Source organism: Rattus norvegicus, chromosome 14 (assembly GCF_021556685.1).
Source record: "Rattus norvegicus strain SHRSP/BbbUtx chromosome 14, alternate assembly SHRSP_T2T, whole genome shotgun sequence".
Classification (NCBI taxonomy): Eukaryota; Metazoa; Chordata; class Mammalia; order Rodentia; family Muridae; genus Rattus; species Rattus norvegicus.
Window position 1 is genome coordinate 59,315,701 of NC_141547.1, and position 72,089 is coordinate 59,387,789.

At 37.3% G+C, this 72,089-nt stretch overlaps 1 pseudogene; it reads right to left on the minus strand.

The window, feature by feature from the left end:
• Positions 1–22,610: 22,610 nt before the first annotated feature.
• Prr32-ps1 (proline rich 32, pseudogene 1) lies at positions 22,611–31,229 on the minus strand (annotated as a pseudogene).
• Between the last annotated feature and the right edge of the window lie 40,860 nt (positions 31,230–72,089).

The following is a 72,089-nucleotide window of genomic DNA, read 5'->3' on the forward strand; positions in this document are numbered from 1 at the left end:
TCCTGAGAGACACAGCCAGAATACTGCAAATACATAGTCAAATGCCATCATTAAAACACTTAACTGAGAACGGGACCCGCATTGAAGGAATCAGACAAAGGACTGAAAGAGCTTGAAGGGGCTTGAGACCCCATATGAACAACAATGCCAAGCAACCAGAGCTTCCAGGGACTAAGCCACTACCCAAAGACTATACCTGGACTGACCCTGGTCTCCAACTGCATAGGTAGCAGTGAACAGCTGTGCGGGCACCAGTGGAAGGGGAAGGCCTTGGTCCTGCCAAGACTGAACCGCCAGTGAACGGGATTGTTGTGGGGAGGGCTGTAAGGGGGGAGGATGAGAAGGGGAACACCCATATGGAATGGGAGGGGAAGGTGTTAGGGTGATGTTGGCCTGGAAACAGGGAAAGGGATTAACAATTGAAATGTAAATAAGAAATACCCCATTAAATAAAGATGGAGAAAAAAAAAAGAAAAGAAAAAGACCTTTACCAGTGTTATGTTGGATAGAGGGCTGATATCCAAAATATACAAGGAACTCAAAAAGTTACACTCCAAAGATAAAAAAAAGAAAAAGAAAAAAAAAACAACCCTATTCCATCATGGGTCATAGAATTAAACAAAGAAATCTCAGCTGAGGAATATCAAATGGCTGAGATGTACCTAAAGAAATGCTTAACATTTTTAGTCATCATGGATATGCAAATCAAAACAACTCTGAGATTCCACCTCACACCAGTCAGAATGGCTAAGATAAAAAACTCAGGTGACAGCAGATGCTGGTGGGGATATGGAGAAAGAGGAGCACTCCTCCATTGTTGGGATTTCAAGCTGGTACAGCCACTCTGGAAATGAGTAGTCTGGAGGTTCCTCAGAAAATTGAACATTGCACTACCTGAGGACACAGCTATATCTCTCCTGGCATATACCCCAAAATGTTCCAATGTACATCACAGACCCATGTTCCACTATGTTCACAGCAGTTTTATTTGTAATATCCAGAGGCTAAAAAGAACCCAGATGCCCTTCAACAGAAGAATGGATACAGAAAATGTGGTATATCTACACAGTGAAGTACTACTCAGCTATCAAAAACAATGACTTCACAAAATTCATAGGCAAATGGATTTAACTGGAAAAAAAACATTCTGAGTGAGGTAACCCAATCACAGAAAAACGCACGTGGTATGCACTCACTTATAAATGGATATTAGCCCAAAAGTTCAAATTACCCAAGGTACAATGCACAGACCACAGAAAGTTTAAGAAGAAGGATGACCAAAGTGCAGATGCTTCACTCTTTCTTAAAATGGGGGAACACAAATATTCATAGAAGGGGATATGGAAAGAGAAGCCCTTGTTCCTGCCAATTTTTGACCCATGAGTGTAGGGGAATGTCAGGATGGGGAGGTGGGAAAGGGTGGATCTTTGGGGAGGGGAAACACCCTTATAGAAGAAGGGGACGGGGATTTTATAGGGGGCTTATATCTCGGAAACCAGGAAAGGGAATTGCATTTGAAACGTAAATAAAAAAAAATCTAATAAAAAAGAAAACAAAGATAATTTCTACAACTTATTAATACTTCAATTCCTAAGGTAGATGTGTTGCGTGCCTATATTTTCACTACAAGAACTGCTATCTTGAGGAAACTGTGTTCTTAAAGCCCCTTAAGTCAGAGCATGTCGCACAAAATTCTCAAAGCAAATTATATTAAGAGCCTGATATAGCTCCTAAGTCCTCTGAGAGGCTCAGCCAGAGAGTGACAAATACAGAGGCTAATGCTAGCCGCAAACCATGGAACTGAGAAGATGTCTCTGTTGGTGGAATTAGAGAAGGGACTGAAGGAGTTTAAGGGTCTTGCAACCCCATAAGGACAATACCAACCAACCAGAGCTCCCAGGGTACACGTGGACAGACCCATGGCTCCAGCTGCATATGTACGTGAGGATGGAGCTGTTTTGCAACAATGGGAGGAGAAACCCTTGGTCCTTTCAAGGCTGGACCCATCATTGTAGGGTAATGACAGGGTAGGGAGGCAGCAAGGGGGCATGTTTGGGGAGGGGAAACATTCTTATAGAAGAAGGGGAGGGGGATGGGACAGTGGGTTTCTGGAGGGGAAAACAGGAAAGGAGATAACATTTAAACTATCAATTAAAAAAAGAGACACAGCCAGAATACAGAAAATACATAGGCGAATGCCAGTATCAAACCACTGAACTGAGAACAGGACCCCCAGTGAAGGAATCAGAGAAAGGACTGAAAGAGCTTGAAAGGGGCTCGAGATCGCATATGAACAACAATGCCAACCAACCAGAACTTTCAGGGACTAAGCCACTACTCAAAAGACTATACATGGACTGACCCTGGGCTCCAACAGCATAGGTAGCAATGAATAGCCTAGTAAGAGCACCAGTGGAAGGGGAAGGCCTTGGTCCTGCCAAGACTGAACCCTCAGTGAAAGTGATTGTTGGGGGAAGGACGGTAATGGGGAGATGATGGGGAGGGGAACACCCATATAGAAGGGGAGGGGGAACGGTTAGGGGGATGTTGGCCCATAAAGCGTGAAAGGGAATAACAATCAAAATGAAAATAAGAAATACCCAAGTTAATAAAGATGGAGAGAAAAAATATTTTAAAAATCCAATAAAAGGAAAAAAAGGACAAAAAATGTCAAAACAAAAAAAAATAAAAATAAAAAAATTCCTCTACACCAAAGCATTTTGAATAAATCAATAAATGTTTCCTTTTTTATATTTTTAGTTTTCTAATGTCTTTGGTTTTCAAAAGAAGTACTAGTGGTTCAGCTATCAACTCTAGATTACACATGAGGGATGGGGAGGGAGATAAGAGGTAAGGGATAGAGAGAGATAAAAGGCGGAGAAAGATTACCTACAGCTAAATAAATCTGTTGGAATTTTTCACAATCCTCAGAAAGTTATATAAATTACATTATAATTACAATTTTATAGTTGTCTATATAATGCTGATTTCAAGGTGAAAGCTTTCTTTTGTACTAGTATTGTTTAATTTGTTATGAATTAAATGACTTCTCATTGGTATAAATATGATTACTTGATAGAGATGTTCCATAATATTATAAATATCATTTTAAATACATGTTGAAGTATATAAAATATATAATTTAAATTATTTAATTTGAAAAAGAGACTTCATTTATCAATAAAAATGGACATTTAACAGAAAGTTACATTTCATCTCTAGAAAGCATAGTATCCTATTTTGGCTCCTTCATGATCGCAATTATTCCAGAATTACTGAAACACAATATATACCATGTTTTTTCTTTGGTTTTAGTAATATATGCCCCTCTGAGGGTGTGTGCATGCATGTGCATGAGTGTGCCTGTGTGAGAGAGAGAGAAAGAGAAAGAGAGAGGGGAGGGAGAGAGAGAAGAGGAGATTATGAATGTAACATGCACTTTGTCATTGTGTACACATAGAGTTTAGACAAGAGACAATAACCTTTAAACCTTTTCTTAATCTTCCTTTTTGTTTGGTGCAGTTATTTACTTTATATACCAATCCATATGTTCTATGTGGACAAAAAAACTTCTAGCGATTCTTGCTTTCTATTCTTATCTAGTCTCAAGATGACTAGAATTAAGAATGTGTGCCACATGCCCTGGCTTTAAGTGATTTCTAGACTCTAAACTCAGGTTCTGATGATTGTGCTGGAAATGTTTTACCTGCTGAGCCATTTCTCTACCATACTTGTAGATATTTTTAGTGAACTTTCATACTGTTTATAAACTGATATATCCATAAACTATTCTCAAAATCAATATAAGACAGAAGCTGAGTCCTCAAGAACTGATATACCACTGATCTCCGAGGTAGAAGTTGTCCTGCTGATTTGTTGAGCATATTATCCACATGGAGATGACAATGAGATAAATAAATTAATGACAAATTGATCAATGGTTATGGTGAAGCTTCCAATGAAAACTGGAAAATAGTGGAAAGAGGGATGCAAAGCTCACAAATTATTCATTAGAGATTCTTACTAAAATTTACTTCTGTAAATCAGCTATATGGTCTTGGGGATTTGTTGAAGGGTTTATAAGAGATGGATGGTTAACTGAAGGTCAGAACTCAGCAGTGTAGCTTGCAGTGTTTATCCTTTATTTGGGTGTGAGATTTTCTTACTATGAAGTTACTGCTGGAGAACTCATAGCCATGAAAGTAGCTTCAGTAAAACCATTAGGTCACCATACTAGCCTTAGAAGGAATTCTCCCTCTTACTCTTCATCATTGTCATCGTCATCGTTGTTGTCCTCCTCCTCCTCCTCCTCTTCTTTTCTTTTTTAATCTATTGATACTCTTATTTAAGGTGACTAAATATTTCATGTCTCTCCAGCAAAAGTGACCCAACAAAGGAAATAAAATTTTAAGTAATTTCTTCCAAGAACAATAAAAATATAGTATATTTGCCACAAGTCAAAAATAGTTGAAAAGCTCTGACTTCAACATTTCTTTGGGGTTTATAGCTATACACAATCTCAACTAGCTAATTCCTCCTACATAATTTAGCAATAGGAGATTAAATGAAGCTAAATATAGTAGTCAAGCCTAAACTTTAAATATTAATTAAATGTGTATAAAGTTTAATGAATAATGGTTACCTAATTCCCTATATATTTATAATATTAACAAAAAAATCTGAAAAATTTATTCCTAGTTATTTGTGTAGCTATGTAACTGTCTAAGAAGAATATATCTGTATGTCCACTGGGAAGTTTTATCTTTTGTAAGTTAACTGTATCCAGGAGTGAAAAGAGCTCCAACAAATAATGTTTGTGAGAAATAGCAGTTGTAGTTTTATGCACTGTTAATGATCAGATTTTTCATGCATTCCTGGCTTTGAAAATATCTGGTAACTTTATTTTACTCCCATTCATCATAAATATTGCATTCCCCTGAGTTTTTTCCTAGCCATTACATTGAACAGACTTATCATTGAAGTTTCATTACATTGAAATATCTCAGAAATATGTGCTAGGTACTTAGCAATAGCTCGGTGCATAAGGTTTGCTCTGTAAATATAAGGGCCTATTTTAAATGTCCAACATTTCATAAGGACAAAGAGAGTGGAACTCATTTATGAATCCATTGCTGAAATCAAGTGGAGTCAGAGAGAACTGAATCTCTTGTGCTAGAGGAACAGCCAGTCTAGCCAAAATAATGAGCACTAAGTTCAGAGAGTTACCATTTCACAATCTACAGTGGAAGGAGATAGAAGAACATATCTAGCATCATTTGTTATCCTACATGCACACAGGCAAATACACCAACATCCATACATATACTAAAGCATGTACTCACATATGTGTGTGCATGCACACGTAGACACATACAAACACCATGTATTTTTTTAGGGTTTCACTCTTATCTTAAGTCTGTGTTTACCCTCTGCTTTTGTTTCATAATTTTGCCTAATATTATTAACTATATTATGGTTCAGAAAACAGATTCAAAGCCACAAAATATTTGACTAAACTGCTTTTCTTATAAGATTTTTCTTCTTTTGATGTTGATGACAAGAATATTCCATTCCTCTTGTATTCAGGAGGAGGTTTATATAGGCTCTTTTCTGTTATCTTGCTGTTCATCTTAACAAGTCAAAGAAGTGACTACATCATAGCTTTCTAGATTCATTCACTTACAACAATTCCTTAGTATGGAATTTTGAGCTCATTAACTTTAATCCCCTCATTTGTATTTCTAATGTTCTGAATCAGAGTAAAAGGAAAAAGAATCATTTATCTTATAGGGCTGTTTTAAGCATCATGTGAAGCCAATATATAAAAGAATTGTCATAAATTTCTTCGGATACCTCCTAGAAAAACCAAAAGTAATACATAAATGCTTTATTTCTTGATATTTGCACAATTTCCAAGATAAGCGCTCTAATTTATATGATATTTGCATGTCTCCTGTCAAAATTATTGGTCTGATTCCTCCTTTTCCAAACAAGTCTTCAATTGCAGCATTTCAATAAGATGTGTTTTAAGTCAAAGACCATTCCTAGCAGTTTTCCCATACCAAGAATGGGCAGCCTGATGTAGTGATATATATTTGAACTCTGGATAGTACAGTAAATGAGTCTGTATGCTAGGTCAACTAGGATCATCAGTCTTCACCAACAGTCCATTTCTGCATCAAGGGTTTAGGTTTTCCAGTTTGATGAATGATCTGTCCTTCTTCAGCTGGTTTGTTAAACTGGCTTCATGCAGCAGTGTCAGCAATTTTGTTATCTGCATTGCTGTATTTCAGTGTCACCTCATTCCTTGATTCTGTTGGGGTCCGGGAATAACCACCTACTGACAACTCAGACTCTAGTGTCAGATGCGTTGAAAGTTTTTGAACTTGATTCAGGCTGACCAATCAGGGCCACCAAAAGGACTCGGGAGCCAAACTGTGAGGCCTGTGTGTTCTTATGGGAAGGCTTTTTATAGGAAAATCTAGGTTTATAAGTTTACAAGGTAAAGGTGGAAGAAGTACTACTTTTAGGATAACTAAAGAAAGTATTATCAGGGAACCTTCAAGCTGATTGGTCCTAAGTGTGGTTAGAAGCATGGTGGACTTGAGATTTTCAGAGTGTTGAAATAACAGAGCATAAGTAATATAACCATAGCCTTCTTTAGTATTAGTTATAGTAATAATAAAGTGGAACAACTTGATTTCACTTTATGAGTAACACGAAGACTATATGCAAAATTGCTACAGTTATGTCAGACTACAATATGTTGTGCCTTTCATGTGGGTATTTTTCTTATTAAAATTGGACCTTTCTCAATTTTGTTGGAACCTATAGTCTTTCAAGGGCAAAACCTCTTTCACAACTTAACATATTCCCTGTGCTCAATTCTGAGGTTAAAACATCTTTAAAGTTTGTAGGTTGATCTAATTCAGCAGTTTTCCTACAATCTAGTCTTTCAGCTAATCTTATTGGCTGGTTTCTCTCTTTTTCTCTGCATTATTTGCTCTTATGATGCTTCCCTTTCCTCTCTGTTATCATGAGATCTGGGTACATTTCATTCTGATAAATTATTCTCTCATTTGTCATGTTGTCCGTAAAACAATTAGACATCACCTTCAATCACAGCTGCTTTCTTCTACAAACTCACTTTACATTCATTTCATGGGATTAAAGATGTGTACCAAATGCACATCTCTATTCCAAACAGACAGATTAAAGGTGTGTGTTAATGACTGAGCTGTATCATAACTAGAAACAACTGATTTTTTTTCCAGTAAATATCTTCACATTCACAGTGTGATCAAATAACCTGCAACATAAACAGATTCATATTCCATGTTTTACACAAAACTCAAGTCCAAGTGTACCTAAGACATCAATATAAAACCAAATGCACTGAGTCTGATTATGAGAAATAGGAAAGTAGCCTTGAATACATTGACACCTGAGACAACAACTAAACAGAACCCTAAAAGAACAGGCCATGATAAATGGCCTGAACTTTATAACACTGAAGCTTCTGAAAGGCAAAAGACATTGTCAATAGGCTATAACATGGCAAATATACTTTTACCAACTCCATATCTAATTGAGAACTAATATCCAAAATATATAAGTGACTAAGTAAACCATATATCAACAAATCCAAAAATCCATTTTAGAAATGGTATACAGATAAAAACATACAAGTCTCAAATGGTTGAAAATCACTTTAAAATGTTCAATGTCCTTATCCATCAGAGAAATAAAAAATCAAAATGATTTTGAGATTCTATCTTATACCTGTCAAAAAAACCTAAGACCAATAGCACAAGTGACAGTTCATGTGGCAAATGATGTGGAGCAAGAGGAACACTCCTTCATTGCTTATGAGAGTGAAAACTTTTACAGCAACTATGGAAAACAACATGGCAGTTTCAAAGAAAACAGGACATTTTTCTACCATAAGCTCCAGCAATGTCATTCTTGACCATGTACTCAGAATAGACATCAGTCTACTACAAAGACATTTGTTTAAGCATTTTCAACATGGCTTTATAATAATAGCTACAATATATGACATATGATATATGGCACATGATATAAGATGTAGGACAGGATATAGGATGTATAACATATGATATAGGATATAGGATATAGGATATATTGTACATATGGTATATGCTACATGGTACATGGTAAATGGTATATGGTACATGTTACATGATACATGATATATGAAAAACAGCCAGAATCAGGAAACAGCCTGGATAACTCTCAACAGAAGAATGGATTAAAAAAATGTGGTACTTTTAAACAATGAAATATTACTTGCTGTAAAAAATGACATCCCAACTCTTATAGGTAAATTGATGAAAATAGAAACAAAACCTGCCAAGTGAGGTAACTCGAACCCATAAAGATGAACATAGTATGCATTCATACATTAGTGGAAAATATTCATTAATTAAGTTGCAATCTATGAATCCAAAGAGTTTATATAAAGAAGAATATTCAAAGGGGAAAGAATGGAGTTCCCAAGGAAGAGTAGCTCCATAATAGAGGACATCAACAAAACCCATTGAACATGGAAAACTCAGGTTGATGACTAAATGCAACCTTTACCCCTAAGTTCTAAACCCCTTGCTGTGGAATGGAACTCTGCAGGCTACAGAGAGAGAAACATGGACACCAACCAAACCACGAAAATATCACCATACATTTTCTCTTGCCTGCAAGAGGGGCTGGGGTAAATATGTCATAGAACTTATTGGAGTAACCAGCAAATTTTGATTTGGACTTGAGGTACATTTTTTTTATTTCAATTTTTTTTTAAATTTTCCCCATCTTTATTAAATTGGATATTTCTTATTTACATTTCAAATTTTATTCAATTTCCCGGATTCCAGGCAAACATCCCCTTAACCCCTCCCTACCCTTCCATATGGGTGTTCCACTCCCCATCCTCCATCCATTACTACCCTCCCCCCAAGAATCCCATTCACTGGCTTTCCAGCCTTGGGCTTCCCCTTCCACTGGTGCTCTTACTAGGATATTCATTGCTACCTATGAGGTCAGAGTCCAGGGTCAGTCCATGTATAGTCTTTAGGTAGTGGCTTAGTCCCTGGAAACTCTGGTTGCTTGACGTTGTTGTACATATGGGGTCTCGAGCCCCTTCAAGCTCTTCCAGTTCTTTCTCTGATTCCTTCAACGGGGGTCCTGTTCTCAGTTCAGTGGTTTCCTGCAGGCATTTGCCTATGTATTTGCCATATTCTGGCTGTGTCTCTCAGGAGAGATCTACATCTGGTTTCCGTCAGCCCGCATTTCTTCACTTCCATCTTGTCTAATTGGGTGGCTGTATATGTATGGGCCACATGTGGGGCAGGCTCTGAATGGGAGTTCCTTCAGTCTCTGTTCTAAACTTTACCTCCCTATACCCTCCCAAGGGTATTCTTGTTCCCCTTTTAAAGAAGGAGTGAAGCATTCACATTTTGATCATCCGTCTTGAGTTTCACGAGTTCTGTGCATCTAGGGTAATTCTAGCATTTGGGCTAATAGCCACTTATTAATGAGTGCATACCATGTGTGTTTTTCTGTGATTGGGTTACCTCACTCAGGATGATGTTTTCCAGTTCCCTCCATTTGCCTATGAATTTCATAAAGTCATTGTTTTTGATAGCTGGATAGTATTCAATTGTGTAGATGTACCACATTTTCTGTATCTATTCCTCTATTGAAGAGCATCTGGGTTTTTTCCGGCTTCTGGCTATTATAAACAAGGCTGCTATGAACATAGTGGAACATGTGTCATTGTTAAATGTTGAAGCATCTTTTGGGTATATGCCCAAGAGAGGTCTAGCTAAATCCTTAGGTAGTGCAATGTCCAATTCTCTCAGGAATCTCCAGACTGATTTCTAGAACAGATGTACGAGTCTGCAATCCCATCAACAATAGAAGAATGTTCCTCTTTCTCCACATCCTTGCCAGCATCTGCTGTAGCTGGACATTTTGACCTTAGCCATTCTGACTGGTGTGAGGTAGAATTTCAGGGTTATTTTGATTTGCATTTCCCTTAAGAACATTTCTTTAGGTGCTTCTGTCACATGACATTCCTCAGATGAGAATACTTTGTTTAGGACTGTACTGCATTTTTTAATAGGGTTATTTGTCTCCATGCAGTCTCACTTTGTGTGTTCCTTGTATATTTTGGGTATAAGCCCTCTATCAGTTGTAGGCTAGGTAAAAATCTTTTCCCAATCTGTTAGTTGCTGTTTTCTACTAACAACAGTGTGCTTTGCCTTACAGAAACTTCATAGTTTTTTTATGAGACACCACTTGTTGATTCTTGATTTTAGAGCATAAGCCATTCGTGTTTTGTTCAGGAAATTTTCCCCAGTGCCCATGTGTTCCAGATTCTTCCCCACTTTTTCTTCTATTAGTTTGAGAGTATCTGGTTTGATGTGAAGGTCCTTGATCCACTTGGACTTAAGTGTTGTACAGGGTGATAAGAATGGATTGATCTGCACTCTTCTACATGATGACCTTTAGTTGAATCAGCACCATTTGCTAAAAATGCTATCATTTTCCATTGGATGGTTTTTGTCTCCTTGGTCAAAAATCAATTGTGCGGGTTCATTTCTGGGTCTTAAATTCTATTCCACTGTTCTATCGGCCTCTCTCTGTACCAATACCATACAGTTTTAATCACTATTATTTTGTAATACTGCTTGAGTTCAGGGATAGTGATTCTCCTGGAAGTCCTTTTATTGTTGAGGACAGTTTGAGCTATCCTGGGTTTTTTGTTATTCCAGATGAATTTGCAAATTGTTCTGTCTAAATCTATGAAGAATTGGATTGGAATTTTGATGGGCTTTGCATTGAATCTGTAGATCTTTTGTGGTAAAATGGCCATTTTTACTATATTAATCCTGCCAATTCATGAGGATTGGAGATCTTCCCATGTTCTGAGATCTTCTACAATTTCTTTCTTCAGAGGCTTGACGTTCTTGTCATACAGATGTTTCACTTGCTTGGTTAAAGTCACACTGAGGTATTGTATATTATTTGGGACTCTTATGAAGGGTGTTTTCCCCCTACTTTCTTTCTCAGCTTCTTTCTCTTTTGTGTAGGGGAAGGCTACTGATTTATTTGAGTTAATTTTGTACCAGGCCATCATGCTTAAAGGATTTGTCAGGTTTAGTAGGTCTTTGGTGTATCTTTTGGGATCACTTAAATATACTATCATATCATCTGCAAATAGCGATATTTTGACTTCTTCCTTTCCAGTCTGTATCCCTTTGACCTTTTATTGTCTGAATGCTATGGCTAGGATTTTAAGAACTATATTGAATAAGTAGGGAGAGAGTGGGCAGCCTTGTCTAGTTCCTGATTTTAGTGGGATTGCTTCAAGTTTCTGTCCATTTAGTTTAATGTTAGTTACTGGTTTGCTGTCTATGGCTTTTACTATGTTTAGATATGGGTCTTGAATTCCTGTTCTTTCCACAACTTTTATCATGAAGGGGTACTGAATTTAGTCAAATGCTTTCTTAGCATCTGATGAACTGATCATGTGGTTTTTATCTTTCAGTTTGTTTATATACTAGATTACCTTTATGGTTTTCCACATATTAAACAGTCCCTGCATACATGGGATGAAGCTAACTTGATCATGATGGATGTTTGTTTTGATGTGTTCTTGAGTTCGGTTTGCCATAATTTTACTGAATACTTTGTATCAATATTCATAAGGGAAATTGGTCTGAAGTCCACTTTTTTTGTTGGGTCTTTGTGTGGTTTAGGTATATGAGTAATTGTGGCTTCATATCAGGAATTGAGTAGCACTCTGCCTGTTTCAATTTTGTGGAATAGTTTGGAAAGATTTGGTATGAGGTCTTCTATGAAGGTCTGATAGAATTCTGCACTGAACCCATCTGGACTTGGGCTCTCTTTGGTTGAGAGACTTTTAATGACTGTTTTTATTTCTTTAGGAGTTATGAGATTGTTTAAATGTTTTATCTGTTCCTGATTTAACTTCAGTACCTGGTATTTGTCTAGGAAATTGTCCATTTCCTCCAGACTTTCAAGTTTTGTTGAATATAGGGTCTTGTAGTAGGAGCTGATGATTTTTGAATTTCCTCTGATTCTATTGTTATCTCTCCCTTTTCATTTCTGATTTTGTTAATTTGGACACACTCTCTGTGTCCTCTGGTTAGTCTGGCTAAGGGTTTATTTATCGTGTTGATTTTCTCAAAGAATCAGTTTTTGGTTATGGTGATTCTTTGTATAATCCTTTTTCGTTTTACTTGGTTGATTCCAGCTCTGTGTTTGATTGTTTCCTGCCTTCTACTCCTCCTTGGAATATTTGCTTCCTTTTGTTCTAGAGCTTTTAGGTGTGCTGTCAAGCTACTGATATATGCTCTCTCCTGTTTATTTCTGCAGGCACTCAGAGCTCTGTTTTCCTCTTAGCACATCTTTCATTGTATTTGGGAATGTTGTACCTTTATTTTCATTAAATTCTAAGAAGTCTTTAATTTCTTTCTTTATTTCTTCCTTGACCAGGTTATCGTTGACTAGAGCATTGTTCAACTTCCACGTATATGTGGGCATTATTTCCTTATTGTTATTGAAGACCAGCTTTAGCCTGTGGTGGTATGACAGGATGCATGGGATTATTTCAATCTTGTATCTGTTGAGGCATATTTTGTGACTGATTATGCAGTCAATTTTGAAGAAAGTACCATGAGGTGCTAAGAAGAAGTTATATTCTTTTGTTTTAGGATGTATTGTTCTCTAGATATCTGTTAAAGCAATTTGGTTGATACCTTCTGTTAGTTTCACTGTGTTTCTGTTTAGAGTTTCTGTTTCCATGATCTGTCTATTCCTGAAGGTTGGTTGTTGAACTCTCCCACTAGTATTGTGTGATGTGCAATATGTGCTTTGAACTTTAATAAAGCTTCTTTTATGAATGTGGGTGCCCTTACATTTGGAGCATAAGATGTTCAGAATTAAGAGTTCATCTTGGTAGATTTTCCTTTGATGAGTATGAGGTACCCTTCCTTATCTTTTCTGATGACTTTTGGTTGAAAATCAATTTTATTCAATATTAGAATGGCTATTACAGCTTGCCTCTTCAGAGCATTTGTTTGGAAAGTTGTTTTGCAGCCTTTTATTCTGAGGTAGTGTCTGTCTTTGTCTCTGAGGTGTGCTTCCTGTAGGCAGCAAAATGCTGGGTCCTCATTACATATCCAGTTTGTTAATCTGTATCTTTTTATTGGGGAATTGAGTACATTGATGTTGAGAGATATTAAGGAATTGTGATTATTGCTTCCTGTTATCTTCATATTTAGAGGTGAGATTATGTTTGTTTGCTTGTCTTCTCCTTGTTTTGTTGCAAAACGATTAGTTTCCTGCTTTTTCTAGGGTGTAGCTTGCCTCCTTGTTTTGGGCTTTACCATTTATTATCCTTTGTAGGGCTGGATTTGTAGGAAGATACTGTGTAAATTTGGTTTTGTCACGGAATATCTTGGTTTCTCCATCTATGTTAATTGAGAGTTTTGCGGGATACAGTAACCTGGGCTGGCATTTGTGTTCTCTTAGGGTCTGTATGACATCTCTCCACGATCTTCTGAATTTCATAGTCTCTGGTGAGAAGTCAGTTGTAATTCTGATAGGTCTGCTTTATATGTTACTTGACCTTTTCCCTTACTGTTTTTAATATTCTTTCTTTATTTTGTGCATTTGGTGTTTTGACTATTATGTGATGGGAGGAGTTTCTTTTCTGGTCCAATGTATTTGGAGTTCTGTAGGCTTCTTGTATGTTTATGGGCATCTCTTTCTTTAGGTTAGGGAAGTGTTCTTCTATGATTTTGTTGAAGATATTTACTGGTCCTTTGAGCTAGGAGTCTTCACTCTCTTCTATACCTATTATCCTTATGTTTGATCTTTCATTGTGTCCTAGATTTCCTGTATGTTTTTGTCTAAGAGCTTTTTTGTTTTACATTGTCTTTGACAGTCTTGTTGATGTTTTCTATGGTGTCTTCTGCTCCTGAGATTCTCTCTTCTATCTCTTGTATTCTGTTGGTGATGCTTGTATCTAGGGCTCCTTGTTTCTTCCTTTGGTTTTCTATATCCAAGGTTGTCTTCCTTTGTATTTTCTTTATTGTTTCTATTTCCATTTTCAATTCCTTTACCTGTTTGATTGTGTTTTCTTGGAATTCTTTCATGGTTTTTTGTGTTTTCTGTCTAAGAGCTTCTACTTGTTTACTTGTGTTTTCCTGCATTTCTCTAAGGGAGTTCTTTATGTCTTTCTTAAAGCTCTCCATCATCAAATGTGATTTTAAACCTAGATGTTGCTTTTCTGGTGTGTTTGGATATTCAGTGTTTGCTTTGCTGGGAGAATTGGGCTGCGATGATGCCATGTAGTCTTGGTTTCTGTTGATTGGGTTCCTGTGCTTGCTTCTTGCCATCAGGTTGTCTCTGGTGTTACCTTGTTTTGCTATTTCTGACAGTGGCTTGACTCTCCTATAGTCCTGTGTGTCAAGAGTGCTGTAGACCTGTTTTCCTGTTTTCTTTCAGCCAGTTATGGGAACAGAGTGTTCTGCTTTCAGGTGTATAGTCATTCCTGTGCACTGGCTTTCATCTGTCCCTGTGGGCGGGAACCAGTAGGGCCTTCCCCTACTTCTCCTGGGTTCCTGGGGGCAGGGCCCCAGATGGTGCTAGGCCTTTTCCTCCAGAGTCAGAAATGTGGGCAGAGTAGTCTCCTCTGATTTCCCAAGTGTGTCTGTCCCTCTGAATATCTACTTCTCCCTCCCACAGGATTTGGTACAGGGAGCTGTTTGACCAGGTCTGTTCAGATCCAGGCACAGGGTGGACCACAGGGCTACTGCACTTGACTACCCCTATCTTCTTATGCCCAGAGGCCCTATACAGTTTCCTCTTGTGCCAGGGATGTGGGCAAAGGTGGACAGTACTGGCGGTCTCTCCTGCCCTGCAGTCTCAGGAGTACCCATGCGTCTGGGTAATCAGCTCTCTCTCCCATGGGGTTTGGGAACAGGGAGCTGTGGGCCGGGATCAGCAAGGTTCTGGTACCAGCTAGAAACCTTGAGGTACATTCTTTGAGAGACTACCCATGTCTGGCACTGCTTGGATGGCCAGGAACCTGAAACTGAATAGCACAGAGACATGGAGTAGCATCAAACAATATTAGTCAAAAACCAAACAACCAAACCATTGAAATGGTTCCTAATGATATCCTACAGTATTTGTAGATCAAGCTACCTTGTCTACTCATCAACATAGACTTTGTGGGCAGCATTTAGGAGCAAATGCAGAAACCTACAGCCAGACAGTTTGCAAAGAGAATCTAAATTGAAAGTGTCTGTTGGAAGCTCAGGGAACCCTGTGGAAGAGGAGATGGAAAGATGGTTTGAGTTAGAGAGGATGGAGGCCACCAGGAGAATATATCCCACTAATCAACTCAGCAGGGCTCCTATAGATTTGCAGAGTGACATTACATGTATGTGGGTGTGAATTTGCAAGAGGTCCTCTGTGAATATGTTATGTTAGATTGGGGTTTTCTATAGAATTTCTAATTGTTATTGTGGCTTTTTCTCTGACTCTTTGCTTGCTCTTTGGAATAATTTTTTTCCTGCTGGGTTGCCTTCTTGAGTTTTAGTGTGAGGGCTTTCACCTTCTCTTTCTGTATTTTGTACTGTTATAGTTGGTTGCTATCTTTTAGAGACCTGTTATTTTCCGATAGGAGCAAGACTAGTGAATCTTGGAGAGATGAGAGGTGTTTGGGTAAAGTTGGGAGTAGTGGAGGGATGGAAATCCGTAGTCTGGATTTCATGTATGAAGAAAAACTCCATTTTCAAAAATAAAATGGAAAATTGTATCTAAATGACCCCATTTCTCACTGTACTGTGTCTCAGAAATATATTTGCATGTTCTTAGACTTTGGTTCCTCTTTCTCTCTCTGGTCCCAATTTATATACCACATACCACCTACTAAATAAGCAAAATAGCAGGCTTGATTGGGGAGATAAAAAAAGTATGATTTGAAGGAAAAATCAGAGGTTGAAATAAAGCCATCCAAATTTAATATCATGAGTCAGTAGAAGAAAGTGTGAGGACAAGAGTGATTTAGATACACGAGAAGTGTTATTTCAGTTAGGTGTAAAGATTCAGATGGCTGATTAATTTGATGTCACATATCAATTAGAGGGTCACTCAAGTCTTCCAAACTGAATCCTATCACAGAGCCTTAGGAGATTCATACTTAATTAGGAAGAAAGTTGCAAGATATCATGACCCTGGTGCCTCTAAGAAATTGCAAATTGTCTAGAGTCAGGCTGTTCTCTTGTCACTCATTCTAACTTAGAGAGCTGTCATCACATTTTGACTCTTTCATAGAATAGAAGAGAAGGAGTAAGTAAAAATGTTATCACTTGTAGTGTTATTTTGAGGCTTATAGAGAGCAGAATTATTTATTGTAAATTATCCTTTCACACTCAAAATTTGTAGCTAGATTAGTATTGACAAACTATTACATTCATATCCTAAACTGATGATGAGTAAGTTTCATAGACCAATATGATTTTTCCAATGTATAAAATTTTTCTGAAGCCTAAGAATTTATGGTGTACACTTCATTTTAGGATGAAGATATGCATGTGCAAACCATAAAATATATGCAATTTTTCCAACTTAGCCAGAGGTTCATATATACTACACATAGTCCTATAGTAGCCAGGAGCTGTGAGTTGATATCTCTGTCTCCATTTGTCACAGAATTCCATAAAGCTATCATTGGTCTGAACTGATACCTGAATCTATGTTGATATCCTTAAGCTGTGCTTCCACAGTGTATCATATTGATTTTAGTAGCCTGTCCTGCTATCTGAGCCATGTTGATATCCTTGACCTATCTTGTCACTTAGGACTGTGATGGTGCCCATGACATATATGCAGAAGGATGTGTTGATGTCTGGGTCCATACTGAAACCTGACACCATGCTGAAGTCTATGGCAACAACCCTCAATCATATTTAAATCCATGATCCGTGCTCCTGCCGACTGAAAAAGTAGGGAGCTACTTTTTCCATGGTATTTGTTCACTGTAGACTTACAATTGAGAGTGACATAAAAGGATCCTTGACAGCCCCTTCCTTCCACCAAAATAACAGTCTAGACAGAAATCTATTAAGGAGAACTCTTAAAAACTATACTAAATATGTTGAAATGTAGCTATCTACAATTGATGGTCTCAGTGTTCTTAAAGGATCTGGCCACCAGGAGTTTGACCATGCACTAATGAGAAAATAGGCAATACAAATTGAACTTTTTGTTTGTTTTTCTTTTACTTCTTTTGTGGGGTTTTCTGAAGAGTAGGAGAGGTAAACTTGGGAAGATGGGAAAGTGAGGGTGCTCAAGATCCATGATGTGAAATTACCAAATAATCAATAATATATTATGAAAATAATAAATTAGAACTGTTGGAATCCCATGGTCATCAAGTTCACAAAACATTACAGTCTGTATTCTTCCTGTAAATCCTGGTCTATGACCAGAATGACAATTTCAAATGTTTCCATTCTCTAAATCCTGACTTCTATTGTTCCTCTGTCAACAGATGATTGTGTGTTTTAAATCACAGGGAAATGTTCTAACCATCAAATGTAGGAACTTAGGTAATTAAAGTCATATCTCATTTCCTTATAATTTAAATGTTGTTGGAGTCCTCCTCATAAAACTATATTAAACAGTAGCGATCTTAAACCCTCATGATTTCTCAATGGCTGATATTATATTTACCTTCAATTCATAGGTCTGTTTATTCACATACTAAATGATATGAACTTCCACTGAGTGTATAAAGTAGCCATATCTGACTGCAAGTTGCATCACTGAGATACCTAAAATTATTTGTTATTAGAAAATTGACTTGTAGTATAGCTTGTCTTCCTACAAACCTGATAAAAACTCAAACACAAAATTATGATAAAATCAAAAAAATTCCAGTCAAACCACAAAAACCCTTCAAAGAATCTCTAACTGTTCCCTCCTCTCAAAAAAATCACATAAATTCTAAAACTCAAGAACAAAAGTTTAGGGGTTTTAAATACATCAATCCATTTTAGTCCTTCAGGAGACTATAACTCTGGCAAGATTTTCCCCAGTAATCAGCTCTCTTTTCTTATAAACTATGCCCTAGTGCTATAGTTTTCCCAAAGGTTTCTTTTTGTCCTAAAATTAATGTGATGAAGGTTATATAACTTCCATATGAATGTGTGTGTATGTGTGTGTGTATATATATATATATATATATATATATATTACAGTATATGTTTAGTATATATATGCACTGATATAAGTATACACATACATATGCACACTCACACACATGTATGTGTGTGTGTATGTGTGTGTTTGTATGTGTGAAATTGTATAGTTTGCATTTATGGTACATGGTATATGAGTTTCTTGGTGTCTATTATTTATCTATTTCTATCTATGATTCATAAAATTTTCCATGAAATTACTTAGAAAAATTTGAGTAGTTAATTTTGCTACTTTATTCACCTCGTACTTGCTCAATTCAGTATAGCTAAAAAGGATTAATACTAGGAAGAATAAAGCATCAATGGGAGAACTTGAACTTATAAAAATTCAAAACCAAAATGAGAATAAGATACTGAAAGATACTCATAAAACCAAGGACAAGAGGAGATGGCGATGCTCGGTGTCACTGATAGGGCACAGACTGTTGAACTCCCAGTGCTATGGAGAGCTGGAAACATCCTTGGATAGCATTCACTAAAATCTGACCATGGTTCATTGAACTCTTAGGTCACTGTCCAATATGTGTTGCTCTGCTCATTAGTAAGGCCATCTTGCTTGCGGGGGTGCCCCATATTTACAGGATGTGCTCCTTAAGTCAAGCAGAATTGTTCATGTCCTGAATAAAATGTGGGGTCACAAATTCAGCATTAACAAGGTAGCAATAAACTCTGCAGCTGAACACTGTTAGCTTTTATTAATTAGGAAAAAGTCATTAATCTTTTACTTGGTGAAATTAATAACACAAAACACAAAAGTATTGCTTCTCCTGAAGCTGAGATAATAACCTCATTCTTGAACACACCACTTACTTCCCCGAGACTTGCCACATACAATATTCCAATATGTCATTTTTTTTCTGTCTGAAGTTGTTCTGTGTGACATCACTCCCCAAATGAATTCAATTTATTGACCATTTTCTTTCCATGAGAGATGTTTTCACCTCATCTTTTTGCAACTTGTGGTGAAAGTCCCACATACATATACTGTGAAAGTGTTCTTTCTAATCTTCCTAGGTAGAGAAGATTTTCATGTCTTTAAGTTTTATCTTTTCCTACCTTACAACTCACTTTTATCTTTTCCTCCCTCTTTTCTGCCCATCTCCCCTCCTCCCAGATCTATTCCTCTTTTGTTTCCAGAGAGAGAGAGAGAGAGAGAGAGAGAGAGAGAGAGAGAGAGAGAGAGCAATCAGGCCTCCCAGCGATATTAACCAAGTGTGGCATAACAAGTTGGAATAAGACTAGGCTCATACCCTCATATCAAGGCTATTCTAGGCAACCCAGTAAGAGGAAAAGCATCTCAAGAGCAATTTAAAGGGTCATTGTAACTATGGATTCTCCACCTGCATACAAGTTTCAGAAATAACAACTCTGAGAATTAATATTTCGTGAACAATTGACTAGGTCAAAAGCTTTTGCTTGTTTCCCAACTTGCTCATACCTAAAATATCCCATGTATTCTATTACGTCCCACCATAGGATTGGTTACTTTTTTGAGATTCATGCTACTATCTTCCTCAGAGTTTGGGGTGAATCTTCCTATGCCTTACTCCATCCCAGAGTACTTTCTCCCAGCCAGGACTCTCGTTCCCTATTTTCTGCCTTAGCCAATAGACCAACAGATTTTATTAATAAGTGATGCTATTACACAAAACACAAGAGAGTCTCTCTACAGGTTATGACTAACAGAGACTAAGAAAGCCCTTGGTGTATGCTCTCAGTCAACCATTGGACAGAGAATGGGGTCCCCCTGAAGAAGGAATTAGAGAAAACACTGAAAGAGCTGAAGTGGTTAGCAACCTCATAGGAAGTAAAACAGTGTCAACCAACCAGACCCCCCCAAAGCTCCCAGGGACTAAACTACCAACCAAAGAGTACACATAAAGCAAGCCATATACTCCACTGCATATGTAGCAGAACATGACCTTGTCCAGCATCAATGAGAGGAGAGGCCCTTGGTCTTGTGAAGGCTTGATGCCCCAGTGTAGAGGAATGTCAGCACAGGGAGGAGGGAAGGAATGGGTGGGTGGCTGGAGGAGCATGCTCAAAGAAGCAAGGGGAGGAGGGATGGGATAGGGTTTTCTGGATGGAAAACCTGGAAAGGGTATAACATTTGAAATGTAAATGAAGAAAATATCCAATTAAAAAAAAAGAAAAAGAAAAGCAGAAAGAAAGCCTCTGTTTACAGGCATTTAAGACACCTCTGGTCTCTGGATTCGCAGTGCTTATTCTCCTTAGTTCTGTTCTTTGTCTATTTCAAATAATTTTTTCAAACCAAGTTTTTAGTATTGGACCAAATTGGGACACATACTCCTTATTCCAATAGTGCAGTCTTCTAAGTATCAATGTACATATTCTTAGAAGAGCAAAGATTTTTTTCACCCCAAACTCATTATTTTTTCCTATTATTGAAAGTATATTTATTTCTCATATAAAATATCCTGATTATAAGTTCCCTGCACCCCACTCTTAACCAATGTCTTCCCTCTCCTCTCTGAATCTACTCTCTTTTTGTCTCTCACTAAAAAAGAAAAGGTTTTAAAGAGATAGCAATCACACATGAAAAAATAAAACATCATAGAATGAAACAAAAAGTATAATATAAAAGTTAGAGACAGCAAACTAGCAGGAGGCAAAGAGTCCCAAGAGTAGATTCAAGAGACAGAGACCCATTTGTTCCTATACTCAAGAGTACAATAAAAATACTAAGCTGATAGGTATCATGAATACACAGACGAACTGATGCTGACCCATGTTGATCATGTGCTTGTTGCTTCCATCCTGTGAGCCTATATATGTCATTCTTAGTTGGTTCACCTTATTCTCCTGGTGTCCTCCTTCTCCTCTAGTTCTTACAATATTTCTTCCTCCTCTTCCATGGGATCTCTTGAGCTCTGAGGGGAGGTAATTGATGGAGATGTCTAACTGAGACATTCTCTTTGCCTCTCCAGTGAGAGATGGACTTCAGATTCCATATCCCCAGTTAGTAGGAGTGCTTCTTAGAATCTCATTCATGGGTCCCAGGAAGTTTCTTCTGCACTATTTTTCCACACCATCCTCTAAAGTTTCCCTGATCTCAGCTCTTTCTACCCACACTCTCCATCGCCCTATTTTTCCCCTGACATGATTCTCCATTTTCTACTCTCACTTTATTCCATTTTCCCTTTCATGGAGATCCATTTGTTCCCCCTAGACACCTCCTTTTCCCCAAACTTTGTGACTATATGGATTGTATCTTGGTTATACTTTACTTAATGGCTAATCTCCACTTATTGAATATATACCATATTTATCATTATAGGTTTGGGCAACCTCATTCAAAGTGAATTGAGCTTTTCTTGTTGTTCTATCCATTTGCCCATAAGTTTTATGAAATTTTAAATACATGAGTAATATACTATTGTGTAGATGTACCACATTTTCCTTATTCATTTCTCTCCAGGGATATCTTTATTATTTTCAGTTTTTGGTTATAACGAATAAACCTCAGTGACATGTTGGAACAACTGTTGTTTTGATAGCATGGAGAATCAAGAGAGATAGAGCTGGATCTTGGCATAGATCAATTCTCAGCATTTAAAGAACAATTCTATTGATTTCTCTTGGAGACTGTACATGTTTTCATACAATGGAGGAGGGTTCCCTGGCTCCACAGTTTCTCCAGCATGAGTTGCCACTTGGGCTATTGATCTTAGTTATTCTGACATGTATAGGTTGGAATGTCAGAGTAGTTTTGATTTTCATTTCTCCTACAATTGAGAATGCCGAACACTTCTTAAAGTGTTTCACAGACATTTGCAATTCTTCTATTGAGAAATGTCTGTTTAGGGGTTGGGGATTTAGCTCAGTGGTAGAGCGCTTGCCTAGCAAGCGCAAGGCCCTGGGTTCGGTCCCCAGCTCTGAAAAAAAAGAAAAAAAGAGAGAGAGAGAAATGTCTGTTTAAACATGTAACCCACCTTTAAAAAACAAATTATTTGATTTATTGATATTTGGTTTTCTGAGTTCTTTGGATATTTGTCATTTTCTGCTGTGGAGTTGGTAAAATCTTGTGTCATTTTGTAGGCTGCTACTTGTTTCAATTGACATTTTCCTTTTTCTTATACAAGATTTAAATTTTTATGAAGTCTTATTTATTAGTTTTTTTAATTGTGGAATCTTTATTAGATTTCTAAACTAATAACGCACATTATTGCTAAACAAAATATAAATGGGTAGGAAATTGTATATATGAAGAAAAGGAGTAATTTTCAAATCTTTTCCCAACCCTTTTTTTTCTCTTTTTTCTTTGCAAGCTCTCTAGTTTAAGTATGGAAGAGGGTATATTGCTCTTGTATTTTGATGAAAAGAAAAAAAAAATAAGGCAACAGAGAATGACCAAATCCCAGTGGAGAAGCAAAAGCAGTGGGCATCACAGGAAATGGGATTGAATGCTGGCACTTACGGAGGCAGAAAACAATGAGCAGTAGAACAAGGTAGGCCTGTAATATTGGTTGACAAAGGGAGAAGAGGTTTCTGCTGCCAGTTATCAATAGGGTGCTTTGGGTCTCACAGTGGGAAAGAAACATGAGCCAAGATGCCATTGTATGCCATTCTACCATTTTCTGGGGTCACCTCCATCGTTATCCCCAATCTAAGTGTGGGGATATATGGAGAGTCTCGTGACTATGAACCCCTTGGTGGAAAGAACCCGTGGGCTCTAGGCCTCGAAATATATGACTTTTAGTTTTTTTTTTTTTGTTGTTTTTTTGTTTTTTTTTGTTTTTTTTTTGTTTTTTGTTTTTGTTTTTGTTTTTTTTTATTAACTTGAGTATTTCTTATTTACATTTCGAGTGTTATTCCCTTTCCTGGTATCCGGGCAAACATCCCCCTAATCCCTCCCCCTCCCCTTCTTTATGGGTGTTCCCCTCCCCATCCTCCCAACATTGCCGCCCTCCCCCGAACAATCTACTTCACTGCGGGTTCAGTCTTAGCAGGACCCAAGGCTTCCCCTTCCACTGGTGCTCTTACTAGGATATTCATTGCTTCCTATGAGGTCAGAGTCCAGGGTAAGTCCATGTATACTCTTTAGGTAGTGGCTTAGTCCCTGAAAGCTCTGGTTGCTTGGCATTGTTGTTCATAAGGGGTCTAGAGCCCCTTCGAGCTCTTCCAGTTCTTTCTCTGATTCCTTCAATGGGGTCCTATTCTCAGTTCAGTGGTTTGCTGCTGGCATTCACCTCTGTATCTGCTGTATTCTGGCTGTGTCTCTCAGGAGAGATCTACATCCGGTTCCTGTCAGCCTGCCCTTCTTTGCTTCATCCATCTTGTCTAATTTGATGGCTGTATATGTATGGGCCACATGTGGGGCAGGCTCTGAATGGGTGTTCCTTCTGTGTCTGTTTTAAACTTTTCCTCTCTATTCCGTTCCAAGGGTATTCCTGTTCCCCTTTTAAAGAAGGAGTGAAGCATTCATATTTTGATCATCCATCTTGAGTTTCATTTGTTCTAGACATCTAGGGTAATTCAAGCATTTGGGCTGATAGCCACTTATCAATGAGTGCATACCATGTATGTCTTTCTGTGATTGGGTTAGCTCACTCAGGATGATATTTTCCAGTTCCAACCATTTGCCTACGAATTTCATAAACTCGTTGTTTTTGATAGCTGAGTAATATTCCATTGTGTAGATGTACCACATTTTCTATATCCATTCCTCTGTTGAAGGGCATCTGGGTTCTTTCCAGCTTCTGGCTATTATAAATAAGGCTGCGATGAACATAGTGGAGCACATGTCTTTTTTATATGTTGAGGCATCTTTTGGGTATATGCCCAAGAGAGGTAGGTATAGCTGGATCCTCAGGCAGTTCAATGTCCAATTTTCTGAGGAACCTCCAGACTGATTTCCAGAATGGTTGTAGCAGTCTGCAATCCCACCAACAATGGAGGAGTGTTCCTCTTTCTCCGCATCCTCGCCAGCATCTGCTGTCACCTGAGTTTTTGATCTTAGCCATTCTCACTGGTGTGAGGTGAAATCTCAGGGTTGTTTTGATTTGGATTTTCCTTATGACTAAAGATGTTGAACATTTCTTTAGGTGTTTCCCAGCCATTCAGCATTCCTCAGCTGTGAATTCTTAATTTAGCTCTGAACCCCATTTCTTTTTTTTTTAATTTTTTTTATTAACTTGAGTATTTCTTATATACATTTCAAGTGTTATTCCAATTCCCGGTTTCCGGGCAAACATCCCCCTCCCCGATCCCCTTCCTTATGGGTGCTCCCCTTCCAACCCTCCCCCCATTGCTGCCCTCCCCCCATAGTCTAGTTCACTGGGGGTTCAGTCTTAGCAGGACCCAGGGCTTCCCCTTCCACTGGTGCTCTTACTAGGATATTCATTGCTACCTATCGGGTCAGAGTCTAGGGTCAGTCCATGTATAGTATTTAGGTAGTGGCTTAGTCCCTGGAAGCTCTGGTTGCTTGACATTGTTGTACTTTTGGGGTCTCGAGCCCCTTCAAGCTCTTCCAGTTCTTTCTCTGATTCCTTCAACGGGGGACCTATTCTCAGTTCAGTGGTTTGCTGCTGGCATTCGCCTCTGTATTTGCTGTATTCTGGCTGTGTCTACAGGAGCGATCTACATCCGGCTCCTGTCGGTCTGCACTTCTTTGCTTCATCCATCTTGTCTAATTGGGTGGCTCTATATGTATGGGCCACATGTGGGGCAGGCTCTGAATGGGTGTTCCTTCAGTCTCTGTTTTAATCTTTGCCTCTCCCTTCCCTGCCAAGGGTATTCTTTTTCCTCATTTAAAGAAGGAGTGAAGCACTCACATTTTGATCATCCGTCTTGAGTTTGGTTTGTTCTAGGGATCTAGGGTAATTCAAGCATTTGGGCTAAAAGCCACTTATCAATGAGTGCATACCATGTATGTCTTTCTGTGATTGGGTTAGCTCACTCAGGATGATATTTTCCAGTTCCAACCATTTGCCTACGAATTTCATAAACTCATTGTTTTTGATAGCTGAGTAATATTCCATTGTGTAGATGTACCACATTTTCTGTATCCATTCCTCTGTTGAAGGGCATCTGGGTTCTTTCCATTTTCTGGCTATTATAAATAAGGCTGCGATGAACATAGTGGAGCACATGTCTCTTTTATATGTTGAGGCATCTTTTGGGTATATGTCCAAGAGAGGTATAGCTGGATCCTCAGGCAGTTCAATGTCCAATTTTCTGAGGAACCTCCAGACTGATTTCCAGAATGGTTGTACCAGTCTGCAATCCCACCAACAATGGAGGAGTGTTCCTCTTTCTCCACATCCTCGCCAGCATCTGCTGTCACCTGAGTTTTTGATCTTAGCCATTCTCACTGGTGTGAGGTGAAATCTCAGGGTTGTTTTGATTTGCATTTCCCTTATGACTAAAGATGTTGAACATTTCTTTAGGTGTTTCTCAGCCATTCGGCATTCCTCAGCTGTGAATTCTTTGTTAAGCTCTGAACCCCATTTTTCAATAGGGTTATTTGTTTCCCTGCGGTCTAACTTCTTGAGTTCTTTGTATATTTTGGATATAAGGCCTCTATCTGTTGTAGGATTGGTAAAGATCTTTTCCCAATCTGTTGGTTGCCGTTTTGTCCTAACCACCGTGTCCTTTGCCTTACAGAAGCTTTGCAGTTTTATGAGATCTCATTTGTCGATTCTTGATCTTAGAGCATAAGCCATTGGTGTTTTGTTCAGGAAATTTTTTCCAGTGCCCATGTGTTCCAGATGCTTCCCTAGTTTTTCTTCTATTAGTTTGAGTGTGTCTGGTTTAATGTGGAGGTCCTTGATCCACTTGGACTTAAGCTTTGTACAGGGTGATAAGCATAGATCGATCTGCATTCTTCTACATGTTGCCCTCCAGTTGAACCAGCACCATTTGCTGAAAATGCTATCTTTTTTCCATTGGATGGTTTTGGCTCCTTTGTCAAAAATCAAGTGACCATAGGTATGTGGGTTCATTTCTGGGTCTTCAATTCTATTCCATTGGTCTATCTGTCTGTCTCTGTACCAATACCATGCAGTTTTTATCACTATTGCTCTGTAATACTGCTTGAGTTCAGGGATAGTGATTCCCCCTGAAGTCTTTTTATTGTTGAGGATAGCTTTAGCTATCCTGGGTTTTTTGTTATTCCAGATGCATTTGCAAATTGTTCTGTCTAACTCTTTGAAGAATTGGATTGGTATTTTGATGGGGATTGCATTGAATCTGTAGATTGCTTTTGGTAAAATGGCCATTTTTACTATATTAATCCTGCCAATCCATGAGCATGGGAGATCTTTCCATCTTCTGAGGTCTTCTTCAATTTCTTTCCTCAGTGTCTTGAAGTTCTTATTGTACAGATCTTTTACTTGCTTGGTTAAAGTCACACCAAGGTACTTTATATTATTTGGGTCTATTATGAAGGGTGTCGTTTCACTAATTTCTCTCTCGGCTTGTTTCTCTTTTGTATAGAGGAAGGCACCTGATTTATTTGAGTTAATTTTATACCCAGCCACTTTGCTGAAGTTGTTTATCAGCTTTAGTAGTTCACTGGTGGAACTTTTGGGATCACTTAAATATACTATCATGTCATCTGCATGTGATATTTTGACCTGTCAGTGATATTTTGACCTCTTTTTTTCCGATCTGTATCCTTTTGATCTACTTTTGTTGTCTGATTGCTCTGGCTAGAACTTCAAGAACTATATTGAATAAGTAGGGAGAGAGTGGGCAGCCTTGTCTAGTCCCTGTTTTTAGTGGGATTGCTTCAAGTTTCTCTCCATTTACTTTAATGTTAGCAACTGGTTTGCTGTATATGGCTTTTACTATGTTTAGGTATGGGCCTTGAATTCCTATTCTTTCCAGGACTTTTATCATGAAGGGGTGTTGAATATTGTCAAATGCTTTCTCAGCATCTAATGAAATGATCATGTGGTTCTGTTCTTTCAGTTTGTTTATATAATGGTCACGTTGATGGTTTTCCGTATATTAAACCATCCCTGCATGCCTGGGATGAAGCCTACTTGATCATGGTGGATGATTGTTTTGATGTGCTCTTGAATTCAGTTTGCCAGAATTTTATTGAGCATTTTTGCGTCGATATTCATAAGGGAAATTGGTCTGAAGTTCTCTTTCTTTGTTGTGTCTTTGTGTGGTTTAGGTATAAGAGTAATTGTGGCTTCGTAGAAGGAATTCGGTAGTGCTCCATCTGTTTCAATTTTGTGGAATAGTTTGGATAATATTGGTATGAGGTCTTCTATGAAGGTTTGATAGAATTCTGCACTAAACCCGTCTGGACCTGGGCTCTTTTTGGTTGGGAGACCTTTAATGACTGCTTCTATTTCCTTAGGAGTTATGGGGTTGTTTAACTGGTTTATCTGTTCCTGATTTAACTTCGATACCTGGTATCTGTCTAGGAAATTGTCCATTTCCTGAAGATTTTCAAGTTTTGTTGAATATAGGTTTTTATAGTAAGATCTGATGATTTTTTGAATTTCCTCTGAATCTGTAGTCATGTCTCCCTTTTCCTTTCTGATTTTGTTAATTTGGACGCACTCTCTGTGTCCTCTTGTTAGTCTGGCTAAGGGTTTATCTATCTTGTTGATTTTCTCAAAGAAGCAACTTTTGGTTCTGTTGATTCTTTCTATGGTCCTTTTTGTTTCTACTTGGTTGATTTCAGCTCTGAGTTTGATTATTTCCTGCCTTCTACTCCTCCTGGGTGTATTTGCTTCTTTTTGTTCTAGAGCTTTTAGGTGTGCTGTCAAGCTGCTGACATATGCTCTTTCCTGTTTCTTTCTGCAGGCACTCAGCGCTATGAGTTTTCCTCTTAGCACAGCTTTCATTGTGTCCCATAAGTTTGGGTATGTTGTACCTTCATTTTCATTAAATTCTAAAAAGTTTTTAATTTCTTTCTTTATTTCTTCCTTGACCAGGTTATCATTGAGTAGAGCATTGTTCAATTTCCACGTATATGTGGGCATTCTTCCCTTATTGTTATTGAAGACCAGTTTTAGGCCATGGTGGTCCGATAGCAAGCATGGGATTATTTCTATCTTTCTGTACCTGTTGAGGCCCGTTTTTTGACCAATTATATGGTCAATTTTGGAGAAAGTACCATGAGGAGCTGAGAAGAAGGTATATCCTCTTGCTTTAGGATAGAATGTTCTATAAATATCCGTTAAGTCCATTTGGCTCATGACTTCTCTTAGTCTGTCGACATCACTTTTTAATTTTTTTTCCATGATCTGTCCATTGATGAGAGTGGGGTGTTGAAATCTCCCACTATTATTTTGTGAGGTACAATGTGTGTTTTGAGCTTTAGTAAGGTTTCTTTTACGTATTAGGTGCCCTTGTATTTGGGGCATAGATATTTAGGATTGAGAGTTCATCTTGGTGGATTTTTCCTTTGATGAATATGAAGTGTCCTTCCTTATCTTTTTTGATGACTTTTAGTTAGAAATTGATTTTATTTGATATTAGAATGGCTACTCCAGCTTGCTTCTTCTTACCATTTGCTTGGAAAGTTGTTTTCCAGCCGTTCACTCTGAGGTAGTGTCTGTCTTTGTCTCTGAGGTGTGTTTCCTGTAGGCAGCAGAATGCAGGGTCCTCGTTGCGTATCCAGATTGTTAACCTATGTCTTTTTATTGGGGAGTTGAGGCCATTGATATTGAGAGATATTAAGGAATAGTGATTATTGCTTCCCATTATATTCATATTTGGATGTGAGGTTATGTTTGTGTGCTTTCATTCTCTTTGTTTTGTTGCCAAGACGATTAGTTTCTTGCTTCTTCTAGGGTACAGCTTGCCTCCTTATGTTGGGCTTTACCATTTATTATCCTTTGTAGTGCTGGATTTGTAGAAAGATATTGTGTAAATTTGGTTTTGTCATGGAATATCTTGGTTTCTCCATCAATGTTAATTGAGAGTTTTGCTGGATACAGTAACCTGGGCTGGCATTTGTGTTCTCTTAGGGCCTGTATGACATCAGTCCAGGATCTTCTGGCCTTCATAGTTTCTGGCGAGAAGTCTGGTGTGATTCTGATTGGTCTCCCTTTATATGTTACTTGACCTTTTTCCCTTACTGCTTTTAATATTCTTTCTTTATTTCGTGCGTTTGGTGTTTTGACAATTATGTGACGGGAGGTGTTTCTTTTTTGGTCCAATCTATTTGGAGTTCTGTAGGCTTCTTGTATGTCTATGGGTATCTCTTTTTTTAGGTTAGGGAAGTTTTCTTTATGATTTTGTTGAAGATATTTACTGGTCCTTTGAGCTGGGTGTCTTCACTCTCTTCTATACCTATTATCCTTAGGTTTGATCTTCTCATTGAGTCCTGGATTTCCTGTATGTTTTGGACCAGTAGCTTTTTCCGCTTTACATTATCTTTGACAGTTGAGTCAATGATTTCTATGGAATCTTCTGCTCCTGAGATTCTCTCTTCCATCTCTTGTATTCCGTTGGTGAAGCTTGTATCTACAGCTCCTTGTCTTTTCTTTTGGTTTTCTATATCCAGGGTTGTTTCCATGTGTTCTTTCTTGATTGCTTCTATTTCCATTTTTAATTCCTTCAACTGTTTGATTGTGTTTTCCTGGAAATCTTTCAGGGATTTTTGTGTCTCCTCTCTATGGGCTTCTACTTGTTTATTTATGTTTTCCTGGAATTCTTTCAGGGATTTTTGTGTCTCCTCTCTATGGGCTTCTACTTGTTTATTTATGTTTTCCTGGAATTCTTTCAGGGACTTTTGCGATTCTTTCAGGCATTTTTGCGATTCCTCTCTGTAGGCTTCTACTTGTTCTCTAAGGGAGTTCTTCACGTCTTTCTTGAAGTCCTCCAGCATCATGATCAAAAATGATTTTGAAACTAGATCTTGCTTTTCTGGTGTGTTTGGATATTCCATGTTTGTTTTGATGGGAGAATTGGGCTCTGATGGTGCCATGTAGTCTTGGTTTCTGTTGCTTGGGTTCCTGCGCTTGCCTCTCGCCATCAGATTATCTCTAGTGTTACTTTGTTCTGCTATTTCTGACAGTGGCTATACTGTCCTAAAAGCCTGTGTGTCAGGAGTGCTGTAGACCTGTTTTCCTCTCTTTCAGTCAGTTATGGGGACAGAGTGTTCTGCTTTCCGGCGTGTAGTTTTTCCTCTCTACAGGTCTTCAGCTGTTCCTGTGGGCCTGTGTCTTGAGTTCACCAGGCAGCTTTCTTGCAGCAGAAAAGTTGGTCTTACCTGTGGTCCCGAGGCTCAAGTTCGCTCGTGGGGTGCTGCCCACGGGCTCTCTGCAGTGGCAGCAACCAGGAAGACCTGTGCCGCCGTTTCCGGGAGCTTCAGTGCACCAGGGTTCCAGATGGTCTTTGGCTTTTTCCTCTGGCGTCCGAGATGTGCGTGCAGAGAGCAGTCTCTTCTGGTTTCCCAGGCTTGTCTGCCTCTCTGAAGGTTCAGCTCTCCCTCCCACGGGATTTGGGTGCAGAGAAATGTTTATCCAGTCTGTTTCCCTCAGGTTCTGGTGGTGTCTCAGGCAGGGGTCCTGCCGCTCCTGGGCCCTCCCCCACGGGAGCCCAGAGGCCTTATACAGTTTCCTCTTGGGCCAGGGATGTGGGCAGGGGTGAGCAGTGTTGGTTGTTTCTTCCGCTCTGCAGCCTCAGGAGTGCCCACCTGATCAGGCGGTTGGGTCTCTCTCTCACAGGGTCTGGGGGCAGAGAGCTGCTGCGGGCCGGGATCCGCGGGTGTCGACTTTTAGTTAATGCCACTTTTCTCAAGAATCCCGCTACCAACTCTTGAGCCAATCATCAATGCCATAGGCCTTCCAGATACTTCCTGGGACATACTAACAGAATCATGTCCCGTTTGGCTCTGGTTCTCCAGGTCCTTGAGCTGTTTATTTCTGCTGTTGCTAGACACCCTTTTACACTGACATCTGCTATTGAGGAAGAATCCATTTATTTTTTAAAATGGAAAAAGAAAGTTTATTTAATTATAATCCCAAGTTACAGTCTGTCATTGAAGGGAAATTCAGAGAGGAATGGTTGAGTTAAGCCTTATTATGTCCATGTTCAAGAGAACAAAAAACAACAAAGAACAAAAACAAACAAAGATTTGTTTGTCTGCTCACTTCCAGCTTTCTTTACTCTTACATATTCTAAGGCCCAGGATATGAAATGCCTTCTTTTCCATCCTAAGTAAGGCAATAAAGGAAATCACCACATGGATTCACGTGATCTCAGCAATCTTTAATTCAGGCTTTCTTCCCATATGATTATAGTTTGTGGCAAGTTAACATTTAGTTATTCTTCATAACTCACCCCTTGTTAACTTGCCTTAATTCATAACTCCTTTACTTTTTTCCCAGAGATTTATGTTAATATCATAATACAAAATAAAGTCTCACTCTAATGATCCCCTATGTCTTAGTAGCAATTCCACTACTTCAGGAGTCCAAAATATTAAAAGAAACCCAAAGTCTCCAAATTATGGGTTTGTATTTAAAACAATATCATGTATAAACATTCTTATTTCACAGTAAGTAAACATTAACACTTAGACCAAACCAAAATCCACCAGAGTAACTACCAAGACTAGTTTTCCGGTGTCTGACTATCTTTGGTTTGTGATTGTCTATGATCAGAAGGGCTTTTGCCAACTCATTTTGACTGTGGTAACTCAGACCTAAAGGGACTGTTTTCTTGTTACTTATAATTGGATATTAATAATAAAGTACAGGATACCCATGCTGTACCCTACAGACCCAAACAAGCTAAACAACAAGGTGGCCCTAAGGGAAGATGGTTGAATACCACTCAAAAGAAAAAAAAATTAAGAGTCATTGGAGGCTGCTGGAGTTGGGTGGAACTGGAAGGAAGAGGGAATCAGGGGGGATATTGTTGGGAGTGATGCCCTTAAAACCCTCCATTATTGATAACAATATAATAGTTAGAGTTAAGTATGACTGGGTTCATAGAAAATACCCAGCCAGCTGCAGAAGACTAATACAAATCTGGTGGTCAGGGTGCCTAGTGATATGACAAACTTGTGATGGTCAGGATGCCTAATGATATGACAAACTTGTGACTCTCTGAGAAATACTTCTGATGTCAGGTTGCCTAATGATACGACAAACTTGTGACATTTCTGAGAAACCAAAATTCTGTTGACATCAGCTGACCACAAGAGCATTGTGTCCTTGGCTTGTGTAGATGTTTCCCACTTCCCTCTCCCCTCTTACTCCTGCTATGGTATAAATTCATCCTTAGGAAAAAATAAAATTTGTCGCCTTAATCAGACTCTTGCCTTGGTGTTCTTCTTCAGGTCTCTTGTGCCCCATTATCTCCTAGGTGGTCCCCAACCTCCACTGACTGCCCTGCGGGCCAGGACAGAATATGAGGGGAGGGATCAGATATAGGGAGAGCTCAGGAGAGAGGGCTGAAAGCAGGAAATCAGTGGTAGGTATGGGGACAGAGCATCTCTAGGACTTGCCAGAGACCTGGCATACAGCAGGCTTTTGAGAGTCTATGAGGGTTTCTCTATCTGAAATTCCTAGTGGTCAAGGATATGGAGCCCAAAATGGCTACATGCTGCAGTCAAGCAGAACTCTCAGTGTAGGGATAAGGGTACCAACCTACCCACAAAACTTTGTTTTTTTGTTTGTTTGTTTCTTTTCTTTTCTTTTCTTTTCTTTCTTTTTTTTGGGGGGTGGGGTGTTTTTTACTTACATTACAAATATTATTCCCTGTCCTGGTTTCCTATTCATACGCCCCCATCCCATTCTCCCTCCCCATACCTCTATGAGGGTGTTCCACCACCCACCCACACGCCCCTTCTCACCTCCCTGTCCTGATATTCGTCTCACCTATAGGCAATGCAGGGACAAAGGTGAAATGAAGACTGAGGGAATGACCAACCCCGACTAATCCAACTGGAGAATCAATTAGTAGGAAAGCACCAAGCACTATTTATGATATTCTATCGTGTTGCAGACAAAAACTTAGGATAACTGCCCTCTATGACGCTCAACCCATCAGCTGACTGAAAAAGTTACAGAGACCTACAGCTAAACATTAGAGTGAGTTCAGGAAAACTTGTGAAAGAATTCAGAGGAAGATTGAGGGACCTGGAAAGGATAGGGTCTTCAGAAGAAGATATCAATAACTTGACCCTTGGGGGGTCCAGAGACTGAACCCCCAACGAAAGAGCATACATGGGTTGAACCTAGTCCTCCTTCACAAATGTAGCAAAAGTACATCTTGGTCTTCCTGCAGATCCCCCCAACAACTAGTGTCTGTCCCTGACACTGTAGAATCTGTTCCCCTAAATAATATGCCTTGTTTGGCGTCAGTAGGAGAGAATGTGCTTAACTTTTCAGAAATTTAATGTGCTAGGGTGGGTTGGTACCCAAGGGAACCTTCTTTTTCTCAGAGAAGAGCAGGAAGTACTATTTGAGGAGGATACTAGGAAGATAGGGAAAGGCTGTGATATGGATGTAAAAGGAATAAATAAACAACTAAATGAAAAAATTAAACACTAATAATAAATTAGTTGAAAACTGAAATTTCACCAGGGTAAAACATAAAATTTATTATTATTATTATTATTATTATTATTATTATTATTATTATTATTAATTGTGCAAAGTGTCTCACAGATGCTGATAGGCAAGCACTTATCCACTGACTTATATACAAGACCTTCTTTTTTTTTATCTTAGTTTGAGGTTACTCTCACTCATTTACCCAGATTTGTTTTGAACAACCATATACTAGACTAACCAATGCAGGCTTAATCCTAACATTTTAGACTTTTGACTATATAGGATTAGAGCTTGATCCCCCCATGAAAGATTTATAGCACAGTTAAACAATAAATTATAGAGGTAGGAAATATTAAATGGCAATTATCTCAATACATTTGATAAAGATAAAATTAAGCAGCAGTTAGGACATTTTAAAACACAGTCTTTTTATATCTATCATATAAAATGATTATAGTTTAGCTTGAAGTTTGAGCATAAACCACTGATATATTGTGACCAGTTCACTAAATGTAGCCAGTATGTCAATGACACATAGGTTACAAATGACTATTAATGTACACTGAAGATAATTTGCATTAAAATTGTGTAAATTCAAGAGAATTGGTAGAGAAAAATATCTTATAAAAGCAATTGCCTAAGGGACTCTAGGTGAAGTACGACTCTTTCAGAGGCCCCTTGGTACTAATTATTTAGAGTTTTAATTTGGAATACAATTTGTTAATTTACACTGTACAAACAAAAACATTTGTTCTATCTCTATGTGTGTGTTTAAGCGCCTGTGTTAATGTGCATGATTTCACATGTATATATTATGTGGCATGTGTGTCTATGCATGTATGCACAGACCAAACATTTTTCTAACTATATCTATATTTTCATTTGCCTGTTAGTATATATGTTTTTTCACATATGTGTGGAGGGTGGTGTGTGTGTGTGTGTGTACACGCGTGCACGTGCACACATGCACACACCCGTGCACACATACAGAAAACAGAGACCAAACCTAAGGGAAATTTCTGTATACCTTTATGTTTGTTTGTTTTTGAGACATGCTTTCTTAGCAAACTACAACTTGCTAGTGTGTTAAGAGAACTGGTCATTGAGCAGGAGTAATCCATCTATTTTCACCTCCATACCACTGGAAGAGGGTACCCCAGGTTACTTGAAAATATAGAATTTTTTAAAGAAAAAAATTAACTGGCTCCATTCTTGAAATACAACACAACTGCAGGCTTAGTTTCCTGCAGATTGGAGTTACTACTAATGCCCAAATGTTTCAGAATTTCCTAGATTTCACAAGCTTCAAAAGGACTTTTATTCCAAGACTGAGATCTCCAGAACATAATTATCTCTCCTCTCATTCATCTTTCTGAACTTGATGGGGTTTCAGATATGAAATAATCTGCTGTCATGTGCTGGAGTTTTCTGTTGGGAGAATAATGGTGATTGGCTACCACTTCCTGACCATCCATTTTGTGTGAAAATCCTTGCTCAAGCACTGTAGTATGTATTACCTGTGCTCCTGCCTCTTTTGACATGGTTTTTACATAAATTCAGTCCATATTGACAGATTCAGTGTAGGAACTTTTACTAGGCTCTTTGTTGTCTCAAAGTACCAACTGTGATACTGTCACTCATGCCATATTGCAACTTGTAACTGCATCTTTAAATTTACTTTTTATCACACAGAATGTGAATCCAATAATAAAATGAGCAATTTTATTATTTTCCATATTTTTGATAGAATGTAATTAGTGTATAATATGTTTTGTTCATGTAGAACATAATCTCACTAAACATTCTAAAATTTAAATGAATATCAATAAATTATTTTATTTTTAATGTTATCATAATATACATAACTTTCTGAGTGTTATATTAAATGTTCCAATAATTTAAATAATTAATGTAAAATTATTGCATCTAAATAAATGCAATATCTATTATGTTATAGATACATCTTATAGAATTTTATAATCTACAATATAATTTTATATTGTTAAGCAAGTATTATCAATTAAAATAGAAGACTTTATTAATAACCATGGCTTTTTCACAGTCATAAAGTATAATTGTTAATGTTTAAAAAATGAAATATAATATAGAAAATATTTTGTATCATTCAGGAAAGTATGTTTGGGCAAATATGCTTAAATGAGTGTTTCCAGATGATACAAGCTAACAGATAGAAAACTTCAGTCATGTACTTCAATAAGTGAATTGAATTTCTTTTAAATTAGGTGTGTGTGTGTGTGTGTGTGTGTGGGTGTGTGCGTGTGTGTGTTTGTGTATGTGTGTGTGTGTCTGTGTGTGTGTGCGTGTGTGTATAGTTACTGGATTCAGCTATATTTAATGTATTAACTGAATTTAGTGACCTTGTTACCTATGCTGGAAAGCATTGTTCTATCACCTGAGACAGAAAGGTATCCAGAGAAATGATCAAAAAGATTGGTAAGTCAAATCTACATTTTCTTAAAGCTCTTGCATTACTGAAGTTATAAAGCTTCAACATACACAAGAGTTCATCAGTGCTTTTGGTAGTAAGTGGTTTGACCTTGGGCCTTTGATTTAAATCTTATTCCTATGAACTCAAGCTGTCATATATGGTCTTAAAGGCAGAAAAAACACATCGTTTTTATGTCCTGGTCTGTTCTATTTATTTAATGACAATTTCTGGACTATGTGATCTTACTCATTCAATATTTAGGAAAGAGAGAAGAAATTTTCTTAAATGAGTGTCAGAACACTATGCTGTATGTTCAAATGTAGAATACTAGAGAAATTGCCCTCATTGAAACAAGCAATAAAAGCCTTAAGCTTTACAGTGACAGACTTGGTAGGCCACACAGCCAGTGTAAAATTGGATTCAGTGTGATTATTTCTGGGCAATAATTCAGAGCAAATAACATCAAGGAAAGCCTGCATAAATCCAGATGGAAAAAGTGGATTTAAATCAAACTAATAGGTTGCACAACATATGAAATATGCTTTGTACTGTGCCTTGGAGACACACGGCCAAATCCATATTCAAAAAGTAAAAACAAACCAGAGTGATTTGAGGAATAAATTACTTGTCATCGTGATCTTTAAAAATGCCAGAATTTAATGCAAAAATATAATCCTAACATTTATTGCAGCAAAAATAAATGTCAACATATTAGACTTAACTGGCAAAGCCTTGTGGTAGCATTTCTGCAGAGTGACGGGAGCATGACAAGCTGTAGTTCACATTTATTAGAATGAGATTTGGTCTTCTTTATCTTAAGCAGTACATTTAGACACTTTATTTTAATTTATTTCATGGTATTGAGGAAAACATTGACTCAGATGAGAAAAAAAGACCTTATAAGCTTGTTCACTGAAGCAATCCATCAATCTTAAAAGCTAACTATGTATTATGACAACACCAAGCCTGGATACTTAGAAGACTCTAGCACAAAATGGCTGTGACACGGTGTGCGTTCCAGGAAGCATGTGTTAGAGGAAAATTGTGCATGGATGCCTAGACATATGAAGTAGGCATAGTCATTCTTTTTTATATCTTTAAATCTCATCTTCAAACCTGCCTTGCTTAGAAGATATTCAAGCCTACAAATGCCAAATATGTTTAAAGCATACAAAATGCATGTATACATTAAAGTACAATCTATGCTTCTTAAAGTTCTTATACATGACACTTTGTTATCACTTGAAATCACTCCCTCTATTATCAATAGATATAATATAAAATTCATTTGTTTTAGACAAATAACAAATACTTCTTTAGATTAATGGTCAAGTTTAACGTAGCAATGTTTATTCTATGAAGAGCAAACTGCCTATAATACACATATAAAAATATCAGGTACATAAACACAATAAATATGTATGTATGTAAATCCAAATGTTTGCATACACTTTTAGTATGCACAGATAAATATATAAATACCTTTGCCAGCAGGGTAAAACTAAGATTTATTTGCATGAAAAATATGTAATTATGCATGCAAATTTTGAAATATCTTCTAAGAAAATTAGTAATTCCACACTACACTCTGCAGATATTTACATTTGAATATGAATCCACTTAGCAGCTAATTAGTCAATAAAATTTCGCATGTCTAGACCTAAATGTATTTTGCATTAATATCTTAAGTGCTAAAAAAGTATATAGACTTTTCATTTAATACCTTCCAAGATTAAAAAAAGTATTATATAATATATTTTGACAAATTTTCTTCCAGAAAACTCACAGAATTTTCAGACTTGAAGTGCCATTTTTCGAAATTAAAAACTTAAAAATAAACAAATTAGCCAGCCATGTGATACATACCTGTAATCAAGGTCTCAGAAACAGACTGGAGGACTACTGCAGTTTGGTGACTAACCGTGGCTGCACAGTGAATAACAGGCCAGTGAGGGCTGTATCAAAGACCCTGTGTCCAAGCCAAAAATAATTCAATACATCGTAAATATCATTTCAATTTTTTCACTGAGTGCACAGTTTTCTATTTTTTAATTAAATGGCTTTAATATTCTATCAATGTTTTAAGTTATCAAATTATATATAGTGTAGGGAAACATGAGAAGTTAAGAATACAAGGCTCATATAAAATGCTCAAACCATATTGACTGTTTAATTATTAAATTTCAAAAAGAAAATGGAGTGTATTTGATCAAAATAGCATATTTGCACTTGTGAAAATGTCATAATAGAACTCATTATTTTATATGATAAATATATGATAATTAACTTTAAATAGTATTTTGATTTAAAATTAATAACTTCTTTATTCTTGAAAATTTTACCCATGTAAATATAAGACTTGATCATATATCACCTTAATTCCTCCATTCCCATTTCCCCATATTGTTCTGTCATCTTGCCCTGCCAACTTAGTACATTTTTTTTGATAGCTCATTTTGTTCACTTAGGGTTGCTCATATGTTCATGGTTGTGAAACCATCAAATTCATTTTAAGACCATGGATAAACAACAACAATAAAAATCCTAAAGGAGTTCATGGAAACGATCAGATAAAAATCAGAATACAAATTAATGTAATGCAAACAAAAATAGAAAAAAGTGATAAAACAAATGCCTGATTTTTTTTGTAAAGATAAAATTGACACGAATTCATCAATTTTCTCTTTTCTGTTAAATGAAGACATCACACCAACATTAATTTGTTGTTTCTGGCAAGAATAATAACTTCCATCCAAACCAGAAACCAATGGGCCAAAGTTATTTCCTTTTCAGAGATACATAAACTACCTATCTTATGCAGACAAATTGAAACATATTCCATAACACAATCCTTCAAATCTAATATTGCCAATCATCTAAAACTTCTTATCTTTACCTTTTGTTTAGAAAATGCTACTATAACTCTTAACAGTTCCTAAATGAGTAATATATCTTCGAGATACTGAGCTTCTTAACTCCATTTTTTTATTGATGAAATTAATCAATAAGAGTATTTAGTATACATTTATATTTGGGCTTCACATAAGAACACAAACCCATTCATTCCATGCCAACTACTATACTATGTGTTACAGATTCAGAACATTTGCTCCGATATCCTGCCTCTTGACCATAGAGGAAGAGAATTAAATTCCACAATGTTGTAAGGGTCCTGTAAGCAAAAAAAAATGGCTAACCCTTGTTATGTTGGGGGAAGTATGGCGTGATAAGGAATCATGACTGTGAATATAGTGGGCTTTCTATGTAAAAGGTGTCAGATCCTTCAGTGTGAGAGGTCAAGGTATTCACACAGAGGTAAAGAAAGGTCGCATAACTCAAGTTACAACCTTCAAAGACTATTAAACATGAACAGTGGCTAATTTTTAAAGTCACAGGTGAGTTTGATTTGCCTTGCCATTCATGACCATTAACTCAGTGGTGTCTATTTAAATACCTTGGTCTAGTAAAAAACTTAAGATTTCACATAATACAACATATCTAATCCAAAGGAAGTATGTTAGTTAAATCTTTTACACATAAAAATACCAAATTATATACTTGGTATTTTAGAGTCATATATTGACTCTAAAAATAATTTCAAAATGTGGTAAATTTAAAGAACTTCTTAGGCTTACTTGCAATTAGCATAACATTAGAGAGCATTATTTTGATTGATTGAAATGAGTTTTAAAATGCCTCAACAATGATCATAGAGTCCATTTACTACTTTCTTGGAATTATTAAATCTCTGTATCACAGTTATATATTTCACTTAGTTCTTCTTTCTAACATGATCTATGTAATTTTACTGAAGTATCACACAATTAGTAATTATTCATTGAAATTTCATTTCTTTCTGGGTAGATAACATGATAGTCCACAAATAAAAGCTATTGGTTTTTTTTTTCTTTTTTGGTTCTTTTTTTCGGAGCTGGGGACCGAACTCAGGGCCTTGCGCTTCCTAGGTAAGGGCTCTACCACTGAGCTAAATCCCCAGCCCCAAGCTATTGGTTTTGATACAGGAAACTGCATATCACTTTACTGGACCATGTGAAACCCTGAATTCAACTGTCCACACTACAAAACAAGCAAACAAAAATAATAAAGAAAAAGCAAATGAACAAAATATAATTATTTAATCTTTTTTATTATTTTATTTATTTACTTTTAAAATGTACCTCTTTTAATTTCCCCTCCACAAACCCCCTATCCCCAACCTTGCCTCCTCTGCTTCTATGAGTGCGCTCCCCCACCCACCTACCCACTCTTGCCTCAGCACCCTACCATTTCCCTCTTCTGAGGCATGGAGCCTCCACAGGACCAAGGGGCTGCCCTCCCACTGATGCCAGTCAGACAAGACCATCCTCTGCTACATATGCAGCTGGAGCTATGGTCTCCTCCAACTCTTTGGTTGATGGTTTAGTCACTGCGAGGTTTGGGGGTTTGGTTGGTTAACATTGTGGTTCTTCCTATGGGGTTGCAAACCCTTCAGTTCCTTCAGTCCATCTCCTAACTCCTCCATTGTGGTCCCTGTGCTCAATCAGATCGTTGCCTCTGAGCATCCACATCTGTATTGGTTTAGCCTCTGGCAGAGCCTCTTAGGAGACACCTAAACCAGCTCCTGTCAGCAAGAGTTTCTTGGCATCAGCAATAGTGTCTGGGATTGGTGACTGCAGATGGGATGGATCCCTAGATAGGGTAGTCTCTGGATGACATTTCCTTCCATCTGCACTCCCACTTTCATCTCTGCATTTCCTTTGACAGGAGCAATTCTGAATTCAAAATTTTGAGATGGATGGGTGGCCTCATCCCTACCGGGGCCATGCCTGTCCACTGGATATGGTCTTTACAGGTTCTTTCTCTCCTTTGTTGGGTATTTCGGCTAATGTCAACCTGTTGGGACCTTGGAACCTCTTATGTCCCTGATATCTGGAACTTTCTAGTGGCTACCCTCAGTTCCCGTTCAACCACTGCTACATGCCTCAGTTCAAATTTCTGACCCCTATTTAAACTCTGCCACTATATGAACATACTATTGAATTTTAGAATTGCATAGATTTAATTTAGCCCATTGATTTTGGCCAATTTAAATGCACTGTAGGAGTTTTCCTAAAACTCTTATCTACCTAGTTTCTTCAGTGCATGAAAGATGATATAGATTTTTCCAAACTGTAGGTCTCTGTGAGATGGGTCTCTTTACTAGCCTTTTGCATTTACACTTCCCAGTAGTTGTTCCTTATCTATGGCCTTTGTAATAGCTGTGAAGGAAAAATGATTTCTGCTCTGTTACATTTTATATTAGAAGCATCCAACTCACATAGACATTGACTGTGTATTGTCCCAAAGTGGTTTATGTGCTGCGTTCCAGCACAAGCTATGTGTGTAGATGCTTGAGCTATGGATCCTTTATTATGGTGTAAGCTATGTATATAGGTGTTTGAGCTGTGGTTCCTTTATTAGAACGTAATGCATTTTTCGTCTGCTTGGAAACCACATTTGTATTATTTGTTTTTATAGTTGCTTTGATTGCATTCTACCAAGAAGCCACTTAAGAAAAAAAGGGTTTTGTCTCGTCTTGTTTGTTTTGTTTGTTTGATATTGCTTTGAAGGTAAAATCTATTACAGTAGAAGAGACTGTATTCAAAAATGCTTCAGCTTAGGTTTCAGGACTGGTACAGCCCATGTTTATCCATTATGATAATATTTCTTTCACTAAAGTCTCATGATATTGTTTTGTTCGAAACGTAACCTTTACAACTCTTTTTTTGCAGGATCATGGCCACCATCTTAGTCTAAGACCCATCTCATCTACTGAGGATTATTAAATATGGTTCTGTCTCACATTTCCATACTCTAACCTATAGTTTTTCTTTCTTAATCATGTGGTCAGATTTATCTGTCTAGAACTTAATTTGTATTAGGTTTTATTTTTCCTTTTTAAATAAGCTTTTATATGTCTCACTGGAAACCTATAGCCAAACAAAGCTGCATTAATGGGTACCTCTTTTAAAGGGAGTGTAACAAAACATTGAAAAATATGATTCATCATAATAATAGTAATTTAGAAGAATATCATAATGAAATATATGTTCATTATAGTTATTTCAAAACAACAAAATGGGATGTCATCCATTTCACCCAAGGATCTGAGCTTCAGTCTGGTTTGAGTGGGTTATGTGGCCCATGGATTTCTTTATTGCAAACAGAAAGCAGAGAGCAAAGGACATGTAAGAAGTCTTACTAGGATACATCCCAAGGGCATGACCCAGGTAATGCATTTTTACCTACTCAGCCACCCTTTCTATATTCACACACTACTACTAATGTTGACATATTGTATTCTTCAAGAGATTAATCCATTCATTAAAACAATATAAGCATGCTCACAAGTATGCTTCAATAATTCTAGGCCTTTCTTACTCTAACAACATTGAAAGTCAAACATAACTACTACATATGACAAAATTTCATTTATGTACCATAAACTAACCATATTATCATAGTCTAACTATGGAATGTTCATGTAAAGGTCATATTTTGTGTCATGATAATGGTTAGGCATTCATAAAATTATTAATTTTTATTTTCAGTTTTTCTTACTTTACTAATTACTAATGTCTCTCAAGTGAGTTTAAACCATTTAAATTTGATAAATTATTGGAATATTTATATTTTTATTTTTCTTTTGTGTTTCTGAAATTATAAATTATTTATTCTTTTATTAATTGTTTTATGGAATTTTGGAGTACATGTGTTACTTTAAACTTCTGAATGTTACTCCTGACATTGTAATTTAGGTATGTAACTTTAAAATCTACTTTGTATTATATATATCCAGGTTTATTAGTTATGAAATAAATATATAATTTAGTCTGACACAATATCCAAAATAAATTTCTAAATGTATACACACTGAAAACGTTTTTTATACATATTTGATTTTACTTTGACCTGGGCAAAAAGCAAAATGTGGGTACAACAAGATTATTGAACTTTAAAGATAACTTCTTTTCTTGATTTTAAGGTTAATATTTTAAAATCAAAATTAAGGTACAAAATTTATAACATTTCATTTGACTCAGAGAGTAACATCAGCAGACTTCCATGTACCTTACATTTATCTTTACTCTTGACAATAAAGATCTATTTTTGCTCAGATGAAGTTTGTATGATTCTTCTATATAAAATTATATAACTGTATATATGATAAAATAAATTTATATGTAAATACATAATGTGGGGTTGGGGATTTAGCTCAGTGGTAGAGCACTTGCCTAGGAAGCGCAAGGCCCTGGGTTCGGTCCCCAGCTCCGAAAAAAAGAACAAAAAAAAAATACATAATGTTAAATATATAGACAGTTTTTATCTTTATTGCATTATGGTTCTTTGTGTGTGTGTGTGTGTGTGTGTGTGTGTGTGTGTTTGTGTGAGTCTGTATGTGTACATGTATATGTGTGTGCATACTTGTATATTTATGTAAGAAAGAAGAAAGCAGATATGAGTTGACCCACATACCAGTTCAATATTTAATGCAGTCTTTTATACTATCACTGTTAATCAAGCCACCCCTATTATATATACACAGAAGTTATTTATCTCCAAACTAGCAATTACCGTGTTGAAGGCAGAGCAATTAATATGTCTCTCTCTTCCTCACTCAATAAATTTACTCCTCGGCTGAATCTGAGAACAATGTATTTGCATCAAATTCTAAGCGGACATGCCATATGACCATCTAGTGTACCTCTTTTCTCTACATACCTGACAGACATCAGTTCTGATTCACTAACTTTATATTTTATTTATGTCCACTTTTCTCATACTCCCATTGTTGGTGCTGCCAGTAAGAGGCAAATTTGTGAAGATTACTGGACACATTCATGCATTTTGTCTGCCTGACTGGGGATTGCCACCTCTCACCTCTATTTATTGTCTCTTTTGTTGCTGATATAAATGCTGTATTGACATATAAACCATAAAATCTTCATCAGGAGAGAATCTATTGTGCAACATGCTTGCCAACTACAGAGTAGTCCAGTTAGAACAAGGTGGTTGGGAATCACTATATTTTATCTTACATTTCTGAAACTCGATAGCATTTTCAGCTTTGTCACAATGCATAAACACTTCCTCCTGCTCTACCACTGTTTGAAGAAACCTGATTCTCTGTGTCATTAAGTCCTTGTTTTATGTCTATTCCTCCCTATGGTATCAAGAATCTTCTAAATTTCAGATCAGAAGTTGTGACTTTCCTATGAAGAGAGGAATGTGTTCACCTAGTAATATTTTGAATAGGACCAATTGTCTAATTACTTCCATTTATATTTAAAAACCTGCTGTGAGAGATCAGAAAATCTGCAATCCATTATTTTCTGAAAGTCTTATCAGTAAAAAAAAATCTTACCATCACTTTAATATTGATATTTTCCATGCTATAATGCAAAACAACAACAAAGCAAGCAGACAAAAAGAAAATAGACAAAAAAAGTAAGATTTTACTCAGAAACCAATTAGTATTTTGCTAATCATCTCTAGAGAACAGGCAGTCTTGAAAGAGATATTGGATATTTCATTGTATAGTTTAGGCCCATCAGATCTTTTGCTAATTTTTATAGATATGGTTGCTTTTAGAGGGGGTAAGGGTCAAGAGAGCTTAAATGAATCAGTATTTATTTAATTTAAATATACCGCTTTTCCATTAATATAATTATAATTATAATTAATATAACAGGCAAAGTGAGTAAGGTAATGCCTGTTGGAGATCATGTGATATATTTTAGTAATGAGTAGCCTAGTAATGGCACCAGTGAAAGGGGAAGCCCTTAGTCCTGCCAAGACTGAATCCCCAGTGAATGGGATTGTTGGGGGGAGGGTGGTAATGGGGAGAGCATGGGGAGGTGAACACCCATATAAAAGGGGAGGGGGAAGGGATAGGGGGATGTTGGCCTGGAAACCAGGAAAGGGAATAACATTTGAAATGTAAGTAAAAAATACCCAATTTAATAAAGATTTGGAAAAAAAGAACTCTACTGAAAAGGGAATCTTCATCAACACATAATGTATAAACATAGAATCACAGCTAAAAGAAACAGTGGAGGATAGTAATGGCTTATTTCACCAAGTGATTAGAATGCTCTGTCCCCTGTGTAGAAAAAGCTTTAGTCTAAAGAGCGACTATAGTTAAACTCTGCATTTTCTTTTCCCTGCATCTACCAAATGCCTTTAACTCTTCAATGAGATTTTGATTTTGTCAGGAACCCCAGATCTCTATGCTAGAATTTTCTAACTTGAACTAGAGAAGGTCTTGTGTATCCTATAGCAATCTTTGTTACTTTGTTTGAACCACTGCCCTACTGTGTTGGAAAGCATTATTTGTTTTATAACTCTGTATTATATATGTGTGTTTATGTTTGTGAGGTCACATCTGAAAGAAACTAAATGAGATTATCAGATCTGAAAGTCTCTTTGGATTTATATACAATTTTAATGTGTCCATTGAATGTGATAATACATTAATATGGGTTGTCTGAAGAATAACACTTGCTCTTACTCATTGAGTCATTTCCTATGCTTCTAAACTAGGTATTTTTTGAATAATTATTTGGTGATTATAAATTTGTGACTGAAACATGACAAAAACACCTGGAGCATGTGTTTAGCCTATTGGTGGATGATATATCATTTTCTAACTGACTAATCTTTGTAGAAGTGTTTCCTTTCATATTCAAAATGCCTTGGAAGGCAGGGGATTTAGCTCAGTGGTAGAGCGCTTGCCTAGGAAGCGCAAGGCCCTGGGTTCGGTCCCCAGCTCCGAAAAAAAAAAAAGAACCAAAATGCCTTGGAAGATAATTTTGCACCCCTGACTTCTATAAATTTTTTTCTTCATATAGTGAAACTGAATATATTATGCAATATTTTGATTTTCTGCTTATCTCACATCTTTGCAATTTTAAAGATTATCAGAAATATTAATACTCTAGTATAAATCAGAGTTGCATGATTTCCTAAAAGAATTATTATAATGTTGCATTCTCTAAGAACACATTTTATTGAATTCATATCCAGGTAACCTCAGCACATTCAAAATTCAAGCAACTACAAATGATGTTTCTATTGTAGATATAGTCAGATATTTGTGTTATGACAAATTGAGACACTTTGTCATACTCTCTGGATTCTGGATAATGGAATCTTGGTAACATAAAAGTTTGTCTTTTGCTATTTCTACGGGATTCCTTCCCTCTGCCTTTGCTATGCATATTAGAGGGTCTCTTGCACAATCCAGAATGCTAAATGGTGTCAGTGAAGCATGATAGAATGTAACATGTAATCACCTTCCAGAGACACTGATAGGAGAAGTTAAATGATATGAGTAGACAACACTGACTTATGTCATTTCTTATCAATTAATACTATCTTACTAATAAGGATGCCATGAAAAGAATTTCATAGGGAAAGATTCCATAAATGTCATAAAATACACTGGGGAAATAATCTCACACAAATTAAAAAATATAGAAAGAAAACTTTCAAAACATTTCCCCCAAAATATCTGTTGTTATAACTTTACTTGAACACTTAATTTTACATTCATACAAAATATAGCTACAATCTTATGATTACAATTATTATGGTTTCATATTTATTTATTATATATTTAAGGAGAAAAGTAGTTTGGTACATGCATACAATAATCAAATAATAATATAATATTCATTCCAGTTTGCTTAACAACAATTTATTTGTGCTATGCTCTCTCTTTTTATTCTGTACATAATGGATCATTATATTTTCTCATTTGTGGGGCAAAATATCAGACAAAAGAAAGTATAAAATGCCAAAACTTATTCAGTTAGACATAATGTGTAACAAGAAATAGTCTTTCTTGGCAAGGAAGTTGACAGCAGACACACAAAGTGTTTTGCTGCACTGTGTTTGAGGACAAGAAATAAGAGCAAATAGACAAGAAGCAGAATCGGTTTATAATTCTCTAGATTCATATTTATTGAACTACATCCTTCAGTAGAGTCCCACAATGAAAAGGGTGTACAATTTTCTAAACAAACATCACCAGCTAGACATCAATTATTCAAAGTTATGCCTTTGAAGGACATTTACAATCTACATAAGATGCATATCATTTTTGATGTAAAAAATGCTGTTCTACTCTAATGTAGAAAACTACAACTAAGTCTTCTCTTTACGTTCCTACCTAATGATTTCACTTTACTTCCTTTGTTTTGCTTCCTACTCCATATGACCCAATGCTAATCTACCATATGAGATCAACTTTTCTGTTTTCATAAACAATTGACAGACTGTGGCTCCTGTCTTTTTGTGTCTTTTTTAACTCCCTTAACATAATAAAATACAATTTTATCTATGTTGCTGTAAATTATGGAATTTCCTATATTTTATAACTGAATTATGTGCTGTTTTGCATACACCATATTTTCTGTATTCTTAAACCAGTGATGGGTATGTTAATGATACATCTTAACTACTGTGCTTGTATTTCTCTACTTTTTCTTTTGTATTTCTGACACTGTGGGCAATACAACAATTCCCCTCTTTTCTAAATTGTTCTTATCAGCATTTCCATTTTATGCATGATTCTGCCAAGAAGTAAACAAAACCATATACATATACACTTGCACTAATAGAATTTAAGGTGACAAGAAATGCAAAATGAAATATTTAAACACTTAAAATTCATCATACACTCATTGTATTTCATCTAACAATCATTGACCATAAATCTCTTTTTATCTTATTTTATAATTGCTTATGAATAAGTACAGTTTCTTACATTTGAGTATTTTTATTGCATGTTCAATTTATCTTTTGATGCTCCCAAGGTTTCAACGGATTTTTAAAAAATCATAGTCCAAGGAGAAGTTCATAGTTTATTAATTATTATACTTGAAAAGTTATAATTATGAGTGTTATTCAAATTATTGTGCTGATATTTCATACAAAGTACCTTTTAAAATAAAGATAATTATTTAAACAGTAATTAAGAGGAAGAGATCTATTTACAGTGTTGATTTACCTTAATTAATTAGGATACATTAAGACAGCTGAGAGGCATTTTTCAAGATCTTCATGACATTATGTCTTCAAGTAATGCAATCACAGAATCACACTTGATACTTAAATTTAATGTAAATAAAAGTAAATTTTGATAAGAAAGAACCCCTTTAATATATTAACTTAATCACAATGGTACAATAATGAAAACATATGCATTATTTATATTACAGCTCAATGTGCTGGGTTCAGTAGCAAAAATCGAGGTGTGTAAAATTTGACACTATAACTATGCAAGTACTCAACTTGAATTTCCATAAATTATTCATTGGTTTCTCTTATATTACAGCTTCAAAAGTGATAGCAAAACATTTATGCTACCCTTACATTCATTAGTTAAATAACCATAGTGAACCATATTATAAAAGAATTAGAACACATTTTACCCTTACACTGTATTTAATGATGAAAAGTGTAAATTGTATTAAAGAATCCTAGAAGTACTTGACCACCCAATATTAACATTAGTTTATTAATAATGTCAATTAATTTGTTAACATTATAACCCAAAATCAAACATTCATCTTCTCCCAGGACCCCCTTACCTAAATTCTGCCACCATTCCACTTTCTCTTTCTCTTTTGAGATAAGTTGTTGCTCCAGTGTTTAGGGGACCTAGATGAAGACCAAACTAATCTTCTGCAGGGCGTGCCTAGGTCCAGCCTGTTCTCTATCCTTGGTTAGCGATTCACTCTCTAGTATAACCAAAGGGTCCAGGTTAGATGTCAGTCTGTGAAATCTCTCTCTCTCTCTCTCTCTCTCTATATATATATATATATATATATATATATATATATATATATATATATATATATGCACAAAGTATATGGAGAGAGAGAGAGAGAGAGAGAGAGAGAGAGAGAGAGAGAGAGAGATACACACATACATTTTCCTTCTCTCCAGCTTTCTATTATCTGTGATAGATATTTAGGGCTTTTATCCTCAGTCTGTCATTGATTATATTTAGTAAACATGAACTTGGAAATTACTCAAGTGTGACACATTAAAATTATTGTTAGTCATATACCCAATTCAATTTTATTGGGTATATTGAGAATGATTCCCATATGTCATATGTTTGAAGCTTTCAGTCCCGGTTAGTGAACTGTTTTAGAAGATTAAGAAGGTTTGGTGCTGTCTGTTTCAGGAGTTGTGTCGTTATGGGTATACTTTGAAGATTCAAAATGCCACAGTCTTTTTCTCTTGTTTCCTTTTTTGGATCAGGATGTGAGCTCCCAGCTACAGCTCCAGAACAGTGTCTTCCTACCACAATGTTCTATGATAGTCATTTTAACCCTCGAAAATTGTAAGCAAATACCCAACTAGATGTTGTTCATTAAGTTGCCTTGGTCACAGTATCTCTTCACAACAATAGAACCATACAGCCAAAAGTATTTTCAAAATTTATAGCCCTTTCTCAGATCTGTAAATTATAAGTAAACTAAATGAAATACATGTGTGTTAATCAAAAAAATTTACTTACATCTTAATTTTGAGGCAACACTTATTAAAGCTTGCAAGATCTGTCTATAAAACTGTTCCACACTCCAGGTTTACAATATTATTGCTGGCTAATACATTGTTTAGACTATGAGTGTCAAATATTCTTGGTTATTCTTTATAGGTACAAAGTTTTTAGGCCACTCAGAACACATCAGCTAATAAATTCTTCTTTAGCACAGGATATAGACCCAATCATTAATCTTGGTAGGCACCCATATTGACCATAGTAACCATAATCTGTATTAAATACAATTTTAGTAACTATGGAAGTAATCATTCAGGCAACATACCTGTACTTAAATTAATTTTGTATAAAAACCTTAAAAAGATCAAGTATATCCGCACCCAGAACAGGAGGCATCCTATAGCCCTCCAGACCCAAAACCTGCTATCTGAGAGCTGGTCTCCCAGAAGTTCTCTCACTCCTAACATCACAACCTCACAGGCCCACAGGAAGTACAAGCGCCAGTCAGAGACGGCAAGAGAAAATAAAATCAGAGATAACCAGATGGCAAAAGGCAAGCCCAAAAACCCAAGCAAGAAAACCAAGACCACTTGGCATCATGAGAATCTGGATCTTCCAGCACAGAAAGTACTAGATTGCCCAACACAATGGAAAAGCAAGATTTGGATTTAAAGTGATATCTCATGATTATGTTTCAGGACTTTAAGAAGGACATAATTAGCCTGCCTAAAGAAATGCAAGACAACACTGGAAAATAAATAGAAGCCCTTAAAGAGGAGACACAAAAATCCCTGAATGAATTACAGGACAACACAACCAAACAGGTGAAGGAATTGAACAAAACCATCAGCGAGTTAAAAATGGAAATAGAAAAAATAAAGACAGCCCAAAGGGAGACAACCCTGGAGATAGAAAACCTAGGGAAGAGATCCGGCATCATAGATGCAAGCATCACCAACAGAATACAGGAGATAGAAGAGAGAATCTCAGGGGCAAAAGATACAATAAGAAAACCAAACCTAAGGATAATAGGTACAGAAGAGAGTGAAGATGCCCAACTTAAAGGGCCAGTAAATATCTTCAACAAAATTATAGAAGAAAACTTCTTAAAGAAAACTAACTTAAAGAAAAAGATGTCCATAAACATACAAGAAGCCTACAGAACTCCAAATAGATTAGACCAGAAAAGAAATCCCTCTCATCACTTAAAAGTCAAAACACCAAATGTACAAAACAAAGAAAGAATATTAAAAGCAGTAAGGGAAAAATGTCAAGTAACATATAAAGGCAGACCTATCAGAATTACACCAGACTTCTCAACAGAGACTATGAAAGCCAGAACATCCTGGACAGATGTCATACAGACACTAAAAGAACACAAATGCCAGCCCAGGCTACAGGCTACCATATCCAGAAAAACTCTCAATTAAAATATGTTGTTGTAAAACTATAAAAAATAAAACGTTCTCTTTTTGCCCCACTAGGTTCTGCACCACAGCACCACAAGATAGCTGCTAGATATTTGCTAGAAGCACACATCCCAATTCTGTGGTGGCTGAGTGTCTCTAGCCCTACACACTTTCTCACACTTAAACCACTACATGAAAGAACACACAACAAATCCATTTGATAAGATATAATTGCCCACCTAAATATACAAAGCCCTGTACACGTCCATCCCTTAAGAATATTTATAACAATCTGTGAAGGCACAGCATAGAATCTTAAAGTCAGCTTCCATGTTGTCTCGTGGCTACTCCCTGTTCCTCCTCCCTCCTCCTCTTCCCTCAAACTTTTTTCCCACCGATCCTTGCTTCTTGTCCAATGACAGGCCTCATTCTATTCTGTACTGGCCCTTACCTATATTTTACAAATTAAATGGGGAGAAGGTTCTGAGGAAGTTGCCTGAGTCCTGAGTACTGGAAAAGGCAGCAGTCCTTGGGGCAGCAGCATTAGCATCAAAATACAGATAACTGAAGGGCAAACCACAATATCGTTCCACAAATCCAGGCATACAAAGGATAATAAATGGAAACTTCAACAAATGGAGGGAAACTACACCATAGAAAAAGCTCTTGAATCTTTTTGCAACAAACCCAAAAGAAGAGAACCACACAAACATAATTCCTCATTTAACCACAAAAATAACAGGAAACAATGATTACTATTCCTTACGATCTTTTAACATCAATGGACTCAATTTCCCAATAAAAAGACAAAGACTAGCAGACTGGATATGTAAACAGGACCCAACATTTTGCTGTATACCAGAAACACACCTAATGACAAAGACAAACATTACCTTAGAGTAAAGGGCTGGGAAAAATTTCCAAGCAATTGATGCCAAGAAACAAGCTGAGGTAGCCATTCTAGTATCAAAAAAAGAAGATCAACTTTCAACCAAAGTCATCAGAAAAGATAAGAAAGGACACTTCATATTCATCCATACTCATCAAAAGAAAAAAAAACTACCAAAATGAATTCTCAATTCTGAACAACTGTGCTCCAAATTCAAGGGCACCTACATTCATAAAAGAAACTTTATGAAAGCTCAAAGAATGCATTGCACCACACTCATTAACAATGGGAGACATCAATACCCAGCTTTTATCCATGACAAATCAGGAAAACGGAAACTAAACAGATAAATAGTAAAAATAAGAGAAGCTATGAACCAAATGAATTTAACATACATCTATAGAACATGTCATCCTAAAACAAAGAATATACATTCTTCTCAGCACCTCATGGTACCTTCTCCAAAATTGACCATATAATCAGTCACCAAACAGGCCTCAACGCATAAAGGAAGATTGAAATATTCCCACACATCCTATCAAACTACCATGAACTAAGGTTGGTCTTCAATAATAACAAAAACAATGGAAAGCCCACATATACATGGGAGACAAACAATGCTCTACTCAATGACAATTTGGTCAAGGAAGAAATAAACAAAGAAATTAAAGACTTTTTAGAATTTAATGAAAACTAATGTAAAATATAGCCAAACTTATGGGATACAGTGAAAGCAGTGGTAAGAGGAATACTCAGCTCTGAGTGCCCCCCCAAAAGAAAAAGGAAATTACCATACACTAGCAGCTTGACAGCATATTTAAAAGATCAGAAACAAAAAGGAGCAAATCCACCAAACAGGAAATAATCAAACTGGGTGCTGAAATCAACCACGTAGAAACAAAAAGAACCATACAAAAAATCAACAAAATCACAAGTTGGTTTTTTTTATAAAACAGCAACTTAGATTAATGGTTAGCAAGAATTACCAGAGGCATAGAAAGAGTATCCAAATAAACAAAATCAGAGAGAAAAACAGAGACATAACAAGAGAAACAGGAAATTCAAAAATTATGAGATCCTACTACAAAAGCCTATATTCAAAAAAACAGGAAAATCTAGAGGAAATGGACATTTTTCTATACAGATGCCAGGTACCAAAGTTAAATCAGGATCAGATAAACCATCTAAACTCTACCATAACTTCAAAAGAAATAGAAGCAGTTATTAAAAGTCTCCCAAACAACCAAAAAAAAAAAAAAAAAAGGACAAGATGATTTTAAAACAGAATTTTATCCAACCTTCAAAGAAGGCCTAATACCAATACTCTTCAAACTATTCCACAAAATGGAAACAAAAGGAACTGTACCCAATTTATTTTTGAAGCCAAAATTATACCTTACCCACACATAGACCCAGGAAAGAAAGAAATATTTAGACCATTTTTCCTCATGAATATCCATGCAAAAATACTCAATAAAATTCATGCAAACAGAATCCAAGAACACAAAATGGCCATTCACCATGATTAAGTAGGCTCTATCCCATGGATGCATGGATAATTCCATATTTTGAAACCTCTCAACATAATACACTATATAAACAAACACAAAGGACAAAAAAAAAATCCCACATGATCATCTCATTAGAAGTTGATAAAGCATTTAAAAAATTCAACAACCTTTCATGAAAAAAGTCTTGGAAAGGTCAAAAATTCAAGGCCCATAAATAAACTTAATAAAAGAAATAAACAGCAAACAAGTTGCCAACATGGAGAAAAACTTGAAGCAATCTCACTAAAATCAGGGATAAGATAATGTTGCTTACTCCCTCCCTACCTATTGAAAAATAGTACATGAAGTCCTAGCCAAAGAAATTAAAAAAAAAAAAGAGGTCAAAGGGATACAAATTGGAAAAGAAGACTATCACTATGTAGAGATACTATAATAGTATACTTAAGTGACCCCAAAAATTTCTTCAGAGAATTCCTACAGCTATTAAACAACTTCAGCAGAGTGGCTGAATATAGAATTAACTCAAATCTGTAGCCTTTCTCTACACAAAGGATAAACAGGTTTGAGAAAGAAACTAGTGAAATGATACCCTTCAAAATAGTCACAGATAAAATAAAATACCTTGGTATGACTCTAACCAAGCTAGTGAAAGATCTGTATGACAGGAACTGCAAACCACTGAAAAAAGAAATCAAAGAGTTCCTGGTTGCTGCCGCCGCAGAGAGCCCATGGGCAGCACCCCGCGAGCAAACTTGAGCCTCAGGACCACAGGTAAGACCAACTTGTCTGTTGCAAGAAGGCTGCCTGGTGAAATCAGGACACACAGAGGCAGAATTCCTCTAGAACCGGGCACGTCCTGTGTTTACCGGAAGTCCCACACTCGCGGATACCGGCCCTCAGCAGCTCTCTGCTCCCAGACCCCATGGGAAAGAGAACTCTCCGCCTGGTCAGGTGGGCACTCCTGAGGCTGCATAAGCTCCTGGAAGGGGCAGCACAGGTCTTCCTGGTTGCTGCCGCCACAAAGAGCCCGTGGGCAGCACCCCGAGAGTGAACTTGAGCCTCGGGACCACAGGTAAGACCAACAGTTCTGCTGCAAGAAAGCTGCTTGGTGAACTCAAGACCCAGGCCCACAGGAACAGCTGAAGACCTGTAGAGAGGAAAAACTACACGCCCGAAAGCAGAACACTCTGTCCCCATAACTGACTGAAAGAGAGGAAAACGGTCTACAGCACTCCTGACACACAGGCTTATAGGACAGTCTAGCCACTGTCAGAAATAGCAGAACAAAGTAACACTAGAGATAATCTGATGGCGAGAGGCAAGCCCAGGAACCAAGCAACAGAAACCAAGACTACATGGCATCATCGGAGCCCAATTCTCCCACCAAAACAAACATGGAATATCCAAACACACCAGAAAACCAAGATCTAGTTTCAAAATCATATTTGATCATGATGCTGGAGGACTTCAAGAAAGACGTGAAGAACTCCCTTAGGGAAACACAGGAAAACATTAATAAACAAGTAGAAACCTACAGAGAGGAATCGCAAAAATCCCTGGGAATCACAAAAATCCCTGAAAAAATTCCAGGAAAACACAATCAAACAGTTGAAAGAATTAAAAATGGAAATAGAAGCAATCAAGAAAGAACACATGGAAACAACCCTGGATATAGAAAACCAAAAGAAGAGACAAGGAGCTGTAGATACAAGCTTCACCAACAGAATACAAGAGATGGAAGAGAGAATCTCAGGAGCAGAAGATTCCATAGAAATCATTGACTCAACTGTCAAAGATAATGTAAAGCAGAAAAAGCTACTGGTCCAAAACATACAGGAAATCCAGGACTCAATGAGAAGATCAAACCTAAGGATAATAGGTATAGAAGAGAGTGAAGACTCCCAGCTCAAAGGACCAGTAAATATCTTCAACAAAATCATAGAAGAAAACTTCCCTAACCTAAAAAAAGAGATACCCATAGACATACAAGAAGCCTACAGAACTCCAAATAGATTGGACCAGAAAAGAAACACCTCCCGTCACATAATTGTCAAAACACCAAACACACAAAATAAAGAAAGAATATTAAAAGCAGTAAGGGAAAAAGGTCAAGTAACATATAAAGGCAGACCTATCAGAATCACACCAGACTTCTCGCCAGAAAATATGAAGGCCAGAAGATCCTGGACTGATGTCATACAGACCCTAAGAGAACACAAATGCCAGCCCAGGTTACTGTATCCTGCAAAACTCTCAATAAACATAGATGGAGAAACCAAGATATTCCATGACAAAACCAAATTTACACAATATCTTTCTACAAATCCAGCATTACAAAGGATAATAAATGGTAAAGCCCAACATAAGGAGGCAAGCTATACCCTAGAAGAAGCAAGAAACTAATCGTCTTGGCAACAAAACAAAGAGAGTGAAAGCACACAAACATAACCTCACATCCAAATATGAATATAACGGGAAGAAATAATCACTATTCCTTAATATCTCTCAACATCAATGGCCTCAACTCCCCAATAAAAAGAAATAGATTAACAAACTGGATACGCAACGAGGATCCTGCATTCTGTTGCCTACAGGAAACACACCTCAGAGACAAAGACAGACACTACCTCAGAGTGAAAGGCTGGAAAACAACTTTCCAAGCAAATGGTCAGAAGAAGCAAGCTGGAGTAGCCATTCTAATATCAAATAAAATCAATTTCCAACTAAAAGTCATCAAAAAAGATAAGGAAGGACACTTCATATTCATCAAAGGAAAAATCCACCAAGATGAACTCTCAATCCTAAATATCTATGCCCCAAATACAAGGGCACCTACATACGTAAAAGAAACCTTACTAAAGCTCAAAACACACATTGCACCTCACACAATAATAGTGGGAGATTTCAACACCACACTCTCATCAATGGACAGATCATGGAAACAGAAATTAAACAGTGATGTCGACAAAGAGAAGTCATGAGCCAAATGGACTTAACGGGTATTTATAGAACATTCTATCCTAAAGCAAAAGGATATACCTTCTTCTCAGCTCCTCATGGTACTTTCTCCAAAATTGACCATATAATTGGTCAAAAAACGGGCCTCAACAGGTACAGAAAGATAGAAATAATCCCATGCGTGCTATCGGAACACCACGGCCTAAAACTGGTCTTCAATAACAATAAGGGAAGAATGCCCACATATACGTGGAAATTGAACAATGCTCTAATCAATGATAACCTGGTCAAGGAAGAAATAAAGAAAGAAATTAAAAACTTTTTAGAATTTAATGAAAATGAAGGTACAACATACCCAAACTTATGGGACACAATGAAAGCTGTGCTAAGAGGAAAACTCATAGCGCTGAGTGCCTGCAGAAAGAAACAGGAAAGAGCATATGTCAGCAGCTTGACAGCACACCTAAAAGCTCTAGAACAAAAGGAAGCAAATACACCCAGGAGGAGTAGAAGGCAGGAAATAATCAAACTCAGAGCTGAAATCAACCAAGTAGAAACAAAAAGGACCATAGAAAGAATCAACAGAACCAAAAGTTGCTTCTTTGAGAAAATCAACAAGATAGATAAACCCTTAGCCAGACTAACGAAAGGACACAGAGAGTGCGTCCAAATTAACAAAATCAGAAATGAAAAGGGAGACATAACTACAGATTCAGAGGAAATTCAAAAAATTATCAGATCTTACTATAAAAACCTATATTCAACAAAACTTGAAAATCTTCAAGAAATGGACAATTTCCTAGACAGATACAAGGTATCGAAGTTAAATCATGTACAGATACACCAGTTAAACAACAACACAACTCCTAAGGATATAGAAGCAGTCATTAAAGTTCTCCCAACCAAAAAGAGCCCAGGTCCAGACGGGTTTAGTGCAGAATTCTATCAAACCTTCATAGAAGACCTCATACCAATATTATCCAAACTATTCCACAAAATTGAAACAGATGGATCACTACCGAATACCTTCTATGAAGCCACAATTACTCTTAAACCTAAACCACACAAAGACCCAACAAAGAAAGAGAACTTCAGACCAATTTCCCTTATGAATATCGACGCAAAAATACTCAACAAAATTCTGGCAAACCGAATCCAAGAGCCCATCAAAACAATCATCCACCATGATCAAGTAGGCTTCATCCCAGGCATGAAGGGATGGTTTAATATACGGAAAACCATCAACGTGATCCATTATATAAACAAACTGAAAGAACAGAACCACATGATCATTTCATTAGATGCTGAGAAAGCATTTGACAATATTCAACACCCCTTCATGATAAAAGTCCTTTAAATAATAGGAATTCAAGGGCCATACCTAAACATAGTAAAAGCCATATACAGCAAACCAGTTGCTAACATTAAACTAAATGGAGAGAAACTTGAAGCAATCCCACTAAAAACAGGGACTAGACAAGGCTGCCCACTCTCTCCTTACTTATTCAATATAGTTCTTGAAGTTTTAGCCAGAGCAATCAGACAACAAAAGGAGATCAAGGGGATACAGATCAGAAAAGAAGAGGTCAAAATAACAGTATTTGCAGATGACATGATAGTATATTTAAGTGATCCCTAAAGTTCCACCAGAGAACTACTAAAGCTGATAAACAACTTCAGAAAAGTGCCTGGGTATAAAATTAACTCAAATAAATCAGTTGCCTTCCTCTATACAAAAGAGAAACAAGCCGAGAAAGAAATTAGGGAAACGACACCCTTCATAATAGACCCAAATAATATAAAGTAACTCGGTGTGACTTTTACTAAGCAAGTAAAAGATCTGTACAATAAGAACTTCAAGACACTGAGGAAAGAAATTGAAGAAGACCTCAGAAGATGGAAAGATCTCCCATGCTCATGGATTGGCAGGATTAATATAGTAAAAATGGCCATTTTACCAAAAGCAATCTACAGATTCAATGCAATCCCCATCAAAATACCAATCCAATTCTTCAAAGAGTTAGTCAGACAATTTGCAAATTCATCTGGAATAACAAAAAACCCAGGATAGCTAAAGCTATGCTCAACAATAAAAGGACTACAGGGGGAATCACTATCCCTGAACTCAAGCAGTATTACAGAGCAATAGTGGTAAAAACTTCATGGTATTGGTACAGAGACAGACAGATAGACCAATGGAATAGAATTGAAGACCCAGAAATGAACCCACACACCTATGGTCACTTGATTTTTGACAAAGGAGCCAAAACCATCCAGTGGAAAAAAGATAGCATTTTCAGCAAATGGTGCTAGTTCAACTAGAGGTCAACATGTAGAAGAATGCAGATCGATCCATGCTTATCACCCTGTAAAAAGCTTAAGTCCAAGTGGATCAAGGACCTCCACATCAAACCAGACACACTCAAACTAATAGAAGAAAAACTAGGGAAGCATCTGGAACACATGGGCACTGGACAAAATTTCCTGAACAAAACACCAATGGCTTATGCTCTAAGATCAAGAATCGACAAATGGGATCTCATAAAACTGTAAAGCTTCTGTAAGGCAAAGGACACTGTGGTTAGGACAAAACGGCAACCAACAGATTGGGAAAAGATCTTTACCAATCCTACAACAGATAGAGGCCTTATATCCAAAATATACAAAGAACTCAAGAAGTTAGACCGCAGGGAAATAAATAACCCTATTAAAAAGTGGGGTTCAGAGCTAAACAAAGAATTCACAGCTGAGGAATGCCGAATGGCTGAGAAACACCTAAAGAAATGTTCAACATCTTTAGTCATAAGGGAAATGCAAATCAAAACAACCCTGAGATTTCACCTCACACCAGTGAGAATGGCTAAGATCAAAAACTCAGGTGACAGCAGATGCTGGCGAGGATGTGGAGAAAGAAGAACACTCCTCCATTGTTGGTGGGATTGCAGACTGGTACAACCATTCTGGAAATCAGTCTGGAGGTTCCTCAGAAAATTGGACATTGAACTGCCTGAGGATCCAGCTATACCTCTCTTGGGCATATACCCAAAAGATGCCTCAACATATAAAAGAGACACGTGCTCCACTATGTTCATTGCAGCCTTATTCATAATAGCCAGAACCTGGAAAGAACCCAGATGCCCTTCAACAGAGGAATGGATACAGAAAATGTGGTACATCTACACAATGGAATATTACTCAGCTATAAAAAACAACGAGTTTATGAAATTCGTAGGCAAATGGTTGGAACTGGAAAATATCATCCTGAGTGAGCTAACCCAATCACAGAAAGACATACATGGTATGCACTCATTGATAAGTGGTTATTAGCCCAAATGCTTGAATTACCCTAGATCCCTAGAACAAACGAAACTCAAGACGGATGATCAAAATATGAATGCTTCACTCCTTCTTTAAATGAGGAAAGAGAATACCCTTGGCAGCGAAGGGAGAGGCAAAGATTAAAACAGAGACTGAAGGAACACCCATTCAGAGCCTGCCCCACAGGTGACCCATACATATACAGCCACCCAATTAGACAAGATGGATGAAGCAAAGAAGTGCAGACCGACAGGAGCCGGATGTAGATCGCTCCTGAGAGACACAGCCAGAATACAGCAAATACAGAGGCGAATGCCAGCAGCAAACCACTGAACTGAGAATAGGTCCCCCGTTGAAGGAATCAGAGAAAGAACTGGAAGAGCTTGAAGGGGCTGGAGACCCCATATGTACAACAATGTTAAGCAACCAGAGCTTCCAGGGACTAAGCCACTACCTAAAGACTATTCATGGACTGACCCTGGACTCTGACCCCATAGGTAGCAATGAATATCCTAGTAAGAGCACCAGTGGAAGGGGAAGCCCTGGGTCCTGCTAAGACTGAACCCCCAGTGAACTAGACTATGGGGGGAGGGCGGCAAAAAAAAAGAAAGAAATCAAAGAATATCTCAGAAGATGGGAAGATTTCCCATGGTCATAGATTGGCAGGATTAATATAATAAATATGGCCACCTTTCCTAAAGCAATCTACAGATTCAAATAATCCCCTTCAAAATTCCAGTTCAGTTCTTTAGAGTTAAAAGGAGCAATTTGCAAATGCATTTGGAAAAGCAAAATAACCCAGGATAGCCAAAACAATTCTCACCAGTAAAAGACTGTCTGGTGGAATCACCATCCGTGACCATAAGCTGTATTACAGAGCAATCATGATAAAAAGCTGCATAGTATTGCTACAGTGATGTGCAGGTAGATCAATGGAATAGAATTGGAAAAAAAAAAGAACCCACACAACAACAGTCACTTGATCTTTGACAAAGGAACTAAAACCATCCAATGGAAAAAAGGGCATTTTCAACAAATGATGCTGCTTCAACTGGAAATCAGCATGCTGCAGAATTCAAATTGACCCATTCTTTTTTTTTTTAACTTGAGTATTTCTTATATACATTTCAAGTGTTATTCCCTTTCCCGGTTTTCCGGGCAAACATCCCCCTTCCCCCTCCCCTTCCTTATGGGTGTCCCCCTCCCAACCCTCCCCCCATTGCCGCCCTCCCCCCATAGTCTAGTTCACTGGGGGTTCAGTCTTAGCAGGACCCAGGGCTTCCCCTTCCACTGGTGCTCTTACTAGGATATTCATTGCTACCTATGGGGTCAGAGTCCAGGGTCAGTCCATGTATAGTATTTAGGTAGTGGCTTAGTCCCTGGAAGCTCTGGTTGCTTGACATTGTTGTACTTTTGGGGTCTCGAGCCCCTTCAAGCTCTTCCAGTTCTTTCTCTGATTCCTTCAACGGGGGACCTATTCTCAGTTCAGTGGTTTGCTGCTGGCATTCGCCTCTGTATTTGCTGTATTCTGGCTGTGTCTCTCAGGAGCGATCTACATCCGGCTCCTGTCGGACTGCACTTCTTTGCTTCATCCATCTTGTCTAATTGGGTGGCTGTATATGTATGGGTCACCTGTGGGGCAGGCTCTGAATGGGTGTTCCTTCAGTCTCTGTTTTAATCTTTGCCTCTCCCTTCCCAGCCAAGGGTATTCTTTTTCCTCATTTAAAGAAGGAGTGAAGCATTCACATTTTGATCATCCGTCTTGAGTTTCGTTTGTTCTAGGGATCTAGGGTAATTCAAGCATTTGGGCTAATAGCCACTTATCAGTGAGTGCATACCATGTATGTCTTTCTGTGATTGGGTTAGCTCACTCAGGATGATATTTTCCAGTTCCAACCATTTGCCTACGAATTTCATAAAGTCGTTGTTTTTGATAGCTGAGTAATATTCCATTGTGTAGATGTACCACATTTTCTGTATCCATTCCTCTGTTGAAGGGCATCTGGGTTCTTTCCAGTTTCTGGCTATTATAAATAAGGCTGCGATGAACATAGTGGAGCACGTGTCTCTTTTATATGTTGAGGCATCTTTTGGGTATATGCCCAAGAGAAGTATAGCTGGATCCTCAGGCAGTTCAATGTCCAATTTTCTGAGGAACCTCCAGACTGATTTCCAGAATGGTTGTACCAGTCTGCAATCCCACCCACAATGGAGGAGTGTTCCTCTTTCTCCACATCCTCGCCAGCATCTGCTGTCACCTGAGTTTTTGATCTTAGCCATTCTCACTGGTGTGAGGTGAAATCTCAGGGTTGTTTTGATTTGCATTTCCCTTATGACTAAAGATGTTGAACATTTCTTTAGGTGTTTCTCAGCCATTCGGCATTCCTCAGCTGTGAATTCTTTGTTTAGCTCTGAACCCCACTTTTTAATAGGGTTATTTATTTCCCTGCGGTCTAACTTCTTGAGTTCTTTGTATATTTTGGATATAAGGCCTCTATCTGTTGTAGGATTGGTAAAGATCTTTTCCCAATCTGTTGGTTGCCGTTTTGTCCTAACCACAGTGTCCTTTGCCTTACAGAAGCTTTGCAGTTTTATGAGATCCCATTTGTCGATTCTTGATCTTAGAGCATAAGCCATTGGTGTTTTGTTCAGGAATTTTTTTCCAGTGCCCATGTGTTCCAGATGCTTCCCTAGTTTTTCTTCTATTAGTTTTAGTGTGTCTGGTTTGATGTGGAGGTCCTTGATCCACTTGGACTTAAGCTTTGTACAGGGTGATAAGCATGGATCGATCTGCATTCTTCTACATGTTGCCCTCCAGTTGAACCAGCACCATTTGCTGAAAATGCTATCTTTTTTCCATTGGATGGTTTTGGCTCCTTTGTCAAAAATCAAGTGACCATAGGTGTGTGGGTTCATTTCTGTGTCTTCAATTCTATTCCATTGGTCTATCTGTCTGTCTCTGTACCAATACCATGCAGTTTTTATCACTATTGCTCTGTAATACTGCTTGAGGTCAGGGATAGTAATTCCCCCTGAAGTCCTTTTATTGTTGAGGATAGCTTTAGCTATCCTGGGTTTTTTGTTATTCCAGATGAATTTGCAAATTTTTCTGTCTAACTCTTTGAAGAATTGGATTGGTATTTTGATGGGGATTGCATTGAATCTGTAGATTGCTTTTGGTAAAATGGCCATTTTTACTAAATTAATCCTGCCAATCCATGAGCATGGGAGATCTTTCCATCTTCTGAGGTCTTCTTCAATTTCTTTCCTCAGTGTCTTGAAGTTCTTATTGTACAGATCTTTTACTTGCTTGGTTAAAGTCACACCGAGGTACTTTATATTGTTTGGGTCTATTATGAAGGGTGTCGTTTCCCTAATTTCTTTCTCGGCTTGTTTCTCTTTTGTATAGAGGAAGGCAAATTGACCCATTCTTATCTCCTTGTCCAAAGCTAAAGTCCAAGTGGACCAAAGACATTCACATAAAACAAAATATGCTCAATCTAATAGAAGACAGAGTGGGGAAGAGTCTCGAACATATGGATATACGTGAAAATATTGTGAATGGAACACTGATGGATTATACTCTTAGATCTGAAGTTAAACTCCAGAAAATCAAATCATTCTTTTAAAAAATGGGGTGGGGTTCAGAGCTAAATAAAGAATTCTCAACTGAGGAATATCAAATGACTGAAAAGCACCTAGAGAAATATTCAACATCCTTAATCATTAGGGAAATGCAAATCAAAACAATCCTCAGATACCTACACAGCAGTCAGAATGGCTAAGATCAAAGACTCAGGTGACAGCAGATGCTGGCAAAGATATGAGAAATAGGAACATGCCTCATTGTTGGTGGGATTGCAAGCTGGTACAACCACTCTGGAAATCAGACTAGAGATTCCTCACAAAATTGGTCATAGTACTACTTGCAGACCCAGCTATACCACAGCCAATAATGCTCTAACATATAACATGGATCCACGCTCCACTCTTTTTATAGTATGCTTATTTTTAATAGCCAGAAGCTAGAATGAACCCAGATGTTCTTCAACAGAGGAATGAATACAGAAAATGCAGTATGTATACACATTTGAGTACTACTAAGCTCTTAAAAACAATGACTACATGAAATTCTAAGTCAAATAACAAAACTAGAAAATGTCATTCTAATTGAGGTAACCCAGTCACAAAAGAACACATATGGTATGCACTCACTGATAAGTGGATATTAGCCCAAAAGCTGAAAATACGCAAGAAACAATTCATAGGTCATATGACGCTCAAGAAGAAGGAAGTCCCAAATGTGGATTCTTCAGTCCTTCTTAGAAGTGGGAACATAATACTCACAGGAGGAAACACAGAAACAAAGAATGGAGCAGGTACTGAAGAAAAGATCATCTAGAGACTTTCTGACCTGGGGATCCATCCCATATGCAGCCACCAAACCCAGACACTAGTATTGATTTTAAGACATGCTTGACAGGATCCTGATATGCATGTCTTGTGAGAGGCTCTGACAGAGACTAACTGATACAGATGAATATGCTTGAAGTTAACCATTGGACTGAGCACAGGGGGACTACAGTGTAAGAGTTAGAGAAAGGACTGAAGGAACTGAAGGCATTTCCTATTCAACACTATAGGAAGAACAAGAATATCAACCCACCAGACGCCCCCAGATCTCTCAGAAACTAAAGACTACTTGTCATCATCAGAGCCCAGTTTTCCCACCAAAGAAAATATTGGATATCCAAACAAACCAGAAAAGCAAGATTTAGATTTGAAATCAGGTTTTTTGATAATGATGGAGGACTTTAAGAAAGACATAAAGAACTTCCTTAGAGAAATGCAGGAAAGCACAAGTAAACAAGTAGAAGCCCTTAGAGAAGAAACACAAAAATCATGGAAAGAATAACAGGAAAACACAACCAAACAGGTGAAGGAATTGAAAATGGAAATAGAAACAATAAAGAAAGCACAAAGGGATATAGAAAACCAAAGGAATAGACAAGGAGCCGCAGATACAAGCATCACCAACAGAATACAAGAGATAGAAGAGAGAATCTCAGGGGCAAAAGATACCATAGAAAACATTTACACAACCTTGAAAGAAAAGGTAAAACCCAAAAATCTCCTAGCCCAAAACATCCAGGAAATCCAGGACACAAAGAGAAGATCAAACCTAAGGATAATAGGTATAGAAGAAAGTGAAGAATCCCAACTTAAGGGACCAGTAAATGTATTCAACAAAATTATAGATGAAAACGTCCCTAACCTAAAGAAAGAGATGCCCGAAAACATACAAGAAGCCTACAGAACTCCAAATAGATGGGGCCAAAAGAGAAACTCCTCATGTCACATAATATTTAAAACAGAAAATGCACAAAACAAAGAAAGAATATTAAAAGCAGTAAGGGAAAAAGTCAAGTGACATATAAAGGCAGATCTATAAAAATTACACCAGACTTTCTCACCAGAGACTATGAAATCCAGAAGATCCTGGAGAGATGTCACACAGACCCTAAGAGAACACAAATGCCAACCCGAGTTACTGTATGTAAACTTTCAATTAACATAAATGGAAAAACCTAGATATTCCATGATAAAACCAAATCTACACAATATCTTTCTTCTTTTCTTGTCTTTTTTTTTTTTTTGTTTTGTTTTGTTTTGTTTGGGAGCTGGGGACCGAACCCAGGGCCTTGCGCTTGCTAGGCAAGCACTCTACCGCTGAGCTAAATCCCCAACCCCTACAATATCTTTCTACAAATACAGCCCTACAAAGGATAATAGATGGAAAACTCCATCACAAGGAGAGAAACTACACCATACAGAAAGCAAGAATATAATTTCATAGCAATGAAACCAAAAGAAAGACAAACAAACATAATTCCACCTCTAACAACGAAAATCACAGGAAGTGACAATCTCTGTTCCTTAATATCTCTCAATATCAATGGACTGAATTCCCCAATCCAGACTAAGATACTGGATAAAAAAGATAAAAAAGATTAAGATACTAGATACGTAAACAGGACCCAGCATTTTGGTAAATGCAGGAAGCACACATTAGAAAAAAAGACAGACAGTAGCTCAGATTAAATGGTTGGAAAACAATTCTCCAAGCAAATGGCCCAAATAAACAAGCCTGAGTTGCCATTCTAATATCAAATAAAATTGACTTTTAACCAAGAGTCATTAAAGAAGATAAGGAAGGACACTTCATATTCATCAAAGGAAAAATCCACCAAGATGAACTCTCAATATTAAATATATATGCTCCAAATGCAAGGCCACCTAAATTCATAAAAGAAACCTTACTAAAGCTCAAAGCACACATTGCACCTCACACGAAAATAGTAGGAGATTTCAACACCCCACTCTCATCAATGGACAAATCATAGAAACAGAAATTAAATAGAGACATAGAAAAACTAACCGAAGTTATGAACCAAAAGGATTTAACAGATATTTATAGAACATTCCATCCTAAATCAAAAAGATATACCTTCTTCTCAGCACCTTATTGAAACTTCTCCAAAAATGACCATATGTTTGCTCACAAAACAGGCCTCAACAGACAAAAGAAGATAGAAATAATCGCATGCATCCTATCAGATTACTACATACTAATACTGGTCTTCAATAACAACAATAATGAGAGAAAGCTGACATATACATGGAAATCAATGACAACTTGGTCAAGGAGGAAATAAAGAAAGAAATTAAAGACTTCTTAGAATTTAATGAAAATGAAGGTACAATATACCCAAACTTATGGGAAACAATTAAAGCTGTGCTAAGAGGAAAATTCATAGCTCTGAGTGCCTGCAGAAAGAAACAGGAGAGAGGATATATCAGCAGCTTGACAGCACACGTAAAAGCTTTGGAACAAAAAGAAGCAATTACACTCAGGAGGAGTAGAAGGCAGGAAATAACCAAACTCAGAGCTGAAATCAACCAAGAAGAAACAAAAAGGACCATAGAAAGAACCAACAGAACCAAAAGCTGGTTCTTTGAAAAATTCAACATGATAGATAAACGCTTAGCCAGACTAACAGGACGACACAGACAGTGTGTCCAAATTAACAAAATCAGAAATGAAAAGGGAGACATAACTACAGAATCAGAGGAAATTCAAAAAATCATCAGATCCTACTACAAAAGCCTATATTCAGCAAAACTTGAAAGTCTGGAGGAAATAGAAAATTTCCTAGACAGATACCAGCTACGAAAGTTAAATCAGGAACAGATAAACATTTAAACAACCCTATAACTCCTAAAGAAAGAGAAGCAGTCATTAAAGTCTCCCAACAAAAAGGAGCCCAGGTCTAGATGGGTTCAGTGCAGAATTCTATCAGAGCTTCATATAAGACCTCATACAAATATTATGTAAACTATTCCACAAAACTGAAACAGATGGAGCACTACTGAATTCCTTCTATGAAGCCACAATTCCTCTTATACCTAAACCACAGAAAGAACTAACAAAGAAAGAGAACTTTAGACAACTTTCTCTTAAGAATATTGATGAAAAATACTCAACAAAATTCTTGCAAATCCAATCCAAGAGCACATCAAAACAATCATCCATCATGATCAAGTAGGCTTTATCCCAGTTATGCAGGAATGGATTAATATATGGAAAACCATCAACATAATCCACTATATAAACCAATTGAAAGATAAAAAACACGATCATCTCATTAGATGCTGAGAAAGCATTTGACAAAATTCAACACCCCTTCATGATAAAAGTCCTGGAAAGAACAGGAATTCAAGGCCCATACCTAAACATAATAAAAGCCATATACAGCAAACCAGTAGCTAATACTTAACTAAATGGAGAGACACTTGAAGCAATCCTATTAAATCAGGGACTAGACAAGGCTGCCCACTCTCTCCCTATATATTCAATATAGTTCTCGAAAATCCTAGCCAGAGCAATCAGACAACAAAAGAAGATCAAAGGAATACAGATTGAAAGGAAGAATTCAAAATATCATTTCCAGACGATACGATTGTATATTTAAGTGATCCCAAAAGTTCCACCAGAGAATTATTAAACCAGATAACCACCTTCAGCAAAGTGGCTGGGTATAAAATCAACTCAAATAAAGTAGTAGTCTTCTCTACACAAAAGAGAAACAAGCCAAGAATGAAATTAGGGAAATGACACTACTTGTAATAGTCCCAAATAAGACAAAATACCTCAGTGTGAGTTTAACCAAGCAAGTGAGAAATGTGTATGAGAAAACTTCAAGCCTCTGAAGAAAGAAATTGAAGAAGACCTCAGAAGATGGAAAGATCTCCCATGCTCATGGATTGGCAAGATTAATATAGTAAAAATGGCCATTTTACCAAAAGCGATCTACAGATTCAATGCAATCCCCATCAAAATTCCAACCCAATTCTTCATAGAGTTAGACAGAACAATTTTCAAAATCATATGGAATAACAAAAAACCCAGGATATCTAAAACTATCCTCAACAATAAAATGACTTCTGGAGGAATCACTATCACTGATCTCAAGCAGTATTACAGAGAAATAGTGATAAAAACTGTATGGTATTGGTACAGAACAGGCAAATAGCTAGTGCAATAGAACTGAAGATCCAGAAATGAACCCACATACCGATGGTCACTTGATTTCTGACAAAGGAGCCAAAACCATCCAATGGAAAAAAGGTAGCATTTTCAGCAAATGGTGCTTGTTCTGCTGGAGGTCAGCATATAGAAGAATGCAGATCTATCCATTCTTACCACCCTGTACAAAGCTTAGGTCCAAGTGTATCAAGGACCTCTACATCAAACCAGATATACTCAAACTAATAGAAGAAATAGTGGGGATGAATCTCAAACACATGGGCACTGGAGAAAATTTCCTGAACAAAACACCAATGGCTTATGCTCTAAGATCAAGAAGCGAAAAATGGGTTCTCATAAAACTATAAAGCTTTTGTAAGGCAAAGGACACTGTCGTTAGGAGAAAACGGCAACCATCTGATTGGGAAAAGATATTTACCAATCCTATAACTGATAGAGTGCTCATATCCAAAATACACAAAGAACTCACGAAGTTAGATGGCAGGGAGACAAATAACCCTATCAGAAAATGGGGTTCAGAGCTAAACAAAGAATTCAGAGCTGAGGAATGCCGTATGGCTGAGAAGCACCTAAAGAAATGTTCAACATCTTTAGTCATAAGGGAAATGCAAATCAAAACAACCCTGAGATTCTACCTCACACCAGTCAGAATGCTTAAAACCAAAAACTGTGGCGACAGCAAATGCTGGCAAGGATGTGGAGAAAGAGAAACACTCCTCCATTGTTGGTGGGATTGCAAACTGGTACAATCTCTCTGGAAATCAGTCTGGTGGTTCCTCAGAAAATTGGACATTCCACTACCTGAGGACCCAGCTATACCTCTCTTGGGCATAAACCCAAAAGATGCTCCAACATACAACAAAGACACATAAGACACTATGTTCATAGCAGCCTTGTTTATACTAGCTAGAAGCTGGAAAGAACCCAGGTGCCCTTCAACAGAGGAATGGATTCAAAAAATGTGGTTCATCTACACAATGAATTACTACTCAGCAATCTAAAACAATGACTTCATGAAATTCATTAGCAAATGGAATGAACTAGAAAATATCATCCTAAGTGAGGTTGCTCAATCACAGAAAAACACACTTGGTATGAACTCATTGATAAGTGGATATCAGCCAAAATGCTCAAATTACCCAAGATGCAATCTACTGACCACAGGAAGCTCAAGAAGAAGGATGACCAAAATGGGGATGCTCCAACTTCTTCTTAAAAGGGGGAAAATATTCATAGGAGGGGATATGGAAGCAAAGTTTAGAGCAGCGACTCAAGGAATGGCCATTCAGAGCCTGACACACATGTGGTGCATATATATCCAGCCACCAAAACTAGATAAGATTGATGAAGTATACGTGAGGGTTCTGGGGTGTACCTGGAAGAGAATAGGGGACAAGAGATGCGAAGAAGGATGCCAAGACAAGGGTCTGATCAAGGCGACAATTTTATTTTTTCCCAAGGCTGAATTTATACCATAACATGGGTAACGGAGGGAGGGGAGGAAGTATGAAACATTTATACAGACCAAGGACACAATATTTGTGTGGTTAGGGAATCGGCTGATGTTGACAGGATGTTAGAAAGTTCACAGGTTTGTCATATTATTAGTCAGCAGGAGAACTTTATCATATTATTATTTATCTTGACCACCAGATTTGTATTAGTCTTCTGCAGCCGGCTGGAGATTTTCCATGAATCCAGTCATACTTAATTCTAACCCTAATAATAACTTCAATAATGGAGGGCTTCAAGGGCATCATCGCTCCCAACAATGAAGCTAAAAAATGCATGCGGAAAGGGACTGGATATAGATCTCTCCTGAGAGACACATCCAGAATATGTTCAATACAGAGGTCAATGCTAGCAGTAAACAACCAAACTGAGAATAGGACCCCCTTGGGGGAAATTAGAGGAAGTATTGAAAGATGAAGGAGCTTGCAACCCCATAAAAACAACAATGCCAACCAACCAGAGCTTCCAGGGACTAAACCACTACAGAAAGTCTGTACATGGACTGACCCAGGGCTCCAGCTGCATATGTAGCAGAGAATAGCCTTGTTGGGGCACCAGTGGAAGGGAAAGCCCTTGGTCTTGTCAAGGTTGGACCCCCAGTGCAGGGGTATATGGGGAAGGACAATAAAGGGAATACATAGGGGGAATGCCCGTATGGGTGAGGGGGAGTGAAGGGAGTGGGCGCTTATGGACAGGAAACAGGGAAGGGGAATACCATTTGAAATGTAAGTAAAGAAAGAAATATATAATAAAATTTTTTAAAAAGTAGAATAGAAATGAAATTATGCACAGGAAGCAATTTGACTAACAGAATTAGAGCGAGAGGGAAGTGTGATATAGGGTTGAAAGAGTTACCAAAATACACGTATGTGCTTGACAATGACATTATTAAACCGATCAGGATCTGCAATGGATATGCATGAATAAGAAAAAATGACTTTTCTAGTTTAATATTTCTTTGATTAAACACTGTAGCCAAAATTAGTCTGGGGAAAAAATGTTTATTTCATCTCACAACTTCTAAAATACAGTCTATCACTGAGAGAAGTTAGGGCAGAAACTCAAAGCAGGAACTTAAGGGCAGGAAATGAAGCAGAATTTATGTCAAACTATTACTTACTGGCTTGCTTTTTTATAAAATCAGATCACAATCCAAGTATTGGTACCATGAACAGTGGGTAGAAGCCTTCTATATTAATCATTAATCAAGAAAATATTTTTCAGATTTCCTATAGGCCAAACTAATGTATGTCACTTATCCACTAATAGAGCCCCTCCTAAATAATGCTAGCTATGTCAAGTTGACAAAAATAGCAATAACTAAACAGCAAAGGGCATGTTGACATTTGTTTCTAATGGAAGAATTTTGGAGGAAGGCACTCATCAAGAAGATGCTACATCAGCCATTATTTTTCTTATAAGAGAAAATGTTAATTATGATTTGTTGTTTAAGGAAAATAAATATTTAACATGTACTATGTATTACAGATATACTAAATGTATGTAAGTTTGCCATAGGTTAACATCTGCTCATTATGTGCTTGCTTGCTTTTCCTCTTTGGTTTTACATATAACCCAGGGCTCCTTTGTAGAAATTTTGTCTGTCATTGATCAAAATTTCTCTAAAACTTATAAGGCATTTTTATATGTATATTAGTAAAGGTTCTATAAGAAAGAGAACTGATAGAACGAATGTGTGTGTGTGTGTGTGTGAGAGAGAGAGAGAGAGAGAGAAAGAGAGAGAGAGAGAGAGAGAGAGAGAGAGAGAGAGAGAGAGAGAGTTTGTGTTGCAGTGACTTTTGGCTGCATTGCTTTTGAACTATAATGTTCTTGGGTAGGCCGTGCTACTAGCTAGCTGCTCAGGGAATCTTAAATTCCTGGATGAAAGACAGACACATTAGCCCATTTTTTATTGGATTTTTTTATTTACATTTCAAATATCTTTTTTCCCCCAACTACCCAAACCTTCCTGCCTCCCCTCACTGACATTCCCCTACACTGGTGGAGGGGGGGGAGGGATTCAGCCTCTGCAGGACCAAGGGCTTCCCCTCCCTTTGGTGCCC